The sequence below is a fragment of the Lissotriton vulgaris genome, chromosome 1_1 (assembly GCF_964263255.1).
Source record: "Lissotriton vulgaris chromosome 1_1, aLisVul1.2, whole genome shotgun sequence".
Taxonomy (NCBI): Eukaryota; Metazoa; Chordata; class Amphibia; order Caudata; family Salamandridae; genus Lissotriton; species Lissotriton vulgaris.
Window position 1 is genome coordinate 1530769721 of NC_141685.1, and position 72089 is coordinate 1530841809.

The following is a 72089-nucleotide window of genomic DNA, read 5'->3' on the forward strand; positions in this document are numbered from 1 at the left end:
ACTGTTATATTTTTCAATTGATATCGCTCCAATTTAACATGGAGGCTGCACGTCATGCGCAATGACATTGTTAATGTCACAAGCCATGACGAACTGCCTTGCCATCAAGTGTTTTGTCTTCTTACGCTTAAACTGCTCGATTGAGCTACTGGAAGGTCATATATTTTTGGGCTGGGTTGTGCCCTGTTTACGTGTTTTTATCGATGATGTCTCTATTGCACACCTTTTGGCGGGAAAGCTCTGTGAACTGCTGTCACCGTGTTTTTGTGCCCTTTGATTTCCTGCCCTTATTGTCCATCTTCCAGCAAGCACCGACCACTGACTCAGCAACAGCCGCACGCCAAAGAGATCACCCGCCATGCCAGATGCATATTAAGGGCCTGCATATAATGTTGATCTGAAAGCTTTCTGACCAACTCCTTGTTGGGAATGGTTTGGACCGACTGGCTTTCAGAGGTCTGGACCGACCCATTATGATGCTTCCGAACACCGTTCGGAAAGTCTCTAATTGACTTCAATTAGAGCCTGTGTTCCGACCGCCTAAACAGACACACATTAAAAAAAGGAGTGATTTGGAAAACTATGCACCGTGTGGCGGGCACCCCATGGTGCCTGTCAAACTGTGCCTGTTTCTACAGGGGGGTCCCTTGGGAACCCCCATGGCCCCGAAATGGAGACATCTGGATGAAGGGGGGCATGCTTGGGGTCCCCAATGTCAGTCTGACGGAAACGCTGTACGAATCGGCTCCGACCGACTCAGAGTTTCTGAATGCCAGTTGGAACCAAGTCAGAAAGAACAAACGTTTACCTTTCCATCATAATCGGTTGGTCGGAAACATAGATTTCGACATAGTTTAGGAAACTCTGAATGCCGCTCAGAGCCTTTCCGACTGACATCGTAATCAGGCCCATAAGTGCGAGAGATGTGATAGTTCAAGTCCCTGGCACCCCCCATGCTCCTCCCTGGATGCCACAGCTGTGAAGATGGGTAGATTAAGATTCCCTCGAGAAAAGCTGTGCACGAGTCTGAATTCCCAGGTTCACACAAGGGTGTCTGCAGATTTGCATTTTGCAAGCATTGAGCTTATATGTATGATATAACAACATTAGCAGCTCACAGGTTAATCAAAGAGGGCTTGATTTACATTGAAATCAACAACATCTACCGAGAGTAGATTTACACCTATGTCTTCCACATATTTACTTATCTTTGGAGCATACAAAATGCCAAGGAATGCATTTGTAAATTAATTACATTGGTAGATTTCTCTGCTTAATGTTGTTGTCTACACTTGTTATAAAGACTGCCCACAAAATGCATGTTTATGCTGAAGTGCAGGGGCACGTTTTATGGTGGTCAATGTTTGGTGTAAATTTTTGTTTCTTATCCTTTTTGTCTCCAGTTAGAATAGTTTTTTTAAGGAGAAATCACTTATGACCAATTTACTCCATTAAAATATTGGGGAGCTTTGGGAACTTTCTCACAATAATTGCATATCTACTGTAAACAACTTCCGTGTATTTTAAGGTGCATTTTTGGGATGAGAAATGCCACTGGGGCATTTTTTAATGCTCACAAAATCATGAACATATGTGTATCTCCAACACTGTTAAGACTTAACACCCTGTGCCCCTCTCCCAAAGGGAAGACCCATTTACTAAGGACTGGGGAGAAACCACGATGAGGCAGACATTCTTCTCACAAAGTGCTATCTATTTCTGCAAATATCCAGCAACTGATTATGTGAATCTGCCTATCAGTGCGAAAAACGCTTGCTGCTGATATCTGTGTAGAGCCAGCAGGCCACAAATTTGAATTGCAGCCAGCCCGACTCTGCTGTACACAGATGTGGTAAAATAATTTGATTACTGTTAGCACCAGTTGTTTAGTATAAAGACAGCAACACTGAATGTGCTATGTAGGAACATGCTATTTGTTATGTTCCATTGCTCGAGATGTATGTGGCTTACCCAAAAACTTCCTTTTAGCAGGCTTCTTTGTGTATGAAGGGGCAGCTGGTCACAAGTTGTGCACGGATAAAGAAATATCTATCAATCCCCTTGTCATACCAGGTGATGCCACACTTCCTCAGTCCTGCTAACACCTCTGTGCCATCATGGCACTCCATATCAGCTGTCTTTAGAGTTGCCTGGTGAAGAGTTGATCTGACACAATGAGCATGGGGTGAGCCGGAAACCAATGCAGTGTTGGTTTCCAGCTCATGCGTGGAGGATGTATGTGTACAATGAAAATCCATTACGGATATTGCAGCCTCCCCATAACTGGTCTTCAGAAGTCTTATATTTGCACTTTTGGGCATCGTAGGAGAGACGGCTCAAGCACAAAGCTCCTCATCTTTAAGTTCCACTCAGCTAATGATCCTTCAGGTTATGATGGCCTGAAAGTCCAGCCCCTTTATCAGGCCTCGTCCCCTCACACACAGAACATGTTTCCAAAGTTGGAATGTGTGCAGCCTGTTTTGAGTCCACACATAAACAGTCACTCATAGACTGCGGTAAACAGTCATGCATCTGACTTGATTTGGCACTGTTCCTCCTTCCTCCACTCCCCTACTCATGGCCCCCCAACCTCCTGTACTCAGTTCTCACACCATGAAGTACACTAACCTCTTGTGCCCACCCTTCATTCTAACTGGATTTGGGATATAATATATTGGAAGCGCCTCCCGGAACCAAGTAAATTATTTGTCATTGGTGATCTCACTTCTTGTCCAAGGTCTTAACTGCTGTTGGCCTTTCTACTCAGCTGATTGAGATACAGAAAACATTGAATTGAAATGTATAAACACAGATGGGCTGCTGCATACAGGTTGTACCAGCATAGGGCAGACCTGGTGAGGCTTAGTACCCTCACCCTGCATGAAACATACAACTCTTATGTGTGTAAACATTGGTCCGTTTTTATTACAAACTCCAATAAAATGAAATACAGACATTATCATGTCAAATTGAAACATTAAGATTGACATTTTCCAGAATAATACTTAATTTTCAGAATGCCAGACACAAGTGCCTGCAAACACTAAAGACAACACCTGCATCATAATATTAGTGGTCAAGACGACCGCCCTGAGCACCTGTTTTTGTGCTAACCCTAGGCAACTCCAAGATCCACTGTCCTAGACTCGACCTCTCACCCATCCTGCGGACCCCAAAGGGCGCTGTCAAGGAGCGCCTTTCCCCACAGCCCACACCTTGAAAAATATACCAATACACCAAACGGCTCACCAACCATGTAAAAGGAGCTGGGTGGCTGGGAAACTAAGTTCCCTTGAGCAGCATGAATGGAGAGAGGAAAAGAGGAAGACGAACTTACAGTCGGGCCTTTACAGCCTGCTCCTCACTCCCCCGAATGCGGAAAGTCCACACTAAGAACATCCAGCCCACGGAGTGATGACCTACAAGCATCTTCTGGGTCTGAAATTGAACCACACGTCAGCATGACCCTGTGTCCACAGTCCCTGGGCAGTTTAGGCAGAGCCACTGGAATTATGAGGCAGGACAGGACCAAATTATGCAAGAGGATTGACTGAATTATACATGGTATCACTATCAGGTGAAAGATTTTCTCTGATTATTACAATTTTCACACTCAAATATAGCAATAAGCAACAGAAAGATGAAAGTCAACTTTTGCAAAGGGCTTTACACTGCTCTGGAACAGGTGTCATCATATTTCTAGTAACTGTTAGAAATGGGATTTCAGGTTGGCTTGGGTATGCGCCAAAGCCAGGCACAAACCACCACTCTAGTCAGGGCAAGGGAGTTACACGCTGAAGATAACCCCTGCCCATACCCTTGGTAGCTTGGCACGAGCAGTCAGGCTTATTCCAGAGGCAATGTGTAAAGCGGTTGCGCAACACACACACACAGCAGCAACACACTAGATACACCACAAAAGAAAGGTTATATAAAAGAAATAGCCTTTGTATTATCCAAAACACATTATAATCATAATCACACATGTACACTGTGCCAACCTGCACTAGGCAATATTCTCAGGGGATTATATACAGGCTTCTGTCAGAACCTTTAGAAGCACAAATAGCAAATGTAAAACACCACCAGTAACTACTGGTAGAATACTGTACTTAGCATCATATCACATTAGCATTAGCAACATAAATGCAGCATGTCTGCATCACAGTAGGCATAAAACACATTAGGATTAAACCAAATTAGGAAGAAATATATTATGCCTAAAACATGAGTCCTGCACCCCAGTACCACAGATAAAGTGCACACAACAACTTATCAGATACACTGAAATGACACCAGGCCAACTGGCCTTCTGTGGGGCTGAAATGGCCTTTGTCCAAAATGTCAGGGCGTGATCCTAGGGATTTCCAAGTGCCCGTTTGCTGCCAATGCAGCCAAAGCAAAGTGTGCAATGCACTGGGTTAGAAGAGCGTATCTCACTCCTTTATCATTATGAAAAGGAAGAATATCCCACATTGCAGCTGCCCGCTCTCTCTCCCGGTGCAGCTGTGGCAAAATTAGCCCGGGCACAGAAGCCCCACTCCGGGACTCCTAAATACCAAAGAAGAAATCGGCCCAGGCACCTCGGTGCCTCTGGGAGCACCAACACTGCTTCCCTATTGAGCCCCACTCACTGGACTCTTCCAGGGCTGCTCCGTGGCACCGCCATGCTCAATGGTAGCCCTATTCACCTGGGCTTCTCCTGCGCATGTCCCAGGCACCAACAATGTGCCTCGGTGGGCCTGCCCTTCCGGGACCTCTCCAGATCGGCTCCAGTCTTCCTCCTGTCACCGGCAATCTCTGCTTGCCTTCCTTCCCTTCTGCCAATTGGGGGAAGGCTGGAATACAGCAAATTGCTCCTCTTTGGGGCTCCGGGCTTCCAGCTTCCACTGCACGCCTATTCTGGTCAAGTCACCTGTCTTTCAGGCCGGGCTGCGGCGGTTCCTTTCTTCTCGGTGGCAAAGTGCAGGGTGGGCTCCCACCATAAAATAACACCAATGCTGGGTGGGCTCCCACTCGGAGGGGCACACAACAGCAGGGTGGGCTCCTGCTCTTCACTCGAAATGCGGGGTAGGCTCCAGCTTAAAAGGTAACAATGCGGGGGGGCTCCCGCTTCTAATAACAGCGGCAGTGCGGGTGGGCCATCAATCTGCTCACAATGCACTTCAGCAGGGAGGCAGTCCCTTGTGGGGGTTCCTCCTGGGGCCCAGCAGCCACAAGTCACCAGGAAGCACAAAAAGCACAACATTTTCATTGGGGTCACAGCCCCAATATTTATAGGACATTTTCTTTGTCTGCCCTGGCACAGAGTTTGGGGGAATCCAGCCTCAACTGGTTCTGGGGGTGTGGAGCACTTTGTTTACAGAGCTCCCACATTCCTTTGTCAGGTTGGGGCTCTGTCATCGGACACACCACAGGGGGGGGCGGAGCCAGCATTCACTGAGGCAGGCACAGACCTATTCAGGGTCAGGTGACTACTCCTCCCACTACTCCAAATGTAGATCTCCCATTCAGCCTAGTGCTGACTTACCCTACCCTCCCTGGAGCCACACACACCTCACTAGCCCCTGTCACTCCAAAGCCAGACATTCAATCTACATCAAGCAGGCAGAGACATAGCACATAGAAATGCCAACTTAAGTGGCATTTCTAAAATAGGTATAATAAATTGGTGCACACCATTGCGCAGCATTTGTTATTACCATTCCAAATAAACCAAACTTGACCGCGCTGCTCCTCTCATATCAGGAATTACCACTGAAACACTTATCAGGGAATCCCCAATGCATTCCTATGGGAGGGCAGCCTCACAGTAGTGAGAAACCAAAATGGCTGGTTGTCACTACCAGGACATGTGACACACTTAAGGTACATGTCCCACCTTTCACCTATAATTCAACCTGCCCATAGGGCTAGCTAGGGCCTACCTTGGGGTGACTGGAATGCAGTAAAAGGGGGGAGGGGGTCACAGACGTGGCACACACTTTAGATGTCATGTCACAGCGGTAGTAACACTGCGCGTACAGGCCCTACAATGGCAGAGGCCTGTGACAGGTTTGAAAGGCTACTTTGGTGGGTGGTGCAATCAGCGCTGTAAGCCCACCAGTAGCATTTAAATTACCGGCCCCGGGTAGCTGAGATACCAGTTTACAAGGGACTGACAGGTAAATTAAAGAGGCCTAACAGGTGTAGACCAATCTTACCATGTTTATCACAGAGAGCACATGCACTTTACACTGAAAAGCAGTGCTAAAGTGCCCAGAGTCCTAAAACCACCAACACCATGTCAGAAAAAAGGCTACGAGGAAAGCAAAAAATTCAGGAATGACCCTGCAAAAAGGGCCAAGTCCAACAGTAACCTTTGATCTGTATAAGCTACAATCATTTATTTTTTGTTAAACTATTCCAATTATGCAACATGTAATGGATTGTTTGGCAAATCAATAATTATTCAAACAACGCTGTGGGCACAAAATCGCATAATTCCAGGGGCCTTGATTAGAGGGAGAGTCAGTATTAAAGTGCATTTCCGTGCTTTGTATAGAGACCTTCCACATGCTTTCTCATTTCCACATATGCTTACTTTATCAATGAGTAGGGTTAACGAAAACGTGTAATTCGCTTCATATTCATTACTGTAGTTTATCCTGTCATATGTCTATTTTGACTGCAAATGATAATGGCTTCCGAATCAAATTCTTTTGAATCTGTACAGATTTCTGAACATCCCAACAGTTTAAGCACCGCTTACCACTGAAATATTTGAGTGGAAATTTGGTGGGCAATTTAAGTGTGGAAAAATGCACCCCTGTGTGGCAGTAAATACCCCAAAAATGTCACTGATAACGCCACTGACTAACTGGCTTTTCTTATCCTAGTCTGTATTTACTTGTGTGTTGCTTATGCAAACATTGTCTACAGTCCATGCATTCTCCCTTCCAGCCTACATACTATAGGGCTATCCAGCCCTGTGAAACATACAAAATGCACGTATAACTAAATTACAGTTTTTTCAGTTACAAATAGCATTTTAAATCTGAGAAAATATTTGTAGATGCATTCTGGTGTTCTCTGAAGTGGTACATAGATGAGGCAGGGGGCAGTGAAGGGTCTGCTTGCAATGCACGTTGTTTGTGAGTGTTTCTTGCTTGTGTTCACTTGTTGTGTTTTGTTTACCCCCACAGAGCTCCACCCACCACATCCTATAACATAGGACAATGGGTCAGCCAACTACAGCCATTTATTGCATCATGCAAAGCAGACCGCCCTGCTCAAGAGTGCTTGGGCAACAAGAGTCAATGATTGCTCTTCCTGGTAACTTGCTATAACCCAATGTAGAAATATCAGTGTTTGTATGAAGTGGCATTGGGAAAAGAGGGAAGTCAGGGAGCACACTCCAAAAAATAACCCTGCCATTCCGGTGAGTGTTAGATAAATAACACACAAACCAGGCAAGTGACAAAACTGGTGGATAATCCATCAGTCATAATCACAGTGCCTCCTGAGGAGAAGAGCAAATGATACTACTCTATTCTTTTCTTAGTATGAAAATCAACAGGAAAGTAACAACCATTTCTGGACCTAAAAAGGGTGGATTTGCATATTTCCCACAGACCTTTTGAAATGGTGAAATTAAAGTCCATTCTTCAGTTGATCCATTGAGGGGACTACTTTGCATCTTTAGATCTGATGGATGTGTACCTGCACATTTCCATCCATCAGGCAGATCAGAAGTATCTACGTTTCACAGTGGGAATGAATCATTAACAGTTCCAGGTCCTGCCACCAGTCTTTCATCAACGCCAAACGTTTTTGGGAAGCTTTTGGACCCCCCGGTAGGCATTCTTTATTCTGCAGTTATTGAAGTTTATCTCTACCTTGATGATCAGATAATTGCATCTCCTTCTTTTTCTAAGCCAATGGAACATGTACATCTAGTCTGCAGTCTTCTGAGTGAGTTCAGTTTCCCGATGTGTTAGACCTGCCCTACTTGGTGTGATTTCCAACTACCTTTCTACCTTCAGCCATTCTGTCTTTTTTGCTGGCCTTAGGACTCTGCACACTTAACCACTGCTGACCAGTGCTAAAGTACTTGTCTCTCTCTTTAACACATGGTAGAATTGGCATATTTAGTTTATTTATAAGTCCCAAGTAAAGTGGCACGACGTGTGCCTAGGGCCTGTAAATTAAATCCTTCCAGTTGGCTTGCAGTACTGATTCTGCCACCACTTAACTACTTAAGGCTTTGAAACATGTCTCAGACCTGCCATTACAGATCCTGTGTGTGCAGGTTAAACTGCCATTTTGAACTGCCAAAGTAAACCTTCAGCCAGGCTCAAATTTTTCTTTTGAATATGTATAATTCACCCCAAGGGTAGGCCCTAGACAGCCCAGAGGGCAGGGTGCAATGCATTTTAAAAGAAGGACATGTGCTTTTATGTTTTACATGTCCTGATAGTGTAAAATGTTTACATTCATTTTTAACTACTGCAAGGCCTATCTCTCTCATAGGATCACACAGGATTTGCCTTATTATATTTTATAAGTGTAATTTCCAAATGGAAGAGATAACCAGTTAATGTTTGGTGTCACTGGAATAACAATTTAAAATCCTAACTTATGGTGAAGTTGGACCTTAACTTGCTATTCTGAAAATGCCACTTTCGTTATTGTAATGGCAGGGGTCCCAGAACTACCTGCAGGTAAATGGGAAGATCACGTTGCCTTACGGAACAAGGTTACATTCTGGCTCTGAGACAACAGACCGTTGCCTGCATCCATCAATGGAGAAATCCTAAGTGTAAGGCGTGCCCATTGGGTGGGAGTCAGACCTAAGGATAGAAGGGGTGATGTAATAGTCATTATTTTAAGGATTATAGGGCCGTGAGGCACATTGGAGATTGGTTCGATGCCAGTAGCAGCGATGCCATCTCCACACATCTTTTATCCTATTTCTATCCCTATGCACCATCAAAAGATCATAACAAACAGGGCTGGAATAGGCAGCTATTTAAGAAAACATCACACCGACAGCGGGGTTCTAGAAACGTGGGACCATGGGATATGCCTGGTTTAACGGGGCCACCACCTTTGATGGGTTATCCTGTTTATGTAAATGCTCAGGACCCCCATATCCACACGCAAAGGTCGGAGGTGTTCTATCCCAGATATCAGGTATCAGATTATCAATACCCCCCTATAAATAACCAATACCCACCACATCCCAAGCCCAACCTCCTGCAAGGGAGATCATGGAATAACAGAGAGCTCCACCCATTCATGTATAATCTACCTATCCAAAATCGTTTCCAGATTTTCACTGGTCTGGATGGGGTTGATTGACAACAAGCTCAGACATCCCAAGAAAATCTGGTTGGGAATAAGTTTTCTCCTCCAGTTTTTCACCCCTTTATTAAGGATATAGTTCCCCTTAAAAGTACCGAGATTTTGAGCGAGCTTCCCCAAGATCTGCCAACCTTACAAAAGGCCCCTAACACTGACAGTTTGTTATCATGTAACAGTAATACCCTGGAACAGATGCAATCTCCCATAGTTGATGTCAATAATAGGGATGGGGAACAGGTAGGAGATGGCCTGACCCAGAAAGAGAATGATCTATGTGCACTGTTGTTTTGGAATATAGCAGGGTTTAGGCAAAAAATCACAAATCCAGCCTGGGAGTCATTAATAAACGGTCAGGATATAGTGGCCCTGCAAGAAACTTGGATTCAGGAATCAATCCATGTAAGTGGCTATAGAACCTTCTTTACACCAGCTGTTGGAGGTCATTTTGGAAGAGCTAAGGGTGGATTGACAACGCTAGTTTCAAATCAACTTAAAATTAAACAAGCTCACTGCCATTTAAATTCCTGTTATTTCCAAATTATAACCTTACGGAATTACAAAGGAGCTGTGGTGTTAATTATTAATTTCTATAACAATGTCCCGAGAGATGATATTCTGGTTGTAATGAAGCAGCTTAAAGATGAAATTCAGTTAGAGGTAGACAGAAATGAAAGGGAGTTGATAATCATATGGGGGGGGGGGGGGTTTAATTGTTCATTATGTACTAAAGGGAATCAGGTCCTATGTGGCCTAATGACAGAGAGAGATATGCATTTGACACATTGTGATCATACCCTGATGGGGGACTTGCTTAATGAATTATTATTCATGTTTGATTTGGGGTTTGCCAATGAATCTGCCCCAGAACCCTCACCCTTCGTTCCGACTTTTGTCGGTAGAGGCTTAGCGACAACTATTGATTTTATTATTACCTCCAGTAATCTTAATCATAGACTTTTGGGGGTTACGAACATCCAATTACCCATAAGTGACCACCTTCCACAATCTCTTAAGGTAGCAGATTTGTTCCCAGACCCATCGACGGCCACGCCTCTAGTTGAGACAGCGGTTGATGTTGTCCTTGGGAGACAAAACGGGTACACACTTAAATGGAGTAAAGTAATCCCCACAACCTTTTTTGAGAAACTCTGGGAGGTGTGCTCAAATAGTTTTAGGATTTGCCTAAGCGACAACTCCACTAACGATCAAATTATTGAGCACTTTGGAACAATAGCTGCAAACATAAAAAGTAGCCTAAGGGTGGAGGCAAAACGTAGAGGCAAGGGACCCAAGAGCTGGTTTAATACTGCATGTACAAGGGCATTGAAAAATCTAAAACAGGCAGTACACAGATGCCCTAGGGATAAAAATGAAATAAGAGAGTGTAGGTATACATATACTCAGGCCCTGAAAGTAAGGAAAACCGCGTTAAATAAGGAGGCATTAGATTCCCTTTGTGAGGCCTCGCAATCTAAAGATTCCGCTGCATTTTGGAAAGCAATTAACACCCCTTTTCCTTATGAAACCCACACGGCGCGAATCGAGATTGCAATAGATGAGGACAAATGGGTAGACCATTTTTCAAATCTTTATAAGGCACAGGAAGGCATCCATGGTGGGGGTCTTAACTCTAGCCTGGATGCACATCAGAGTTACAACCTGGTTGCAACAATTGATGAAGTACTTCTAGCCTTGGGATCTACTAAATGTGGCAAGGCTGCCGGACCTGATGGGATTCCGGCAGACCTATTTAAAGCTAATACTGAAATCTGGGGGCCAATGTTGGTACAACTTTTTAATTCAGCTCTCTCACTGGGTCTGAAAGAATCCTGGTTCACCTCAGTCATTGTCCCGATCTACAAGAAGGGGGATAGGAACAGCTGCGCCTGTTACAGACCAATCTCCCTTCTTTACTCCTCAGTAAAAATTTTAGGACGTGTTGTGTTGGCAAGACTCCAAAGCTGGGCAGAGGAAAATGATATTATTAGTGATTTGCAATTTGGTTTCCAAAAAGGGATTGGCACAATTGAGCAAGGGTTAAACTTAATGCTTTTGCAGCATAAATATATAAGGATAAAATCTGAACGCTTGTACTTTACTTTTGTCGACCTTTCTTCAGCGTTCGACTGTGTATCACACTCTAAATTGTGGGGTATAATGAAAGGTTTGGGAGTGGACAACAACATTATCTGTTTTTTGAGGGAACTCTACAGTGGAGCCACAGCCTCTGTTCGTTACGGCAGGGGAGGAGAATGCTCCAGACAATTTAGTGTAGGTCGCGGAGTGCGGCAAGGTTGCGTACTGGCACCTTTCTTATTCCTTCTTTATATTAATGGGCTCGAGCGTCACCTGCTGCAGGAGTGTAGGGATATGCCCAGGGTGGGGAGGAGGGAAATCCCTGCGCTCATGTATGCGGATGACGCAGTACTCATGGCACGCACTCCTCGCGCTCTGCAAAAACTAGTAGTTAGTTTTGAGAAATTTATGTTGAACCTGGACCTACTAGTAAACTGTAGCAAGACCTTTACAATGAATTGTGGCCTAAAACCAGGTAAACTGATGAAGCGTATCTTCTTAAACAATGTGCCGCTGGATAACACCCCAACCTTTTCTTATTTGGGCATTTTATTCCATGAGTCAGGTTCCTGGACAAGCGCAATTAAGGCTAGAACTCTTTTATTCATGAAAACGATCATGGCCTTACAGAATTTTGTTAGAAAATTGGGCAGGAAGCCGATAAAAGAAATGTTAACCATCTATAAAGCTACATGCTTGTCTGTGGCTATGTATGGCTCAGGTCTGTGGGGATACGCAAATGTTGACCAAATCCAGCTGGTAGAGAACAAATTTCTGAGGGGAGTTCTAGCAGTTCCACAGTGTGCTGCCACATTCAATTGTCACGCTGAACTTGGCTAACCTTACATAACGGACATTATCAGAATTCAACCTATCCTACTGTGGCACAGGGTATGGACTACTAATGAATGCGTTATGAACCGGGCCCTGCTAAGCGACACCCTCAGTCTGGACCATGCGGACAGAATGGAATGGCTGGGTTATGTAAAGCACTTCCTAACCGAGATTGGATTACATTCATATTTTTCGGACCCAACCTCAATGGACACTATTCCCAGGAAGACACTAAAAACTATCTGCCTGGACCATCTGCTGGATAAGAGGAAGAGAGTGGAAATTTTGAAATCCTCAGTACACTCTCACCTTGCTACCCTCTGTGAAACTAACACTGTACAGCCATATTTATCCTTGTCCATGACTAACTATCATCGTTTTCTTTTAACTCGTTTTAGATTTTGTATATTTTTTAGATTAGTGTCTTTTCCATGCATGAACTCATGGAACCATATCTTGCCCACCTGTTTGTGTGATGGTACGTCACAACAATCTGATATTCATATCCTTTTCTTCTGCAAATTTTATACTGCCATACGTAGGAAAATCATAGTCCCTTTTTTAAAAAACATGAATTTAACCAGATGTCGCCCAGCTTTTTTAGAAGTACAGAAAATGGACACGATTTAACTGTTACTGTGATTTTAAATTATTTAAAAAGTGTTTTTAAATTTAGGAAACAAATTCAAATTGAAATAGCTTAGACTCCCTATCGATCTACCTCACCGTACTAGTAATCATGAGATGTAATTATTGTAACTATTGTAATCATTGCATTTTGTTTTATGTTTGTTACTTTTATGGTTATTTGCTTTTTAACCGAATAAAGTTTATTGAACTGAACTGAAATGCCACTTTTAGAAAGCTGGCATTTTCTTACCTTAGCCATTTGGTGCCTGTAGCCTGTCTCTGGTCACAAAGACTGGGTGTAGCTGACAGTTGGGCTTTGTGTATTCCACCTAGACAGCCACACACAATGGGTGCTTAGTTGTGACATGCCGGGCCATCACTGGCAGAAAGGGAGGCAGGAGCTGGGCACAACCCCACTTACACTTAAATAGGCTGTGTCCTACCTCCAACCAAAACGTTCTATACCCCCTGCAGTTAGTCTGGAGCCAGGGGTTGGGAGGCAGGGCATCTGTGTACTTCAAAGGTTTGCCTCTAGAAGCCTCTCCCCACTTCGTAGGCACAACTGTCTATTAATACTAGACACTGAGTGCTTCAACATTCGTTGATCACTCCTCCCCCTTCCTTCCTTTGAGTTGGATTCTTTATGTTTATCTAACCATCTATATAAATACTAGACCTCAGACACCAACTCTTCATTATACGTCTTGACCTGTGGGTACTCCACCAAGAAGAAGGACTGCTGTGCTGCTACAAAGACTGCCACTCTGCCGAACTGCTGCTCTAAAGGAACTTCTGCCCTACTGTGTTGCCCTGCTGCCTAACTGCCTGGGGAAGAAGAACTGGACCTGCAACTTCATCTTGAACCCAGGACCTCAGAATGACCCCAAGAGCTACTCTGCTGGACTCCCAATCTGAGCCTCAGTGAAATGAAAGGTTCCACAAATAGCTCCTCGACCTAACTGCAGCGAGCTCCTGACCCCCAAGTGGTGCCTCTCAGCTCCTGGACCCTTGGTGTGGCTAACGGGCTCTTGAAATCAAGCTTTTGGGATCGTCGGGATCGCGGATGGGTTGTACTACTCGCATGCTAAATAAGCATGAGCTGCTGTCAGCCTCTCTCCACACAACAAGCATCGATCACCTGCTCCAGCCCTCTCAGGTGAAACAGAAGAGTGGGCTGGAACGTGCAATCGATGATACTCTTTGTGCCATGCCAACCATGGCTGGCACATGCTCTCCATGCTCCTCACGATCTTCTCCAACATGAACATACCTCTTTGCATAAAACTTCAGCTGAACTAATCTGGGACTGCGCTATATCACAGTCTGCCTTTTGACTTTGACCCAGCCCAGCGAGACTTGATAGCCACTGTTGGCACTTTATGCTTTTAGGTGCTATTTTACACTTTATTCATTTAACTTTCCTAACTCCGGTTCTACTGATTGGATTTTTGTTTTTTGGTCTAGTTTTGTTTATTAAATGTTGCTCTATTTTTCAAACCTGGTGTGGGATTATTTTTGTGTGGTGATTTCACTGTTTGACTGCATGAAGTGCTGAACAAATACTTTACGCATTGCCACTAAGGTAAACCTAACTTCTCTGTGCCAAGCGACTAGGGGATTGAGCACAGGTTAGTTTGGGTTTTACTTGTGCCTTGCTGAGATTAGGATTGTGGTTGCTACTTAACAAGGGTTCATGCCACAATCAACCAGTAACCCAATTTCCAAAATGATCAATGTAAAAGAAATGTCTTTCCAACCTACTCAGATGCTGTAATTCATTGACGCCTTCTTGAGAAATAACCTGGAGGAGATGTTCCTTAACCAAGAGAGACAGTTAATCCTCATCCAACACCTGTCCTGGATTCTGGCACAGTCTCAGACATCTGCATGTCAAGGGCTGTGTAGTCAGGGGGAAATGGAATCCACTCTACAGCTTCTGCCCTGGGCTTGCCTGCATTTGTACCCCCTTGTTCATCATCTACTTAACCTCTGGAATCTAACTTTCCAGATTACAATGACCTTATTCCCATTACACCAGAGATAAAACAATCTCCCCAGTGGTGGCTCTTGTTGCTGCATCTGTCCAGAAGGCACAATCTGGTTGTTCTTCCAACAGCAATTCTGATGACAGATGCAAGCACCGTGGGCTAGTGTATGGTGCTGGGGGCTTCGAAGGTTAAAGGCAAATCATCTTGTTACAGGACTTTTCAAACTGGAGAGAGCCGAAGGGTGTGTGTCAAGCACTTTGGTGGTTTGCTCCTCTTCTGAAACCAAGTGGTTTGTTTGCAAATAGACAATCAGGGGCATACATTTACTGCCAGGGGGCATGCAGCAGTCTCTTTTACTTATTTCCCAGAAGATAGGCTTGTGATGAAGCTCCTTTTTTCCTCTTTCTCTCTGCAGTCTATCTTCCATGGAGGGAGGATGGGCCTGCGAACTCTGTGCCTCTCTGTGCTGGATCTGGTTGCCTCATAAGATAATGCCCTTCTCCCTCATTTTTGTAGGATGGTTCCCTTTAGGAAAGCCTAGATGATCGATGCTCTTGCCATTCCATGGCCCAGTGGTCTTCTGTAGGGATGTCTTCCTTTTGACTTGCTTCCCAGTGGTCTCAGGAAGATTCAGGAGGATCAACAGGAGGTGCTTCCGGTCATGCCAGAACGACCCAAGAGACCTGGTAAATCCTCTTCTTCTTGGATTGGAGTTGACCCTTCATTGGTAGTTCCCCATTAATATGTCTCCTCAGAGGGTTACTCATCTCAGCACGCCCTCTCTTCTGCACCTGAGGTTGGGAGCATGGCACTTGATAGGCTAACTTTGTTGGCTCTGGGTTGTTCTCTTGAAGTTGCTGAAAGTATCCAGCTTTCACAGAAGCCTTCTTCCCCAGCGACGGCTCGTGGAGGGAGTTACGGTGGGGCAGGAGGGTGGGGAGGGGGAGGGGCAGGGTGGAGGTTGCTAAAAACCGGCATATGGATAATTGCAGGTAAGTAAACAATTTAATTAATAAAACGAATTTCGTAGCTCGCACTGCATTGCATTTTGCGATGCAAGGCGCACTACGAAATTCGTTTTATTAATTAAATTGTTTACTTACCTGCAATTATCCATATGCCGGTTTTTAGCAACCTCCACCCTGCCCCTCCCCCTCCCCACCCTCCTGCCCACCGTAACTCCCTCCACGAGCCGTCGCTGTTCTTCCCTCAAGCCCCACAGCCATCACAGCATTTTGAATCTTGATGCCAGGATAAAACATTGTCCTCTGGTTGTTGTGACAATTAAGTATTTGGATTTCCTGTGGGATGTCTTTCTTCTGGATCTAGTGGTTTCCACTCTTCGGGTCCAGTGGGTGGCCATCCTGGCCTTTAGAGGTACAGACATGGATTTGGTAGCTCCTCCGATGGCCCATCTGTTAAGAAGTTTTGTTCATCAACAGCCTGTTTCCCTCTCCCCGTTTCCCTCCTGGGACCTTCCTTTGGTGCTCCATGTATTAACAGGTACTCCATTTGAGCCCCTGAATTTGGCAGATCTGATATTTATTTCAGCCAATGTCTTGCTTCTGGTGGGAAACTGTTCAGGTCTAAGGGTCAGTGAGATTGGGTATTACTTTCCTCACCTCCTTTTTTGTGTTTTTATGATGACATGGTAATCCTGCGTCCAAGTCAGGTTTTCCTTCCTACGGTTCTCTCTGAATTTCACTGCCAATAGGATATTGTTCTCCCAGGTTTTTACCCTAATCCCTCTACTCCAGAGGAGGAAAAGCTTGATTCTCTAGATGTTCTCTGGTCTCTCACCATTTACGGAAATTGGACCAGTTAGTTCCGTCAAGTGGACTCTTTGTTTGTCCCTGTGGCTTGTCTGGGAAAGGTCTTAAGCCCTCTTCGTCCACACTCTCTCCTTGGATTAGATTGGCTATTATTCATTCCTATGATGCTGCTCACCTTTCTCTTGCCTCATCAGTCCAGGGTTGCTCTTCAAGTAGCATGTCTTTGTCCCAGGCAATGTTCAAGGAAGCATCCTTAGGATACAATTGCAATACTGCAATGTGGGTTTGTCCAAACAGGTTTGTTACCCATTATTGCCTTAAATTGGTGATGGCGGCATAATCTGGTTACGGGTCATAACGGCAGTACGGGGTGTGTGATATGTACAATTGCCATTAAACTTAATGTGTGTTGCATCATGACATTGTGTGTGCTTCTTTCTTTCTCTACTAGACCCAACCATATGCTTGGGTATTGGCTCATTGTGTAAGGGCTGTGACAGAAAGACAGACGAGATGGTAATCAGGAGTCATCTTGGTGGAACTTTTTGACTTAGCTTGATAATTTGTTTCAATGGAGCAGGAGAACTGCTCATTGTGTAAGGACTGTGACACAAAGTCGTCAAAGGAAGGGATAGGGAAAATAAAATCAATAAAACCACTTACCTTGCGCTCGCTACATCGACGACACAGAGATGTGGCGTGCGCAAAGTAAGTGTTTCTATCTACTTATTTATCTATTTTATTTTCACTATCCCATCATATGTCGACTACCACCGCACGCACTGCACTTACCTGCATGGGCCGCGACTGGCTATAACACAAACAAATTGAATGCAAATTTTATTTACAGCGGTCATATTAACAAGAAAACGTACTTTATCGGTGTAATAGACTTTATGAAGTTGCACTGTGGATGAATAGTCACTGTCACCGGAATATTTAACACAGGTGTCAATGCACCACAAGCCATTAAGTAAGTGTTAAACTTTATTTACTAACTGCACTCAGCATGCTGGTACAGACTTGCAGTTTCATTTTATCTGTTAACCACATGTGAAAGAGCCTGCCAAGCTGCGCGCTTTTAGCGCTACTTGGAGCTAAACCAGCTTTGGCTAGTTACCCTTAAAGGCCAGGCCTAACAGAGACCCCCGAAGCCCATGCGAACCCTACATGGGACCTCCAGCTCTTCAAGGGGTCCCTATTCATTGATTATCTGCATGCTATTGGAGACTCAGGAGCTCCTCGTCACATGACGCCACTGCGCTCATAACATAGGGCATCTGTGGATTATGATTTATTATTTGATGGTCTTTTAACAAAATAGTGATCTGGTTTTGAAAAGCAACGCGAGTGATGTTATTCGATTAAATGATAACATAGTTGCCAAGTGGTCAGTAATATCAGACGCCAAAGCAAGCCCCGCGCTTTCACACCGCGGTAAGGCGTCTATTATTCATTTTGTTAAAATCGAAACTAAGACTGCCAGAATGCAACTTGCTTGCTGTTGGTGAACAACCCTGGAGTGGCGCAATATTAGACTTTCGTGGGGCTCCTCAAGTTCGAGGAATAAGGAAAAGCCGTTGTGAGAAGAAACAAATACGATCAGACGTCAGTCATTTGCTTAGCTGCTCTACACTTCACACTGCCGTGCAAACCAGGGAATTCTTTTAGACCATTTCTACGCTTTACGAGGCGTTAAAGTTATAATCCTGCTGAATGTTCCCAGAGCAGGGCCAGTGCCTTGAGGATGTAACACCCCCTGCCTTCCTCTAACAGCAGGGCCCCGTTTAACCAACACTGGTCCAACTCGCCTTGTTTTCCCAACAGATAATCTGTCAATTAGATGCATACTAACGATGCTGGATGGACACGGGGTGCATTAGAGCCGCCCTATTAGTTACTGCAGCGCTCAGCGACAGTCCTAAATGAAGGGGCTGTGTCAAAATATTTGTTGGGTTGGTACTTTACTCAGCGTGTGTGGGGGCTCTTCCAACAGTTAGGCCGCTACACTTGCAGAAACAGATTATGCGATTAATTTTCCACAAAAAACACTATCAGGTAGCTCCTAATCAGCTTTAGGTAAAGGTAGAAACTCACCAAAGGGGGTTACGGGGATTTTACCTTTAAGCTCACTGTGGGGTAGACTCTGAGCCCCTTCTAAAGAAGCCATCTTTAATAGGGTTTAATAGAAATCCGAAAGGCATGAACCAACACACCCAACATGGAGATAAAATAAGACATTAATTGGTCTTCTCGTGTATGTCGACAACTAAGAAAACATTCGCGTTAGTTTTATGATTGATATTTTAATTGAGGATTGCAGTATCAACAGCTTGCCCATGAATAAAATGTAGAAATACCGCAAAGAAAGCGGACTTTATTTCTTACTAACACTTTATTTTGTCGCGCGACTGACTCACGTAAATATCACTCTTATATTCTCTTCTAGAAACTCTTGTGTAAAGAACCTTCTGAAAACACACTTTCCCCATGCAATTTCAATAGGGAGTTTTGAACAGAGCTACTGCCAAAACGGTTGAACAGAATTACACCAAATTTTACAGAAAGTTAAATCTTTACACAGAAAGGTGTTCATCTGTTAAGTAGTTTTTGCAAGTAAAATCATAATTCGTAGATACCTGGGCAGTTGTGCTCGTGGGTAATGTGCAGACACTGCTGAATCTTTCCCGGGTTTGACAAACTACACCTGGACAAATTCAGCCTATTTCACTGGGGTCAGCTTGGATCCTGAATCTAGCTCAATAACAGCTGCCGGATATGGGATCCGACTTCACCCCCCTCTGTTCTTGCACTGTGTGCACCTATATTATATTTGTTGCCTTGATCTCCCCAGAGAAACTCCCTTAGGAAGCCCTCTTTGCACATCAATATGGAAATGGAATATGGAAATGACAAATGTGTGTGATTCATACTTTGCATACATACGTCACAACGAGATGACGCCCAGTGTGTGTGGGGGGAGGCATAACATATGAATTTTGGTGCTTAAGCACCAAAATCCACGTGTCACAGTAATTAACAGGCTACCCCCAGTTACATTTAGTTAGTTAGGTTTGACCTGTCGATATTTATGAGGGATAACATCAGAACGTGAAGCCTTTAGTGCAGCCCGTTACTGTTTGGTTTGGCAAACATGTGTAACTGCGATCCCTTCGCAAACAGGTCTTGCACAGGAATTGAAATTACAGAGTAACTCATAAACGAAGGCCAAGTGGATAAGGATTCATTTAACTGTGTGCTAGGCTGCCCTTTCGAGAAAGGTACCCCTGGATTGCTGCTCCAAATCACCACTGGCATCAATTACCAGACCTATGAGTAATAAAGGACACCACATAACAATTACCATCGGCAGTTTGGGTAGAGTTGTCCATTACTACAACTCCTTCCTAATCTGCTCTGGATATTGAATCAAAGCCTCAGTGTTTTGGCAGTTATGATTGTGAAGGAACAAAGAACTACAACCAGGAAAGACAATGGGGCATATTATCAACGTTTAGCGATATTTATCGCTAACTAGGCTTAGCAACGATTTTTTTATCGCTAAACATTGCCGGAAATTATTGCTGAGATAACGTGCTATTAGCAACGTTTATCTCCAAAGCGATACATTTTCCGGCGATAGCGTGAATATCGCTGAGAATACAGCAATATTCACGCATTAGCTACGAAATGCTCTTAGCCATGTTATCCACCTCCCATTGGATAACATGGCTAAAAACTGGTCAGAGCAGGCGTTAGTTTTTGGCGATAGCTGGAATATTTCCATTGCTGCACCTGCTTTGCTAATAGGCGATAGCGACGTTAGCGACTGCTTTCAGTCGCTAACAGGTTGGGTACGCCCACTTTGCATATCATTAGCGATAAATAGCGCTGACATGCAAAGCGGGACCCAAACCGCTCGCTATCGCCTAAAAGCTGTCACTAACTGCTGTTAGCGACAGCTTGCTAACAGAGCCATAGAATTATCGCCACTTAGCGGCCGAAAACGGCCACTAAAGCGGCGATAATTGCCTATCGCCCTGCTTGGTAATATGCCCCAATATGTAGCCTTAAAATTGAAATTGAGGAGAGAATGTTGCCTAACGGCTAGGGCGGATGACCTCAATTTTAGGGGACGCTCAACATCCTGTGATTCTGGGTAAATCACGTAATCACCCTGTGCCCAACAAAATTGAATGTGTCCTTATGTAATGCAACTGGTGCTCATGTAAAGTACTCTGATACCCCATACTTCTCATCTTGTATTACACCCCACCGCGCCTTCATGCTTTGTGTATTTGTAAGGTATGTACATTCCCTGTGTAACTACCTCCCGCTATGACCCATGCCCTATGTCACAGAGCTTTAGGGGGCCTGTGTGACCCCTTTGCTAAAGTGCCCTTGCGCTCAAGAGAGATGGCCTACTTTCAGATCCAGTGAGGCACTCTGACTAACACCACAGACTGAAAAAGATGTGTCTTGGAGATTTGCAGTCATCTGGTGGGATACATTTGGGGCAAATAATACAGTTCCCAAACCCTTTTAGGAAAGTACTGGCTTTTTTGTGTTTTGGGGGAAATTTGTTAAGCAAATATGTCCTGTTTTAACACATCTCTTCTAATCATTCTCACTCAGGCAAATACGACCGAACAACCAAAGACAGAAATCCAGAGCAAGACGAAAAGAGTGCCCAGATCAAGAAAGTGCTTTGATGTCTGCCTAATAGTAGTAGGTGCTATAGAAGTGCTGAGTACATAACTAAGTGGGCTTGTGCACACCCCAAGGTGTTGCTACTCTGTAGGTATGACACATAGCAACATTACAGCCTTGTAGGCGTCAACACAGCACCAGAGGTGGACTGGCCTCTGTCTCGAGGCAGGCTGGTCACGCCACAGTGAAACCATGACTTGTACACAGAACACACCACAAACGTATGCACCTTCAGAAAATATTGAAAGGTGTCTTAAACTCCAAACTAGGATATTACCCTTGGAGAGGCAAACTCAATCTTGCTACTCCTTCCTCTGGTATGGAAAATTAGATGTGGCTGACAGTAAATAATCTAATTTGTTTGGATGGCATATTGAGACACTGAGGAACCTTGAGAGGAGGTAGAGTCTGCTCTATCCGAATATCTTGCTGAGCACGACAAACCTCAGAGTGAGTAAACCCGCTCCTGATCCCACAAGGAGTTCCCTAAACACTCCGGAAAAGTTTCTTTTTAAAAATATGAACTTCCAAATATGAAATATTCAACCTCACAATGGTAAATTTAAACTAGACAAAAAAGAAATTCACATTTAATGCTCTCCATTCAGACATGGAAAATTGTGGGCAACTGTCACAGTCCATGGCTTGGTGAGTCCTCCTTATCTACACTACAGCACGGGGAGCGACCTTAAAGGCTGCTAAAACTTCATCATTTGCATCTATCATTTCAGAGGCTTGAAAATTTGTCTCTCTCCATTAAAAGAACTCAACACAATTCTCTCTTTAAACATCTAGGATAATGAAAAAACAAAGAACCATCCGTTTTTTGTCAATTTTAAATGTTGCTTTTAACTGACTCTCCACCATTCATGATAATGTCCTATCATACAACGTCTCAAAAAACACACCCACCCTTCTGCTCCTTCTGTCCTCCACTGTCAACATACCTCTACCTACCTCTTCAATTATATCACGTCATCTTGACCCTGGACTGAGCATCTCATCCATATTACATCCTGCTTGTAGACCCACATTTCTAAATCAGGGAATAACCCTTTCAAACTCAGCAGACCCACACATCATGTCTCAAAGAAACAACAATGCACCATCTCACCTCACCCCCTTACCAACTCCTGGACAGCCCCACCACTGAACTTCACCTTCCTCACAAATACACACTTGACTAATGAACCAGACTCCTCTATTGAACTGTATCCTGGTGACAGCCTGGGTTCCTTCCTCCTTCCTGGTTTAGCTGTTGCCTGTCTCACTGCAAACAAGCACTTAAATACCAGTGACATTTATGATACCATCTTATATCATGCTTACTATCTAAGGACCATCAGACAGACATGGTTCAATAACTCTTCCTTCCACTATTTGTTATCCACGGGTCTCACGATCCCCAAACACCTAATTAATCTCTTCAGTGATATATTGTTAATATAAAATTGCCTCCCCTCCTATCCTTTTGACCTTCTTTATCTCACTCTAAATATACTTTTCAGTTCTACTGATTCATATTTTTCTCTGGAGTATTTGAGTGAAAGATAAGACTAACTTAGGAGTCTACAACCTTTTCCATAATGAGAACAAATTTTGATCAATCTTCATGAACTGCTAACAAATACAATAACTGGTACAATAATACCAGACATTAAGTTTGTACACTTTCATTCTGACTCTTGCTTGCCCTCATCTCTCTCGCTCTCTCTCTCTCTCTCTCTCTCTCTCTCTATATATATATATATATATGACGAATACTCTCTCCAACGAAAAGAACAGAGGCCACACGGGGGGTTCAGAACAGGACACAAATTTATTTACAGAAGTCCCCGCGGCGGCGAATACATTTCGGCAAAGTTAGCCTTCCTCAGCGCCCAACGCTGTAAAGAGTCCTTCCCTCTTGCACTTAACCTGTGTAAAATACCCGCCCGCACCACAATCTCCTCCCTCTGCAGCTGTCGACTGACCAATAGAAGTCCGTACCAGGTAAGCCGGACTTCAAATCCCAGCAGGCACTGTGTCAGCTTTGCTGGGGTCGGTGCACATGAGGGAGTAAGAAGAATCGTCGGATCGGTGCTGGCTCCAGGTAAGTTGGGAAGCTCAAGGTTCCTGTAGGATAACAGCGTCCGTCTTGGTCCCCGTGTATGCTGCAGCTACCATACGCCATGTTGGAGACAGGGAGTGGGGGCAGTCAAATGCGAGACTGAGCGCCCATTAGAGCATAAATATCTCTGTCCGCTCAAAGTCCTTCTCATGGTTGCCGGTGGTCTTCGTGAATACTGATTCCTCAGTTAGGTGAATGCTGCAAGCAGCAGGGTGACTTTTTGTAATCCTGAGTCACTTCTTGCTGCAGGGCCTTCTGTGCTGTGCGGCAGGCAAGCACAGTATATATGACGAATACTCTCTCCAACGAAAAGAACAGAGGCCACACGGGGGGTTCAGAACAGGACACAAATTTATTTACAGAAGTCCCAGCGGCGGCGAATGCATTTCGGCAAAGTTAGCCTTCCTCAGCCCTCAACGCTGTAAAGAGTCCTTCCCTCTTGCACTTAACCTGTGTAAAATACCCGCCCGCACCACAGTCTCCTCACTCTGCAGCTGTCGACTGGCCAATAGAAGTCCGTACCAGGTAAGTCGGACTTCAAATCCCAGCAGGTACTGTGTCGGCTTTGCTGGGGTCGGTGCACATGAGGGAGTAAGAAGAATCGTCGGATCGGTGCTGGCTCCAGGTAAGTTGGGAAGCTCAAGGTTCCTGTAGGACAGAGGTCTTCAAACTTTTTGATGCCGAGACCCCCTTGTAGAACCTTTTTAGGGGTAAGGACCCCCTTCCGACAAAAGTTTCTAGAATCTGGTACTCCTCATCATCATCTTTTGACAACCATAAATGCGCCTGTTAGACATCATCACATCCATCCATCATTCATCCACCCACACTTTCACACATCCATCCATCCTTTCATCCTTCCATCCATCCATCCATCCATCATCCATCCACACTTTCATCTTTCCATCCATACATCCATCCTTTACCCCTCCTTCCTTCCATCCATTCACCCATCATTCATCCACCCACCTTTTCACACATCCGTCCATCATTCATCCATGCAACCTTTTATCCATCCATCATTCATCCATGCAACCTTTTATCCATCAATCCATCCATCCACCCTTTCATCCTCCCATCCTCCCATCCATACATCCATCCTTCATCCATCCACCCTTTCATCCATACATCCATCCACCCACCCTTTCATCTATCCATCCACCCATCATTCATCCCCCCACCTTTTCACACATCCACCCATGCATCATTCATCCATCCATGCAACCTTTTATCCATTGATACATCCATCCATCCATCCTTCATCCGTCCACCCTTTCATCCTTCCATCCATCCACCCTTTCATCCATCCATCCATCCTTCATCCGTCCACCCTTTCATCCTTACATCCATACATCTATCCTTCATCCATCTATCCTTCACCCATCCACCCATCACCCATCCACCCTTTCATCCTTACTTCCATAAATCCATCCTTCATCCACCCACCCCTTCATCCTTCCATCCATACATCCATCCTTTACCCATCCACCCTTCCATCCATCCATCCTTCATCAGTCCACCCTTTCATCCTTCCATCCATCCACCCTTTCATCCATCCATCCACCCTTTCATCCATCCATTCATCCTTCATCCGTCCACCTTTTCATCCTTACATCTATCCTTCATCCATCTATCCTTCACCCATCCACCCTTCACCCATCCCCCCTTTCATCCTTACTTCCATAAACCCATCCTTAATCCACCCACCCCTTCATCCTTCCATCCATACATCCATCCTTTACCCATCCACCCTTCCATCCATCCACCCATCATTCATCCACCCACCTTTTCACACATCCATCCATCCTAGATCCTTACATCCATCCATCCACCCATCATTCATCCACCCACCTTTTCTGTGCCTCTCTCATGGGGGGATCAGTATCTCTCTGCTCTTCTTCCTTCTTTCCCGATCATGCGAGGGCATCTCTGTGCCTATCTGCTGGGGGCGGGGGACGTGTCATGGGACTCACAGCTCCAGGCGTGCAATATGCATTGACCTCAAAGGGCTACACTACAGCCTGCTCCCCCAACCCCCCTCCGCCCCCCCCCACCTCTCCTCCTCCCCCAGGTCGAAACGGCTTCAGGGACACACACACACAGCCATACCCGAGTACTTGACAGGTCTTTAGAAGACCTTTTACTTGTTAATGAGGTTTTGATGTTTTTCACACCTCGGCTCCGCCATGAACACCCTCGATCAGCCCACCGCCAGGAACTGCGTGCTCTGGCAGAATCTGCGACCCCCTTCCAAGGACTCCACGACCCCCCTGGGGGTCGCACCCCACAGATTGAAGACCTCTGCTGTAGGATAACAGCGTCCGTCTTGTTCCCCGTGCATGCTGCAGCTACCATACGCCATGTTGGAGACAGGGAGTGGGGGCAGTCAAATGCGAGACTGGGCGCCCATTAGTGCATAAATATCTCTGTCCGCTCAAAGTCCTTCTCATGGTTGCCGGTGGTCTTCGGGAATACTGATTCCTCAGTTAGGTGAATGCTGCAAGCAGCAGGGTGCCTTTTTGTAATCCTGAGTCACTCCTTGCTGCAGGGCCTTCTGTGCTGTGCGGCAGGCAAGCACAGTATATATGACGAAAACTCTCTCCAACGAAAAGAACAGAGGCCACACGGGGGGTTCAGAACAGGACACAAATTTATTTACAGAAGTCCCAGCGGCGGCGAATGCATTTCTGCAAAGTTAGCCTTCCTCAGCACCCAATGCTGTAAAGAGTCCTTCCCTCTTGCACTTAACCTGTGTAAAATACCCGCCCGCACCACAGTCTCCTCCCTCTGCAGCTGTCGACTGACCAATAGAAGTCCGTACCAGGTAAGTCGGACTTCAAATCCCAGCAGGCACTGTGTCGGCTTTGCTGGGGTCGGTGCACATGAGGGAGTAAGAAGAATCATCGGATCGGTGCTGGCTGCAGGTAAGTTGGGAAGCTCAAGGTTCCTGTAGGATAACAGCGTCCGTCTTGGTCCCCGTGTATGCTGCAGCTACCATACGCCATGTTGGAGACAGGGAGTGGGGGCAGTCAAATGCAAGACTGGGCGCCCATTAGAGCATAAATATCTCTGTCCGCTCAAAGTCCTTCTCATGGTTGCCGGTGGTCTTCGGGAATACTGATTCCTCAGTTAGGCGAATGCTGCAAGCAGCAGGGTGCCTTTTTGTAATCCCGAGTCACTTCTTGCTGCAGGGCCTTCTGTGCTGTGCGGCAGGCAAGCACAGTATATATGACGAATACTCTCTCCAACGAAAAGAACAGAGGCCACACGGGGGGTTCAGAACAGGACACAAATTTATTTACGGAAGTCCCAGCGGCGGCAAATGCATTTTGGCAAAGTTAGCCTTCCTCAGCGCCCAATGCTGTAAAGAGTCCTTCCCTCTTGCACTTAACCTGTGTAAAATACCCGCCCGCACCACAGTCTCCTCCCTCTGCAGCTGTCGACTGACCAATAGAAGTCCGTACCAGGTAAGTCGGACTTCAAATCCCAGTAGGCACTGTGTCGGCTTTGCTGGGGTCGGTGCACATGAGGGAGTAAGAAGAATCGTCGGATATATATGAAGCAAAGCGTTTCTCTTTAGAAGAAGCGAGGACACACAGCTGGGCTTCCAGGAAAGTTCTTTATTGCAGCAAAATATGGCATGACGCGTTTCGACATCAAATGTCTTTTTCACATCCCTTCAACAAAGTCTGTGTTTGGCCAGTCCACTTATATACAAGTCGTATTGCCATTGGTAGTAGTCCAGGTGAGCCTCGTTTTGCTCAGGAGATAGGCTGTAGCTGCATCGGCGAACTGCACCTCCCAACATGCATCAGTATGGGCAGGTAAGTTACTCCACAGGCTTCACTGTGTCCCGTCTTGGGTACTGGATTTCAATCAGAACGCCAATAAGTGGAATGGAGTCTTTGTTGCTGCAGCAAGATATTTTCCTGGGTCCCCAAGACGCCTTCAACCACTTGTTCCTCCCACAGTCTGCCCTGTAGCCGTGTATGCAGTGAAACCTCCTCCTCCATGAAGTCATGGACTGCGCTGCAGCGGTGCCTTACTGTGGGGGGGTGAGGCGAGCCTGGATCATCCCAATCCCTTGGATCCTGTTTTCATGCCGAAGCTGCCCTGGTGTCCCAGGTAAGCATGGGCGGAAAATCCGTTCCGCTCGCGGATTTTGCGGATTTTCGGGAAATCCGCAATCCGCGAGATTTGCGGATTTCCCGCAAAATCCGCAAATTCGCACGCAGCGGATTTTTTTGGCGGCGCGCGGCGTTGGTGATACAATTTTTGCGGCGCGCGGCGTTTATCATCGTTTGCCGAGTTGTTTTTTTCGATAGTTTGCGAGCGCTGCGCCATTTTGGATCTTGCTGTGTGATCCCGCGGGAATTTGCGAGCGCGATTACGTCATCGCGGCTTGCCAGCGATAGTTTGTCAACGCGAGTACGGCGAGATCACGTCTCGCGGTACTTCGCAATTGCGAGATTTGAGATGCGGCGAGCGAAAATATAAATTTGCAATTCTGCACAAGAAATCCACCAGCAAGCAGCATAAACCTTCTAGAAATGATGATTTTTATGTGAATAACTCCTTAGTTTGACATTTGCCTGCACTTTTTTAGCGAGGAGTCCATTTTGGGGAGGGGGGCAGGGGGGTGGGAGGAAGGAAGTGCCCCATAGTCTTCAACTTCCTGTTCCTGTTCAGCAGGCTCCTCCCAGTGCTTTGTCCATCTCCTGGTCACTTTTCATTCGGATGTGGACCTGGAAGGATTACTTTTTGTGGATGCTGCTGGATCTTTGGATTTGAGGCCTTTTTGACTTTCTTTGGATCACTGTTGGATTAGAAATTTTACAAGTAAGTTTGTTTGGGGCATTACAGTTGCTGCAACTAAAATTTTGGGATTTTCGATTTTTGGGCTGTTTTGGGGCCTTTTCCCCAGGGGTACTCAGTGGTGGGTGGACTGATTCTTTCTGTGGGTTGTCTTGAACTTAAACATCATGGAGGCCATAGATGAATTGGGATTGTGCTGATTTTTCTGTGTTTTTCGATTTTTTTTTTGTGTAAAATTTTGTGTTTTTCGATTTTTGACCTGTTGTTGGGGCCTTGACCAGGGGTAGTGAGTGGTGCATGGGCCTAGTCTTTCTGTGGGCTGTCTTGAATTTAAACATCATGGAGGCCATGGATGGAATGGGATTGTGCTGATTTTGCAGTGTTTTTCGATTTTTGGGCCTGTACTTGTGGCCTTTTCACCAGGGGTATTTGAGTCTAGCATGGGCCTAGTCTTTCTGTGGGCTGTCTTGAATTTAAACATCATGGAGGCCATGGATGGAATGGGATTGTGCTGATTTTGCAGTGTTTTTCGATTTTTGGGCCTGTACTTGTGGCCTTTTCACCAGGGGTATTTGAGTCTAGCATGGGCCTAGTCTTTCTGTGGGCTGTCTTGAATTTAAACATCATGGAGGCCATGGATGGAATGGGATTGTGCTGATTTTGCAGTGTTTTTCGATTTTTGGGGGTGTTCATGGGGAGGGACATGCCATGTGGCTGGTGGCCATTTTGAGTGCAGCTACAGGCACTGGCCATGTGCTGGCAGGCAAGTGGCCATTTTGAATGCAGGCTTTGTTGTTAGGCCTCCAACCATTTTGCCTACTTTTCAACCTTTATTTATGCCCAGGGGTAGTGAGTCTTGCATGGGCCTAGTATTTCTGTGGGTTGTCTTGAATTTAAACATCATGGAGGCCATGGATTGAATGGGATTGTGCTGATTTTGCAGTGTTTTTCGATTTTTGGGCCTGTACTTGTGGCCTTTTCACCAGGGGTATTTGAGTCTAGCATGGGCCTAGTCTTTCTGTGGGCTGTCTTGAATTTAAACATCATGGAGGCCATGGATGGAATGGGATTGTGCTGATTTTGCAGTGTTTTTCGATTTTTGGGCCTGTACTTGTGGCCTTTTCACCAGGGGTATTTGAGTCTAGCATGGGCCTAGTCTTTCTGTGGGCTGTCTTGAATTTAAACATCATGGAGGCCATGGATGGAATGGGATTGTGCTGATTTTGCAGTGTTTTTCGATTTTTGGGGGTGTTCATGGGGAGGGACATGCCATGTGGCTGGTGGCCATTTTGAGTGCAGCTACAGGCACTGGCCATGTGCTGGCAGGCAAGTGGCCATTTTGAATGCAGGCTTTGTTGTTAGGCCTCCAACCATTTTGCCTACTTTTCAACCTTTATTTATGCCCAGGGGTAGTGAGTCTTGCATGGGCCTAGTATTTCTGTGGGTTGTCTTGAATTTAAACATCATGGAGGCCATGGATTGAATGGGATTGTGCTGATTTTGCAGTGTTTTTCGATTTTTGGGCCTGCACTTGTGGCCTTTTCACCAGGGGTATTTGAGTCTAGCATGGGCCTAGTCTTTCTGTGGGCTGTCTTGAATTTAAACATCATGGAGGCCATGGATGGAATGGGATTGTGCTGATTTTGCAGTGTTTTTCGATTTTTGGGGGTGTTCATGGGGAGGGACATGCCATGTGGCTGGTGGCCATTTTGAGTGCAGCTACAGGCACTGGCCATGTGCTGGCAGGCAAGTGGCCATTTTGAATGCAGGCTTTGTTGTTAGGCCTCCAACCATTTTGCCTACTTTTCAACCTTTATTTATGCCCAGGGGTAGTGAGTCTTGCATGGGCCTAGTATTTCTGTGGGTTGTCTTGAATTTAAACATCATGGAGGCCATGGATTGAATGGGATTGTGCTGATTTTGCAGTGTTTTTCGATTTTTGGGCCTGTACTTGTGGCCTTTTCACCAGGGGTATTTGAGTCTAGCATGGGCCTAGTCTTTCTGTGGGCTGTCTTGAATTTAAACATCATGGAGGCCATGGATGGAATGGGATTGTGCTGATTTTGCAGTGTTTTTCGATTTTTGGGGGTGTTCATGGGGAGGGACATGCCATGTGGCTGGTGGCCATTTTGAGTGCAGCTACAGGCACTGGCCATGTGCTGGCAGGCAAGTGGCCATTTTGAATGCAGGCTTTGTTGTTAGGCCTCCAACCATTTTGCCTACTTTTCAACCTTTATTTATGCCCAGGGGTAGTGAGTCTTGCATGGGCCTAGTATTTCTGTGGGTTGTCTTGAATTTAAACATCATGGAGGCCATGGATTGAATGGGATTGTGCTGATTTTGCAGTGTTTTTCGATTTTTGGGCCTGTACTTGTGGCCTTTTCACCAGGGGTATTTGAGTCTAGCATGGGCCTAGTCTTTCTGTGGGTTGTCTTGAATTTAAACATTATGGAGGGCATGGATGGATTGGGATTGTGCTGATTTTGCAGTGTTTTTCGATTTTTTTGTGCTCTATAACTGAACTGATGTTCCTCTGTCTTCCATTTTTTTTAGGTGCACAAGACTCAAGAGAACCACCAGTGCCAGGAAGAAGTCCTGCAGCGGTGTGTGTGTGCAGCATAACGTCACGCGACGTCACGTCACTCTGGCCTCAGACAACTCTACAATTCGTGCAACTGCGGCCTGCTGTCTGACCTGCTCTGAAGAAGATGGCCCCGCCCCCAAAGAAAGTTCTCCGTAGCTCCTCTAGCAAGAAAGTTGCTAGTAAGGAGCAGAAGAAGCAAGTTACCAAGGAGGCTGGTGTGCCACCCGCCACTTTTTTTGGGAGCAAAAAAAAAAGTACGCCTGCAGCAGCAGGATCTGCTGGGGACCAACCTGAGAGCAGCACCCCTGCTCCATTGGGTTCAGTGCCTCCACCACCACGCCAACTTAAGTCAAAGCCCTTGAGTGCTTCAGAGGCAGTCAGTGTACTTCTCCAATCACCATCGACCAGTGATGTTGGCTCATCGCAAGAAAGTAGCAGCAATGTCCCTGAATCAACACAGGTTGTTGTAACTCATCTGACAAGTGTTGAACAACCACAGCCGCAACAACAACACCATGTGCAAGTACACGCCCAAGTACATGTGGAAGGAGAGGCAGCAAAAGGAGATGCGCAAGCAAAGGTGCATGGACGTTCACAAGTGCCCACAATAGTTGTTCCTCCCGAAGTAGGGGCACATTTGGAAATCGACAATGAAGCTGAGGTACCATTGGAAGCCACTCCTCCTGATGATCATTCATTGTCTTCCACATCCCTAGCAAGGAAAAGATCAAGGGGGGTGTCTACATCTTCTTCAAGCCCACCTCGTTCTGGTGCAAGTGATCTGTCTTGGGAACCACAACTGCGGTCTGACAGTGAGGCAGAGGCACACCATGATCTGACACCGGTACCTAAGCGTAAAAGGAAGGTCGTCCAAAAACTCAAACCTATGGAGTGTGATGAGGCTCAACAAGAAGTGACAGATACTGCTGGTGATGAAGCCTCTCACGATGACGACGAGCCAGTCATCACAAAGGTCACTGCAGCCCCACCGGGCATGCAGCAAAGAGACATTTTGACCCTATCCCGAGAAGCTGCTGAGCGTGATGATGATGTCGGCGAGGAGGCAATGGAAATGGAATCATTAGATTTGGAGTTAAGTAGTACACCAAAACCTACCGCTTCCATATTTCTTCGCAAGAAGGTACCCACCTCGTCCTCGACCTCAATTCGTGGTGGTGAAAGTGCAAAACGTACTGAAGTTCGGCAATCCACATCCTCCACTTCATCTGTCATTAGCAGCAGGACCACCACCACCAGTATCGCCGCCTCCTCCGGCCCCCGAAGACATTTCAAGTCTCCAGTTTGGGACTTCTTTAGTGTTTGCCCAAAAAAGGAAAACGTAGCCATTTGTAGCCTTTGTAAGCTTCGATTTAGTCGTGGTAAGCTTGGTTCTAACTATGGTACCGGAGGCCAGAGAGGTCATCTTGAGAGAAGGCACGCTGTCGAATGGTTTCCGCACCTAGAGGCGGTCAAGAAAGCCGGAATTGCACGTAATGAAAACGTTGATTTGTCATCTGCTGATGACGAGGAGGTAGAAGAAGACGATTCAAACACTTCACTTACACCCAGTTCCCATGTCAGCAGCACACCCCATGGGAGCCACACTAAGAGTGTGGGAGAGAGTGAGACATCAATGCGGAAAAGTTCATCAGCGAGCGTAACTGGGTCGAAGAGATCATCATCATCCCGTAAATCATTGGTCCAGGGCAACATTAAAAAGATGTTGTTTACAGAAGCGCAATATGAACGCAACCACCCAATGACCCGTCTGTATAACACTAAGCTGGCTAAAATGCTAGCTCTGGACCTTCTCCCTTTTTCTTTTGTAGAAGGGGTTGGTTTTCTAGAATTAGTGACAGCGCTCTGCCCTAAATGGAAGGTTCCTAGCCGGTTCTATTTTGCCCGAGTTGCGGTTCCAGCACTACATGAAGATGTTCTGAAGGTGATTGGGGCAGCTTTGCAGAAGAGTGCTGTTCACACTATACATCTGACAACAGACATGTGGACCAGTGGCGCAGGCGCTGATTACATGTGCATCACTGCACACTGGGTCTCTTTTTCAGGGGCTAAAGCAAAGCTAAACTCAGGTGTTGACACTAACATTGTTTTTAAAGGTGCTCGGAAACATGCAACACTAGCCATGTTTGGTTTGGAGAAACGTCACACAGCAGAAAACATTTTGGATGTCTTTAACACAAAGGTCCTTAACTGTCTGTCCCCACTAAAACGCAAGGTTGGTTATGTTTCCACGGACAATGGCTCCAATATAGTTAAGGCCATGAGGGACGGTTACTATTTCAGAGTGCCGTGTTTGGCGCACTGTATAAACCTGGTTGTCCAAAAATTCTTGGGTAATAAACGCAGTGCAGCGTACAGTGTATTGGAGAACTGCCGAAAAATTTGCAAGCATTTCAGGCATTCTTTTAAGGCCCGCAAGCAGCTGAGGAGCATGCTATATCAATGTCAAATGCCAGTGAAAGCACTCATCCAGGTGGTGGTAACACGTTGGAACTCAACCTTATACATGCTTGAGCGTCTGTATGAGCAGTATACGCAACTCGATCAATATTTCTTGAAAGAGGGTATAGAGGAGCTGAGGATGGGTGGGCCGCAATGGAACATAGTTGAAAGCCTAACACGCATGCTTCGTCCTTTTGAGGTCTTCACACGTGCAGTCAGCAAGGAGGACTCTAATTTGGGAAAAGCTATCCCATTGTTGTACATGCTGGAGGACCAACTGAAGGAGGTGTGTTCTGTGTTTCGAAAAGATGACAAAAAGAAAGACTCTTTGCTTCTGGCTGAGCAATTATTAGAGCTCCTACAAGGTGATGAACGTCTTAAAAAGATCCACTCAGAACAGCATTACATTTGTGCTACTATTCTGGATCCACGCTACAAAAAGGCGCTGGCAGGCAGAGCATTCTTTCCTTTTGCTGATGAAGATGTTACAAAGTACAAACGTTGGCTAGCCTTGTCAGCCAAGAAGTTTGAAACAGAACGGCTGGAAATTGAAGGAAATGGCAGTACATCAGCAGGCCATCCCCAGTCAAAACAATCCACTTCTGCACCTGTGGCTGTGGCACAAGTGACCTCTCAGCCGTTAAAGACACCGGCAACCGGATCATCTGCACGAAAGACAACAGAAACATTGGAGGCTGAAGAGGATTGGCTAGCTCTGCGTGGGTTTGGTTCTCAAAAGGTCAGAGGCACAGCAAGAGCTACGCAAAGTGGAGGAACCTTGGAGGAGGACCTTGAGTCGATGGTGAAGGACTATCTGAATGACTCCACAGAGGTCTATGTTAATTCTGACCCATTGGCGTATTGGCATGGGAAAAAAGAATTGTGGCCACAGCTCACCAACCTGGCTTTAAACTACTTGTCTTGCCCACTCGCAAGTGTGTCTTCTGAACGGGTTTTCAGTGCGGCTGGTGGGATTGTAACTCCCAAACGGAGCCGCCTCTCGCCCAAAAATGTGGAGAGGTTAACAATGATCAAGATGAATCAGCACCTCATACCACCAGATATAAGAGTACGAGAGAGCGTGCCGGATGAAGAGGAGGTGGCCAGCACCATAGATGAGGGAATTTCTACTCTGTCAGGTGGCACTGACCTCACCCTGGCTGAATTCGCAGAGTATGATGACGAAGCCTTATTCTTATTCCTGGACCGTGATACCGACTTCGAGCCCTGAAAATGAGACAACGAATCAATAACTTTCTTTTTCATCCTTATTCACTTTTATTCCTGTGTGTCTGTCTTTCTTTGTTGTGCACAGTTAATATAATTCAAACTTTAATCAGATAATCACAAAAACAAGCCCATCAGCAGAACTGTCTTCACTTGTTTGCTAATTTATTTGAAGGTGCCGCAGTCTGCATTCCTCAGGTTCACAAGTTCAGAAGAACATGCTCCTCTATCCTCCTCCTCCAGACTCCTATTTCCATCAAAGCAGAGGGCTGGTTTACGCCCAATGAAGAAAGACTCAGCACTTGTGGGGGTGTTGTTCTACCTCTTTGCAGGTGAGTTGACGGGTCTGGGGCCATTGCTGGGAAGCACTAAAAGTGGTTTGTGCCAAATCCGAGGCGGAAATTTTTTTGTGTTTTTGATGACTTGCTTGCCTTTGAGGTGCTCTTAGGGGGGGTTCCGTCTGTTTGTGGGTGAGTTTCGTGGTCTGAGAGCATTGCTGGGACACTCTAATCTTGATTGCATTTGCTTTTCAGGAAATCCGTCGTGCCAACCCCGACTTATGGCCTAGCTACGCAGCGCGTTTGGACCGAAGGCCCAGAAATATTGCAAGTATGAGATTTTGCTTTTGGCCTGTTTGGGGGTGTTATGCTTCTTGGCGGGTGGGTTGCCGGGTCTTGGGGCATTCCTGGGAAGGTCTAATACCGGGTAGAAGTGGTTGGGACAAAATCCAGGCCGATTTTTTTTTTGGGCTATTTCTGACATTTTGCTCTATGTAGCGTTTTCGGGGGCCTGTTTGGGGGGCTTCCTGGTGTTTGTGGGTGAGTTTCGTGGTCTGGGAGCACTGCTGGGACACTCTAATCTTGATTGCATTTGCTTTTCAGGAAATCCGTCGTGCCAACCCCGACTTATGGCCTAGCTACGCAGCGCGTTTGGACCGAAGGCCCAGAAATATTGCAAGTATGAGATTTTGCTTTTGGCCTGTTTGGGGGTGTTATGCTTCTTGGCGGGTGGGTTGCCGGGTCTTGGGGCATTCCTGGGAAGGTCTAATACCGGGTAGAAGTGGTTGGGACAAAATCCAGGCCGATTTTTTTTTTGGGCTATTTCTGACATTTTGCTCTATGTAGCGTTTTCGGGGGCCTGTTTGGGGGGCTTCCTGGTGTTTGTGGGTGAGTTTCGTGGTCTGGGAGCACTGCTGGGACACTCTAATCTTGATTGCATTTGCTTTTCAGGAAATCCGTCGTGCCAACCCCGACTTATGGCCTAGCTACGCAGCGCGTTTGGACCGAAGGCCCAGAAATATTGCAAGTATGAGATTTTGCTTTTGGCCTGTTTGGGGGTGTTATGCTTCTTGGCGGGTGGGTTGCCGGGTCTTGGGGCATTCCTGGGAAGGTCTAATACCGGGTAGAAGTGGTTGGGACAAAATCCAGGCCGATTTTTTTTTGGGCTATTTCTGACATTTTGCTCTATGTAGCGTTTTCGGGGGCCTGTTTGGGGGGCTTCCTGGTGTTTGTGGGTGAGTTTCGTGGTCTGGGAGCACTGCTGGGACACTCTAATCTTGATTGCATTTGCTTTTCAGGAAATCCGTCGTGCCAACCCCGACTTATGGCCTAGCTACGCAGCGCGTTTGGACCGAAGGCCCAGAAATATTGCAAGTATGAGATTTTGCTTTTGGCCTGTTTGGGGGTGTTATGCTTCTTGGCGGGTGGGTTGCCGGGTCTTGGGGCATTCCTGGGAAGGTCTAATACCGGGTAGAAGTGGTTGGGACAAAATCCAGGCCGATTTTTTTTTGGGCTATTTCTGACATTTTGCTCTATGTAGCGTTTTCGGGGGCCTGTTTGGGGGGCTTCCTGGTGTTTGCGGGTGAGTTTCGTGGTCTGGGAGCACTGCTGGGACACTCTAATCTTGATTGCATTTGCTTTTCAGGAAATCCGTCGTGCCAACCCCGACTTATGGCCTAGCCCTGCAGCGCGTTTGGACCGAAGGCCCAGAAATATTGCAAGTATGAGATTTTGCTTTTGGCCTGTTTGGGGGTGTTATGCTTCTTGGCGGGTGGGTTGCCGGGTCTTGGGGCATTCCTGGGAAGGTCTAATACCGGGTAGAAGTGGTTGGGACAAAATCCAGGCCGATTTTTTTTTTGGGCTATTTCTGACATTTTGCTCTATGTAGCGTTTTCGGGGGCCTGTTTGGGGGGCTTCCTGGTGTTTGTGGGTGAGTTTCGTGGTGTGGGAGCACTGCTGGCTATATATACTTTACTTTGCAAGAGGTTTGAAGCAAATCCATGGTGGCTGAGGGGACTTAGGGCCTAGCTGCAGAGCGCGCGCGGAGTGATTTGGGAAATTTGTGAAAAAGTGACTAAGTCCCCATTTTTGTACTTTTGCTCTTTGGCTGTTTGGGGGTCTTCTACTCGTTTTCTCCTGGGTTGACGGCTCTGGGGCCATTGCTGGGAAGCTCTAATACCGGATAAAAGTGTTTTGGACCAAATCCCAGGCGGAATTTTTTTTGTGTTTTTGATGACTTGCTTGCCTTTGAGGTGCTCTTAGGGGGGGTTCCGTCTGTTTGCGGGTGAGTTTCGTGGTCTGGGAGCACTGCTGGGACACTCTAATCTTGATTGCATTTGCTTTTCAGGAAATCCGTCGTGCCAACCCCGACTTATGGCCTAGCTACGCAGCGCGTTTGGACCGAAGGCCCAGAAATATTGCAAGTATGAGATTTTGCTTTTGGCCTGTTTGGGGGTGTTACGCTTCTTGGCGGGTGGGTTGCCGGGTCTTGGGGCATTCCTGGGAAGGTCTAATACCGGGTAGAAGTGGTTGGGACAAAATCCGCGCGGAAAAGCCTTTAGTTTTGGCACTTTTTGTAACTTAGGGTTCGTTAGGGTTAGCCCTAGCAGCAGGATTGCATGTGTTTCGGGGTGTTCTAGATTTTTCAAACTGAGTTCTGGGGTCTTAGAGCACTCGTGAGAATGTGTAATTTTGGTTGCAAGTCATTTGAAGAAAATCCATGGTGGGAAAGGGGGGATTTGGCATAGTTAAAGAAAGCCTTTGCCACTATTCTTAACTTAGGGTTCGTTAGGGTTAGCAGTATTTCTATTGCATGTGTTTGAGTGGGGGGGATTTCGAGTCTTGGAGCGATGCTGGCTATGGCTACTTTTGCTTGGTTGCTTGCAAGTGGTTTGAATGCAATCCACGGTGGGTAATGGGTAATTAGGGTACTTCGGCCTACTTTTACTTTCAAAGTAAGTTTTGTCACCAGTTTTCTGCTAGGCCTCGTTTTTTGAGATTTGATTGAGGGTCTTCTACATTTTTGCGACTGGCTTTAGTAAGGGTCTGGGTGGGAGCACTGCTAGGAAGATCTAATTTTGTTCTAAAACACAGTTTACAGTACACCTAGCTTGAGGGGCAAGATCCGATACATTAATTTGCCCATACTTATTTATCCTTCAAAAGGTGACTCAGAGTACGCACTTTCAAAAACATTGTACTGTCTACTAGGAAAAACAAATTGTGACTTTTTGCACTCCACAGCCTACATACCTTATATTTATTTATCAGTGGTGTTGTAATATTATATCACTTCCTGTTTTTCGTTGAATAATTACAGGCCGGGTTTCAGTCTCTGCAATGGGGAAAAAAGGATGGAGTCAGGCTTCACAGTAGCGAGCCACAATTCAGCATCAGGCAGGCAGTGGACAGGGTGTCTTCTGGTGACCAACATCGATGGACGAAGCGTCGGCTGCAATGGAGGAGTGCCGCTAATAGGAGGATTTTTTTTCTGCGGGCAACTTACTTACCACTTCCAACAGGACCACTACAACCACATAGATACAGTATCCCTTGCCTTTTTCTCTGACTGTGACTGCATTTCTTGGCTCTCTCTCTGCTTCTACATTGATCCCTTAACACATCACTTAGTCCACTCCACTATCACATCTGCACCACACATAGTCATTTGTAAGTGCTCCTACGTAATTCGCAAGTCGCAGCACGCCCCAGGCCGTAGAGGACTGGGATGGCCCCAATGATGAAGCATGTCACCAAGGGGCAACCCTGGTGAGTGAGGGGACACCTAGAAAAAAAGCAATTTCTCCTTTTCTATCTACTATACCTTCTGTCAGGTTACGCAGCCCCTAAGCGCCTACCGTACTATGAAACTACATTTCCCATGAGTAGGCGGGAGACTTGCAGACTATTTAGTGAGACTATATGAGATTACCCTTGTATGTTAGGACAGCACTTCACTGATGCCTGTCTTGTCTTCTGTTACAGGTATCCTTTCCCTGCTGACCCTACCTTTACCCATCCCACATTTTTTATTTTAGTTTGTTATTTTTCTCCCCCGCCTAATGCCTCGAACACCCTGTGTTTACACTTCTGGGTGTTGGTGACATTTGGAGGTGGAACCATATTTGCATCGACTGGATCACGGGGAGTAAACCTGACACCTTCCAGACCAACCCCATTGAGTGTTGTTGTGAATGGATTTATAGTGACCAGCAAGGCTCTCAGGTATCTGGCTACAGAGACCTTATGTTGAATATAGTTATCAATATTTCCACCCACGCCCTGTACTGTCGCATTCTTTCTTCCACAGTTGTCGAAAGTACTAATTACTTTTAACTGACATGCATGCAGTTACAGTAGTGTATGCACTTTCAAAGATTGATGGATAGGTTTGTACCCAAAGATTTGTTTATGTTCACAATTGTTCGTCCATGCTGTGCTACTTTTTCTTGTCTCCCAAAACCTTTCCCAAAAACCCCCGTACCCATCCATTTTTCAAACCCTAACCCTCTTCCCCCGGGCTGTGTGGTTTTGATTGATGTGTGACTAAATTACAGCAATAAATCCACACACTTGCTGGGGAGGATAAGGTGATAGCAACAGGCTGGTGAAGAAATCCGAGGATATATTCTTACTCTGCTTGACAAAGACCCATGGCTAATGTCAAAGAACTTCAACCGAATTAGTTATACTTTAACATTTGTTAGGCTACAACGTGGCACTGTTCTAGTGTACTTCTGTCACCTGCTATATTCTGTATTGTACCTTTGTATTGCTCAGGAGGACAAACCAGATTTCATTTTCTTTTTTTCATAGGCAAGCAACTGCCACTGTGTCACACCACTAGTACCACCGCTATGAGGAAATTTTATCCGCCCAGGATTGCCAACCTTATTTGCTGTTTCCCGTGGAGCCAGCCCTGGGCCTAGCCCTACTTGCAAACAGAAATTACAGGTAAGATAGGCGTTTGGTTGGAGGTAGTATAATGGAGTATTAGGAGAGACGAGAGATTTGATTGACGGTAGTACTACTAAAGTCCTAGGACTATTCAGGAAAACAAACTTACTGTTATGTTAAACCCCCACCCACCAGACTCAAAAGCAGTAAAAAACAGGTATGGTCAGATAAAGTTTCAAAAAGTATATTTTTATAGCCCTAACAAAAGAATCTCCCGCAAGACCCTCCCTAACCCCAACGATTGTCCTTCAAAAGTCCCCAAAAATCACAACTCCCAATTCCCACCCCCCAAAAGTCTCTAAAAAAGGGGCAAGGGACACTATGGCAGGGTGCTGTTGGAATTAGCAGCCAGGGCATCATGCTCCTTGCGGAGGGTGGCAAGTTCGAAGCGGAGGCCCTCCACCACGTTCTTATAATTATGGACCTCCTGCTCCAGGTAGGACAGTCTGAGGGATAAGCGGCGCCGGTGTGCCTTGCAAATCCTGTGAGGGGCAGCTGCTTTCTTTGCTGCTGGGCGGTGGCGTTTGGCTTTGGTAGCCCGGCTCCGTACCGCTGGAGCACTGCGCTGGCTGGCAGCCCGCACGGAGGAGGAGGCAGCTGTCCCAGTGGACGTTGTTGTTGTTCCAGACTGCGTCTCCTCCTCCTCCAGGGCCACCAGCCGCCGATATTCAGCAACAGTGGCATCCAGCCTCCGTTGCCGGGCCATTCGAGCCAGCTCCTTCCTCCTTGATGGTGTCTTGGATTTGGAAGGAGCAACTACATGAAAAAAGAAAGACATAGTCTGTAACCAATGCTCCTTAAGATTAACACAAAATGATTGAGCAGAAAGTTGTCACAGTACAAGTAGCAAATTGAAAGCACAGTGCATAACTATTGAGGACAGTATCTATGTAACCTCCGACTTCTTCATCCTTGCTCTAACATTAGTGGGAGTTTAAGGAACAAATTCTACGAGCACTATGGACTTCTATTACAGTCGACTATGACAGTACACCACTCTTATTCTTCTTCTTCTCTCTTGTTTAGGAAAATTGGTACGTTATCTTATGCAAGCCGGCATAATGCCAGCGCAGTGAACTTGCACCCGAGAAAAACAGACGCACACCATGGTGAGTGAGACAGACTTGCGTTACTGTACCGGTCCAGTACATGCAGGTGGTGAAGCTCTTACTTTTCTATTACGGGTGGCACTGAGAATACTCTGTTAAAAGGGCTACTGCTTAATTAATTTAGCTTTCACCCTACAGTGCAAATGAGTATTAGAAAAGGAAAATGAAGAAGCTAAATTATCTGATTATCTATCACTTCACATGGGATGTATTTGATGACATATGGGATGACTTTAGGTGCTTTGCTTATTATTGAGTGAACAGTGATACCCCCACACATGAATGATGTACTACTACTAAACTAAAGTTATTAAGGGAGGTAGGGAGTGCCCACCGTAATACCTGGATATATGCTGTGCTTGCAGTTGCAATACAAACTACTGCTACTATTCATGGTAGTCTTTGGACAACGTTACAACTTCTTTTCCTTGCCTTTCCTACACTGGAACGGACGTGCGGGTGCGGTGTTACATGCTCTTCAAAGTAACACTTAGTTCATCCAGTGACCGTCTACTCTCTCTAGATTCACATATGCTATCTAAGAGTCAGATAGTACCATGAATGATCCAGGCATCCATCCATTCAAAGTATATTGCACACATACAGTTTCTGTCTCACCCACCCAGGCTGTTCTCCTTCCACCCATCCTTGCTTCATCATTCACCCAGCCATGCACCATACCATTTTCTTACCTTCCCAGCCACCTCGGGGACCAAGCAAACACATATCATTCTTCTTTGCCAGTCATCATTACATTTCTCGTGCTTCCACACTTACTTACACCCTTCTTTCGCTTTTCGTTCATCCCATCCATCAAGTTCACCTCAGATCTGATTGGGATTCTTCTCGCCAAAAACTTCACAGCTAAGTCGAAGTACATTTAGAGGAGGCTACTACCTGCTTTTTTTATAATACACCCGTGCAGAAAGCACACTCTGCAGTCTTCAATCTCAATGACTAAGGAATGTATAGCTTACCTCTGCCCGCCACCACCGTGTGAACCCTCACAGGCATGTCCTTTTCCGGCACTTGCACCGCCTCCTCCCCAGAGTTGTCCTCCTCGTCCAATGCCACCACCTCCGCGCTGGCCCCGTCTCCAGATGTTCCACCTACAAAGTACATTTAATAATGTTAGAATACACCACTCACTACTATATAATATTTGGTCTAGGAGGAAGAAAGAAATGTGAAAAAAAGTGTACAATTTAATAATTTTTGACTGTGTACTCTAGAGTAAAAATGTCCCTTTTTCCAGGGAAGGCTGTTGTCTTGCTGCACTTTTTGGCACAACTGATGAATGTTTGCTTTTTACTTTTTAACACGCACCACTTTTTCTCCTAACAGACAGAACCTTGACTTCTAAGAACACGAGCAGGATCAAGTTCAAACCAGGTGAGAGCTCGGCTCGACCACAAGAAATGTGTCCAATTAATCGTCAGCACTAAGCACTTTTCCATTTTCAGTTACACGTTCACTTTTATGACAAACTTGAATTTAATAAATGTGTTTACTTTTAATAAAGCTTTTAAACTTAAATAGACTCTGTGGTTTTTGGTCCTCCAGACTAGAGTGGATGAGCTAAAGGTTTTCGAATTTTTGCAAGCATGAGTCCGTGCCTCTGCCATCGGTGACTTTGGGAGCTAAATGACTCTGCCACACTATCTAGTCAGTAAGGAGATTGGGGGTTCAACTACAAAGTCTGTTATCACTGAGGTATGTGGAAAGTCTAACAGTTACAGCACCTATTATAATTGATAAGCTAAGCGATGCATTATTTAGTGTCCATAGTTCTGTTTGTGCAGATTTGTCCCTGCAACAGTAGTAGAATGGATTGTCCTATCCAAACCAAAAGTAAAGTAGTATCTTATTATTTCTTGGTGGTGGTCATTCACCTTTTTATTGTTGGCAATGGTCAAAGCATAAACATTTAGAATACTTGAAAAGACATTATGGACAATCCCAGAGGACTACACTCAGTGCATAGAGCTATTGCTGACTAGAATGGGAGTCCAATGGAAATGCCAAATGTGCAATCTTAGTTAGCTACACAGACAGACTAATAAGAATAATCTAGTAATACCACACGGAGTCATAGGGATAAGAATTTAGATCCTGTCTACAAGAAGATCAAAGACGATTTAGAAAAAATCGAACGAGGAACGCTAGGAAAAAATAAGTACTCTATATTAAAATTAAAACTTACTGGGGCCAGCAAAGGAGCCCTCGACTGCCCGGTCCTGGCCTGCATCGACAACAGCACCCTCCTCCTCCTCCTCCTGTGTCCTCCTCTTGCCCCTGGGGGAAGCTGATGTACAACATGAAAGAAAGAAAAACAGAAAACATGGATGATATTTATTTCTCAACCAAATCAAACATTTAAAAAAGAACTAACAAAGTAACAAAATATTTTTGCGAAATAGCAAATAGGGAACGACTCCACGGGATATATTATTGACCAATCTCATGTGGTCGACTACGTCATTACTTTAGTATTGCTTGATTTGCGGACCGTCGAATTGGAAACTACCCTATGTAACTCACTAAACAAAGTACTAAAAAGGTTTGCCTAGGATTGGCAGGCAGCAGTCCGCAGCACGCAAAGTGACAGCCAAAGTCCATCGTGATTGAAGATCAGCGACAACACTAAAGTTTCCTACTACATTCACCAGTCATTAAAATACTCAAACTATTAATCCACCACCACTATTTCTTCTTATCGCCATGTGTACAAAGGAAGGACTGGACTTGAGTCTGTAGGGGCTGATTTATAAGGCCCTTGCGGCTCTTTTGCTCCATTGTTGCGTGACTTTTGTGACCCAGCGACAGCACAAAAGAGGCGCAATGGTGCGGCGTATATTAACAACGTGACGCATCTGGGAGATGCATCACGTTGTAAAGCCCTGCGCCAATAGGGGTGTTCCGGCGCAAGGGAGGGCGTTCCTGCGCAGGAACGCATCCTAAAAGTGGCTGAGGGAAATCTACAAGATTTCAATCAGTCACTTTGAGGACAATGATGCGTGACTCAAACCCTGCGCCTGCTTGAAGCAGACGTACGGCTTGACGCAGCATTGGGGAGATAGGGCACCCCAGAGAATTGATGGAGCTGCACCATCGTTGCGACGCAACTCCAGCAATGCGCCACCTTTACGGCACAGATGCGTAACGCTTTGGTGACGTTTTGGGCCCATGGCGCGCCGCATTGTAATACGGCGCACCATGGGTGATGGTGGCGTGACGCACAATTACTGGCGCATCCCTGCAACTTTGCAGGGATGCGCCGGTAATTAAAAATCTGAACCTTAGTGTGTAGCATTGCGCAGTTCTTTCAACTACACTCATACATAATTTCACAGGCCAATGAAATGAACACAAAATCTAAAACAAATAAGCATAGTAGCAACACTACTGAGAAGGAGAGCAGTGTACCTGAAATGCACAGAAGATTTTGAAATAAAATGTACCTACAATGTAATGAGCAGCATTATTGCTCTTGGTAAAAAACAAAAATTTGCAATATAATAACACAGCAGGAGAAAACATAGTAGTAAAGACATAGCTACTACTACTCACCAAGCCCGGGGATCTCAAGGCCAAGGAGGTCGAGCAGATCTCGCTCACGGGTCAGGACATCCGTCCAGCGGTGGGTGGCCTGGTTGTAGGTGCGCCAGACCCGAGAGTGGTGGTAAATGGCCTGGCACACCTTCTCCCACCGCTTCCGGCGCTCCCGGGCCCCGTACCCGGCACTGATCTTGCCGCCTCCCATGATGGTCCTGGGGAGGCGTCGCTGAACATAAAAAATGAGTTGGCCCACCTCCTCCGGGGTAAAGATCTCCCTGGGTACGACCTCCTCCCCCCTCAAACGCCCGCACGGGAGCCGGACACGGGGTGCGGGACCCTTCCCCTTCTCGGGATGCTTCCCGGCTCCCTTCACCATGGTCTGGGTGGAAAGGAATAAAGAAAATAGAATAGGGAAGAGAAGAAAAGAAAAGAGTTTACAAAAGTAGTTTAAAATTAACCAAAAGTAGCAGTAAACACAAAAATATAGGGCTAGAAAAATAGAGGGATAGATAATAAGTAAAATAGATAAAAAAAAACTTCAAACAAGCAAAGGATGGCAGAGATTGACAGAGGATACAAAGACCATGCCCAGAACCATAGCAATGAATGAGAAACAAGATGGCCGCGCCCGTTCACGACCGCGCGGGTAAGTTCGCGCGAGATTTTCCTTGCGAACACGCGCGAGACTGTACTGGCAAACCGCGGACTTTGCGAGATTACACTTCGCGCCCGGAAACGGAAATACGTCAGGCAAACAAGATGGCTGCGCCCTTGAACGACCGCGAGGGTAACTTCGCGTCTTGCGCTACGAGCGGCTCGCAAAAACGCACAAAACCTTGCCAACTAACACGCCGCAAAAAAAACAAATTGCATATTCGCACGAATTTGCGGCTTCCGAATCCGATCTTGCGCGTGTTCGCACCCCGCGAACCCCGCGAAATTGCAGAAAAACGAGTTTTTCAAAAGTGAAAGCACTCGGCAGGGGCAAGAGTTCAAACTCATCATTAGTAACAATTCCCGGTAGTGCTTCCTGACTGGGGCCCCTCCAGAATTCAGTTGCTAGTTGCAACAATTGTATGACCCTGCTCTGACCCTCACAGCAGGCTCATACAATAGCTACAAGTAGGCCACAAAGAAGGTCCTGGGGAAAAAAAATGCACTGCAACAGAAAGCAAAATTACAGATAAGGAAGCAGGTGCCAGACTGGAATTTTAAAACAGTGACACATTAATAAACTAACCCCAAATTAATTCATCTGAGTTGAAGCAGGGATGGTGTGCTTGCTTTTCCCCCCCATAATCTACAGTAATGATGAACCAGAGGGTGGCATTGATGTAACAGAGGGTTGCAGTGGTGAAACAGAGGGTGCTGGGAACCTGTGATGATGAACCAGACGTAGAAACAACATAATTCGCGACCGTTGCGCGACGAAATGTAAGTTCGCAATTGCGAACTGGTACGAAACCCTCGCGAACTGGCAGAAATCCTTGCGAACACAAAAAAAAAAAAAAATCCGCAAATTCGCAAGAATTCGCGGATTTTGCGGATTGCGAGTTCGCAAATCCGCAAATTCGCGAACGCGAGATCCGCAAAATTCGCCCATGCTTAGTCCCAGGCCACTTAGGAAGACGGTTCTCCTGAACGCGCTCGGGGCGAGCGCGTAAAATATGAAGCAAAGCGTTTCTCTTTATGTAAATGTAAATGTACATGTATTTATATAGCGCAAATCGCCCACATCGCAGGCATCTATGCGCTTGCTTAGGGAACCCGTCCTGGTATTCACCTGTGAGATACCCCGGCAGGGTATCCACAAGGTGAGAGCCAGGCATCCCGCCGCAAGGGGCCGTTGTGGAGATTAAGCAAGCTATTGCCCAGAGTCGCAGAGTGTGAACCCATGAGTCGAGTAGGCACTGGAGCGAGAATTATCGAGTCCGTGGAATTATTGAGCCCAAACCCCGTCGGAGCGGGGAATTGAACCCTGGTCCGGGGCCGATCTCAGCTTCCGGGTCTGCCGCCTCTAACCCCTGAGCCACACTTCTCCACGCTTTAGAAGAAGCGAGGAGACACAGTGGGGCTTCCAGGAAAGTTCTTTATTGCAGAAAAATATGGCATGACGCGTTTCGACATCAAATGTCTTTTTCAAATGCCTTCAACAAAGTCTGTGTTTGGCCAGTCCACTTATATACAAGTCGTATTGCCATTGGTAGTAGTCCAGGTGAACCTCGTTTTGCTCAGGAGATAGGCTGTAGCTGCATCGGCGAACTACACCTCCCAACATGCATCAATATGGGCAGTCAGGTAAGTTACTCCACAGACTTCACTGTGTCCCGTCTTGGGTACTGGATTTCAATCAGAAAGGCAATAAGCGGAATGGAGTCTTTGTTGCTGCAGCATGATATTTTCCTGGGTCCCCAAGACGCCTTCAACCACTTGTTCCTCCCACAGTCTGCCCTGTAGCCGTGTATGCAGTGAAACCGGCTCCTCCATGAAGTCATGGACTGCGCTGCAGCAGTGCCTTACTGTGGGGGGGTGCGGTGAGCCTGGATCATCCCAATCCCTTGGGTCCTGTTTTCATGCCAAAGCTGCCCTGGTGTCCCAGGCCACTTAGGAAGACGGTTCTCCTGAACGTGCTCGGGGCCCGCGCGTAAAATATGAAGCAAAGCGTTTCTCTTTAGAAGAAGCGAGGAGACACAGCGTGGCTTCTAGGAAAGTTCTTTATTGCAGCAAAATATGGCATGACGCGTTTCAACATCAAATGTCTTTTTCAAATGCCTTCAACAAAGTCTGTGTTTGGCCAGTCCACTTATATACAACTCGTATTGCCATTTGTAGTAGTCCAGGTGAGCCTTGTTTTATATATATATATATATATATATATATATATATATATATATATATATATATATATATATATATATATATATATATATATATATATTTTATTATTATTATTTTTTCTTTTAAATCCAATGTGCCACAGGGGGAAGGCACACAACAGCGTTCCGTGTGTCATGCGCCTGCTTCTTTATTCCACTGATTAATTAAAGTTGCCCAACGCGTTTCAAGGTAAAGACCTCTTCATCTGGGGCAGCAAAGAGGAAACAGCAACTCGCTTTCATGATGGAAACTGCCATTTTTATTTGGTGAATAGAACCGCCCCCAAGTGGGCGTCTGTTAATTGCAAGGCGTTAATTGCATGCTGGGACCTTGAGTCCTGAAGGCGAGAGTCATTTGAGGACTCCAATCAAGTGCAGGTTATCTTTTGCAGTTCATTAGTATTGTTCCTTAGTAGGTCGCGGCTCAAGGTCCCAGCATGCAATTAAAATGCAATGCAATAATATATATATATATATATATATATATATATATATATATATATAGATAGATATATATATATATATATATATATATATATATATATATATATATATATATATATATATATATATATATATATATATATATATATATATATATCACACACATTTCTCTCTTTCTCTCTCTCTCTCTCTCTCTCTCTCTCTCTCTCTCTCTCTCTCTCTAGGGAAGGGTTTAGTTAGCAGGAATGTAGCCAATAACACATTTTAATTAAGACTCAGAAAATGTGTACAGTATGAAACAAGGGGTAGAATTGACACATGGATCTCTGGATTACAGAATTACCTTAAGCTCTATTAAAACATACTGCAAGATGGCTGACATGGATCCGGTTCTGATAGTCCTTCCTTGATGTTTATGTCACTATCCTTATAATGCACTTGATTGGTGTTTACTTGGCAATAAATAGACTTCTGACAGCATCTGTACCTTGTCAGGAGAGTGCGTTATACAATATTTTATGTGAAATGTCTGTTTGTAGGCGTGCTCAGCTGATGTACACATCACTTCCCAAGGGTCCACAATTCTGGAAGGAGCATTTTGAGTTTTAGGATATATATTGCTGAAAGAAACAACAAAGGTGTAGAAAGAAGCAAGAGAAGTGCAGAAAGAGGCAAGTGAGGTGCAGAAGGAAGCAAGAGCAGTGCAGAAGGTACCAACAGAGGTACAAAAAGATGCAAGAGTGGTACAGAAAAAGGTAGACGAGGTGCACAAAGTGGCAAGAGACGTTCAAAAAGAAGCAGAAGGGATGCAGAAAGAAGGAAGACAGTGAAGAAAGAAGCAACTGAGGTGCTCAAAGAGGCAAGAGGTGTGCAGAAACAGTCAGGAAAGTGCATAAAGAGGGAACAGGGTTTAAAATAAGGAAGAGAGGTGCAGAAAGAGAAAAGAGGTGTGCAGAAAGAGGCACGGGTGAAGAAGGAAGCAAGTGAGATGTAGAAAGAGGCAACAGAGGTGCATAGAGACCCAAGAGAGGTACAAAAACAAGCAAAAGAAGTTTCAGAAAGAGGATAGAATTGCTGAAAGAAGCAACAGAGGTGTGGGAAGAGGCAAGAGAAGTGCAGAAAGAGGCAAGTGAGGTGCAGAAAGAGGCAACAAAATCAAAAAAGGCAAGAGGGATGCAAAATAGGAAGAAGGGTACAAAAAGAAGCATGAGAGGTGCATAAAGAAGCAAGAGAAGTGAGAAAGAGGCAAGAGAGGTGCAGAAAGCTGCAAGAGAGGTATAGAAAGAGGAAAGGGAAGTGCAGGAACTGGCCAGAGAAATGTACAAAGAGGTAAAAGAGGGGCAGAAAGAGGCAAGAGAGTTATAGAAAGAAGGAAGAGAAGTACAGAAATAGGCAGGAGGGGTGCAGCAAGAAGCAAGTAAGGCACAGCAAGAGGCAACAAATGGTGCAGAAAGACGCAGAAGATGAGCAGAAACAAGCAAGAGAAGTGCAGAAAGAGGCAAGAGAGGTATGGAAAGAAGCAAGAGTACTGCAGAAAGAGGCAACAAAGGTGCAGAAAGAGGTAAGAGATCTGCAGAAAAAAGCAACAGAGGTGCTGAAAGAGGCAACTGAGGTGCAGAAAGGGGCAATAGAAGTGCATAAACAGTCAAGTGAGGTGCAGAAGGAAGCAAGAGCAGTGCAGAAAGTACCAACAGAGATGCAAGAGAAGTACAGAAAAAGGTAGACGAGGTGCACAAAGTGGCAAGAGAGGTTCCGAAAGTGGCAGAAGGGGTGCAGAAAGAAGGAAGGGAAGTGCAGAAAGAAGCAACAGAGGTGCAGAAAGAGGCGCAAAGGATGCAGAAAGAGCAAGAGAAGAGCAGAAAGAACCAACAGAGGTACAGAAAGAGGCAAGAGATGTGCAGAAACAGTCAGGAAAGTGCAGAAAGAGGGAACAGGGGTTTGAAAGAAGGAAGAGAGGTGCATAAAGAGAAAAGAGAAGTGCAGAAAGAGGCAAGGGGGTACAGAGGGAAGCAAGTGAGGTTTAGAAAGAGGCAACAGAGGTGCATGACGACGCAAGAGAGGTACAAAAACAAGCAAAAAAGTACAGAAAGAGGAGAGAATTGCTGAAAGAAGCAACATATGTGTTGAAAGAAGAAAGAGAAGTGCAGAAAGAGGGAAGTGAGGTGAGAAAGAGGCATGAGAAGTGCAGAAAATGGCAACAAAATCAGAAAAAGGCAAGAGCGATGCAAACAAGGAAGAAGGGTGCAGAAAGAAGCAAGAGAGGTGCATAAAGAAGCAAGAGAAGTGCAGAAGGAGGTAAGAGAGGTGCATAAAGCTGCAGGAGAGGTATAGAAAGAAGCAAGGGAAGTGCAGGAACAGGCAAGAAAATTGCTGAAAGAAGCTACTGAGGTGTAGAAAGAAGCAAGAGAAGTGTAGAAAGAGGCACGTGAGGTGCAGAAAGAAGCAAGCGCAGTGCAGAAAGAACCAACAGAGGTGCAAAAAGAGGCAAGAGGGGTGCAGAAAGAGGCAAGAGAAGTGTAGAAAGAGGAACTTGAGGTGCAGAAAGAGGCAAGAGAGGTACAGAAAGAGGCTCGAGAAGTGCCGAAAGAGGCAAGAGAAGCGCAGAAAGAGGCAAGAGAGGTGCAGAAGGAAGGACCTCATCGCTCCACCAGCAGTACGCCAAGAGACCCGTTTGCAGAGTGGTGTAAAAAGGGGCATGGCCTCGGACCATCTCTCAGCAATCCAGCTATGTGGTGCTTACTGGAGGTACCTGGTGGCCTAGTTGGCCCCCAGGGACCCTCAGTATTCATGGGGACTTAATTCCCCAAATTAGAAGGCGCCAGGGGGCGTGTTTGCAGAGTGGTGCATGGAGGGGACGGGGCCTCTGGCGAGATGCCAACTTTTTTTGTTTTTGTTGTGTTTGCTGTGTGGCCCCTCTTCTTTCAATGTCTTTTGGGCCCTGGGGAGCCCGTCTCCCAGGGCCTGCCACATTAAACAAAATGGGAAGGAGGCCATGCGGCCCCGGGGACCTCATCCCCCTGGACCGGCCTTCCTATGTTTTTCCTTTCTTTAAATAATTTTCCCAAGAGGGCCCCCCCATGGCCACTTCTGCTCCCAGGGACACCATCCCCTGAGGCTGGCCCTCAAGTTGGCCCCAATGCCCCCACGGTCCCTGCTGGCTTCCCGCCTCCTGTGCGAGCCAGCTTGACCTTTGGGCAAGGGGAGCTGAGGGGAGGAGGGGGGCCCATGAGTCCCCCCACCTTAAATTTACAATACCCAGGGAGGTGGTAGTCCCCGGGCCAGCATGGGGGGGAAAGGAGCCCACCACACAGTTTAAAATAAAGCCCCGGGGAGGTGGCTGTCTCCAGGGCTGAAGGGGGCTGGGTGTGCCCCTGCATATTGTCATCTAAGCCCCGGGGAGGTGACAGTCACCTCGGGCCCGGGTCCACCCAGGGGCTTATAGAAAACGAAGCGTGAGAGCCCGCACTTTGTTTCTTTTGTTTTTTCGGCTGGATTGGTGCACCCAGCAGTTTTCTTTGAAACCAAATGCTTTTTTTGTGGGATCCCCTGAGCAGGCCTAGGGAGTCAGGGTGTTTCTACCCTGTCCCCTTTTGTTGTTTTTTATCTTTGTTCTACTGTTTTCTTGTGACTTGGTTACCAAGTCACAAGATGTCTGCCAACACTTCTTGGTTTGGAGTGTTGGCAGCCAATCAGAATGAAGCTCATGCTCTGGAAGGTTTGCGAACCCTCTTCAGTGCTCAGATATCAATATTTTTATTTTTTTAATTTCTTAGGAACTTCTGAGTGGATATACACCATTTTAAAAAAAGGTTGCTTTCTGAACCAAGATCTACCCTTATGCAAAATTGTGTGTAATTCCGTTCAGCAGTTCAGGCTGCAGCCTGTTCCACAATTCAATTCCTATAGAAATTAACATGGGGCCAAACGCGTTTTGGGACCCCTGTTTTTTCTCGACCCCCGCTTGACGAATCACCCCGAACTCTCAGGACAGCTGACCTGCGTGAACCATTAGTTTAGAAAATTTTGCGAAGATTCGGTAAACGGCTCTAAATGTATTGACAAAAGAAAAAACGATTTTTGAATAGAAACAAGGTCCTAACTATAACTACCTACTGGCTACCGCCAGTAGGTAATATATATGCACAAACCCACCTGTAACTCACCTGCACTCAGGGCAGGTGCCTCCATTGTGTGAGGGTCGACTCACAATTTCAGTATTTGGAACATCCAAAAGCATAGGCACGGAGCACTCACGGGCTGGAAATTCTGTATTTTTAATGGAAGGAGATGCATTTCAGCTTTCGCCTTTCTCAATACTCGCCAAATAACATGACATGAAACAGAGTGGTGCTTTTAAATTCAAAGATTACATGCCTATTGGATGGTTAATAGTAATGCACAAAGAATTATTCCCCATCCTATCCTGCAGGTATGTACAAGAACAAATGCCAAATTGTAAAATGTCACACTGTAAGTAAAATCAACCAAGTCCTCTTTGCTCCATATTTACACTCTTACATGCATGTTGTGAATAAATAATGTTCCATAATTCATGCATCATGTCAGAAATTATAAAATTGCCTTTGCCACAGACAAAGTGTCAAATTACTGCAGCATCAATTTGTATCCTCATCTGCTATGCTGTCGCGCTGCGGCCTGCATCAAGTCGGTCCTGAGGTGGCTGGAGCTTTGGTCGGCGGAGAGAACAATGAGTGGGAAAACCTGGTCCAGAAAATTCCAGCGAGAAAACCCAGGCAGCTGCAGAGTCACTGGATCAGTCTAGAACAAACGGGTACTGGAGGCCACAGGCAAGTGACTTTAAAACAGAAGACCTATAATAAGAATAAAAAGTGCAGAAAAACATTACATGTAAAGTGCTCTGTGCGGATTTCTGATCGCATGGGCAAGGTGGAAGGTCTTGTGACCAATTATTGCACTGGAAGAAGGTAACTAATCTATGACATAGACTGTTAGAAATGGCTAAGTTATGCACCTAAGCCAGGCAGAACCCTTCAATCTAGTACGGGTAAGGAAGTTACACACACAAGAAACCCCTTGGTAGCTTGTCAGAGCAGTCAGGCTTATCCCAGAGGCAATGTGTAAACTGTTTATACAACACACACATAAACACATCAGTGACACACTAGGCAAACCACAAAAAGAAACTCCACACAAGGTTATATGTAAATATCCTTTGTATTATACATAAACACATTAGACCTCAATCACATAAATCACTGTGCCACTAGGCACTTTTCATAGAAATGCATATAAAAGACATAGATCATCAATCACTTTGCCAACCAAACAATTGCACTACATTACATAGGTCATCAATCACGTTGCAATTGTCATAATATCACATTTATTGCACTAAGGCACATGTTTGTAACTGACACATTAGTCCACAGACTGTTGGTGTCAGATGTAAAGCACAACATCAGGAAATAAAGAAAGTGCAGCAGGTTGTTTTGAATCCTACTGCATAAATCCCCCCAGGAGTCACATCTGCACTCCTAATATCAGCAACATGGTAATTTTTGTATACTTAACAAAAGCTATCCTCGATGGGGATCGGTTCCATACTCCGTAAAGGTGCTCCTGTTCCTCATGCAGCTGGCACTGAGCTACCTACACCCAAGGTAGGTGTGGAAGCAGCCGCTTCCAAAACAGTAAACAAGTGCCCAAGGGATCTGAGGGGATCAGGGCCTCTGTCAAGGTTTCACCCATCCCGACGACCAAGCCGCCATGCCCCTGGTCTGGGCCCAGTCAAACAAAAGGAGGGGTAGGCACCCCAATGCCCACATTGGCAGGGAGACCCCCTCCCTTGAGCTATACCCCTGCAACTCCAACACCGGCGTCCTGGGCTTTGTTGGAGGGTCACATAACCCTCAGACCATAGGCTCAGTGGGAAGTTGGTGCACACTTCACAGACCTCATCAGGAGACCTTCCTGAGTTCTCCCCTCTCCCGCCGGAGGGGCAACACCTTCTCCTCTTCTTCCATGGAGGGCGGGCACAACCTTCCTTGCCGGCCCCACCCACAGCAGGACGACAGCGGAGCTCCTTTGCTCCCGTAGTCTGCACACAGCGTCGCTTCCATTCCCAAGGGAGGGGGCCACGCTGAGTGGGGATTTTGTGGTACAGCAATGCAGCGAGCAGCCCGCACTCCATTACTTGATGAGCCCATGCTTGGCACTGACTTTTAGCAACCTGGCAAAGTGCTCCACATGTGCTGCTGTGAAATAACGAGGGAGAGATGGCTAAATACGGAGCTCCAAGCGTTGGAAGGCAGGCAACCCCTTAAGCGCACTGTATTCATGGAATTTAGTGCTCCCTTCAGTCAAAAAGCACTTTTGCAGATGAAGAATACAGCGGTGATGCTGACAGACAGTCCAGTCCTTTCCCCTGCTCCAGACAGTTGCAGCAACTGCAGAAGTTACCCCCTCACACTTCAGGGGCAGCGCTCCTCACACAGTTTTTAGCCCTCCTTCCAGGCAGGACACTTTAAGATCCAGCAAGGATCTTTCTTGAAATCTTTTATATCCCTGAGATTTCCAGCAGGAAGCCAGCACACACAAGCTCTTGAAGAGTCCTCCACAAGCAGGATACCACAGCAGGGCAAATAGAGTCAGTTATTTTCCTTCACCACAGACAGAAGCAGCAATTGCAGGCCAACACACTCCTCACACAGAAAAGGCAGCGCTCTTCTTCTTGGTAGTGTCCTCTTGTTCCTTGAAGTAACATAAAGGCCTGGAGCTTAGATCCAATACATATACCCCATTTTGTCATTGTTCTCTTTGTGGCAAGGGTCTCTGAACCCAGTCCAAACCAGTCCTGTCCTGCCTGGTGCAGCATGACCACAGGGGATGGAGTCAGCATTGTGAAAAGGAGGCACGGCCTAATCAGGTGCAAGCGAAACTCCTCCCACCACTCTAACTGCAGACCAGGTCTATTGAGCCCAGCAATGAGTCACCCAGGCAAGGCAGGACACAGCACAACCTCACTAGTAACTGTCTAGAGTGAATGCTCGTCCCAGCTCCTCTCACTCCATCACTAAACGCTGAATATACAAACAGTCAGAGAGGCATACAGAATGGTAAAGCACGAAAATGCCCACTTTCTAAAAGTGCCATTTTCAAACACAGAATTTAAAAAACACCTCCACCAAAAGGTGCGTTAATAAATTTGTGTGTTCAAAATCCTAAACTCCATTTCTCTATCTTGTTCCTATGGAAAGTTATGCTTGTAAGATGTTACAAAGCAACTCCCATGTTAGGCTATGGGACAGATAATCTTTTGACAGTGAAATACGAAACACACAGTATTTCACTAGCAGGACAAGTCACAACCACCGTTACATGTCCTACCTTACACATAAACTGCACCCTGCCCATAGGAGTACCTTGGGCCTACCTTAGTGGTGCATTACATGTAAGTAAAGGGCAGGTTAGTACCTGGCAAGTGGGTGCCCTTGCCATGGCAACATGGTAGTTTACAACTGTGCATGCTGACACTGCAGTGGCAGGTCTGAGACACAGAGCTACTCGTGTGGGTGGCACAACCAGTACGGCAAGCCCACTTGTAGCATTTAATTCACAGGCCCTGGCACACACCCTGCACTTTACTAAGGACTTACCAGTAAATCAAATATGCTAATCATGGATAACCAATCATATCACAATTTATACAGAGAGCATATGTACTTTCGCACTGATCAACAATCAGAGGCAAAAGGCAAAAAGTTTGGGGATAAAACTGTCAAAATGGGCAGGTCTAAAATAGACTAGTGAGAACCTATGGGGCATAATCTCAAGGACTTATCGCCGAGATAGCGGCACTTTATCGCAGCCAAAGTTGCAATAAATGTATCACCCCATTCATATGCTGGTGCTAACATCCGATATCTCCAATTTCCTTGTAATAGCAGCTGCAAAAAACATCACCATAGATGACCCCGGCAACTATCGCTAATGAAATGCAGAGTAGGCGTTCCCATGCAAAAAGCCGCAACAACACCACTCCGCAACATTCTCAACTACCGGCCAGATCGGCTATAAGATCCCAAAACAGGCGATAAGAATGTTAGTAGCATGAATTTAACACCTGCTCTGACCTAGTGTAAAGTCGGATGACAACCTGCACCAGAAAAGGGAGCCCAGGCCAGAGCCACACCTGAAGAGCAACAGATGCCATGGAGCTACTGATCATGCAGCCCCAAGAGGGCAACAACACCCACCGACACCACCCCCAGGCCCGCCACCCTCCCGGATCCTCCCTGCCCCCCCTGGACTACCACAGAGGCAGCAGAGACCAAGACAGCGGATCTTCAGAAAACGCACCAGCCTCACAGACCCAACACAAGAGGATGTCATTGCCCACTACGGGCTCAAAAGGACAACCATCTTTCACATCCTGAATATCATTGCCCACAGGCTGACGGTACCCACACAGTGGACAACCAACATCCCTCCGCAGACAAAGCTGCTGGCTGTGCTGCATCCGTTAACCTCTGGTACCTTCCAACCAACAATTGCCAGAGTTGGAGTAGTCATCAAAGTTCATCGCAACTGTCTTGGATGCCATCATCAGCTTGGTACCCCAGTACCTTCACTTCCCCCACACTGCACAGGAACAGCTGGAGACCAAGCAAGGCTTCTATGCCATATCTGGCATCCTGCACGTGTGGGGGCAATTGACTGCACACATGTCCTACTTGTGCACCCAGCTGACATTGCACACAATTACCCATACAGAAAGCTCACACATTCCATCAATGTGCAGGCAACAGTGGTCCACCGGGGACTCTTCACCAATGTCTTCACCATCTACCCAGGCAGTGTGCATGATTCCTACATCTCTCAACAGTTCATCATCAACTGGCGCTTTCAGGATGGCACCTACGGAAATGCTCTGCTTGTTGGTAAGTACAAAATGAACACACAACACACCCCAACTCCACAATCATTCAACTCACAACTCTGGTAATGCACACCTTACAAACTGACATACAACATGCCAAACAGCATGCCCACCCACCAGACATGACAGCAGAACTTACTGTGGTAACCTGGGCTAGCCATGTACATGAGCCATCAATGGCATTGCACCTCACCCACACAATAGCAGAATGGTGGGGGAGGTGGGAACGAGGCATGTGCGAAGGAGGCAAGTGACCCACGAATGAGAATGTACACAATGCCAAGTGTGGCGTGGATGTGCTGGCGAGACTGCAGTATGCAGACCACAGACATATCCATGTGTATATACACTGCTGGTGTTTGGAGTGTAGTGGACAGTGGATGCAACCATGTCACCCCAGCCAGTAGGGAAGATTGCGGAAATGTAGCTTGTTACGCCCCCCCTGCAAGCGTGAGCGGAGTGTGCTGGCCCAACATACACCAGGCTAGTATGGGGTATGAATAAAAAGCACGAAGCTCTGGGCGTAGTTCTCTTCCAGAATGGCCAACGTGTCTGCCAGGGTGGCGCCTCTCACCCCACTCCGAGGCTGACGTTGTTGCCGTGAGCGGTGTTGCCAGTGATCCTGTGCGCCTGCTGCAAACCAGGCCGCTGGTCCCCGAACCCGTCTTGACCGCCCCTGCAGACTCACTGCTCACCTGCCAACACCGGCGTGTGTCAAAGAGGGCCCACCACGTGCCAGTGCAAACTCCAAGCCCAAGGCCCGCGGCCTTGGCAGCCTATTCAGCTCACCAGGGCCTCTGCAACACAGGCCCGCAGTACTCCTTTCTCATTGACGAACACCACCGCTGCCTCCGGCCTACACTACGGTCATGTAGGTCACACATTGGGAACTGAGTCTTGGTTCATATGTTCATGGGACGTTTGATATCACTGTACTCCCTTCGATGTGGTCATACCAACTCTGTGTATAGCATTCCAACCACATGTGTCTGTGGTTCCTTGCTGACTACTGCTGTCGGACCACACTGTGGTCCAGTAGGTCACACATTTGGAACTGAGTCTTGATTTCTCAATGGCAGAGGTCATATCATTGTACCGAAAGAGAAGAGTAAGAGGAAGACGCGGTTCAGTCCAGAGCAAAAAAGGATCATCGTTACGGAGGTGAGCGAACACTTCCAACAACTGCTCAGCTGTCCCTAACTCTGTGCATCGCGAGCCAGTGACACGTGGCTGTGGGCCCCTGCTGACTGCTGCCTCCAGCCTACACTGTGGTTGAGTAGGTCACACATTTGGAACTGAGCCTTGATTTATTTATGGCAGAGTTTATATCATTGTACAGGCCTCATCGCAGACTGCATCTCCTTTCAGCTCCGGTGCCACTAAGTCTGTGCCCCGACATTCATGGACACTCTCTGATTGAACTTTGGTGGCATCTGAGTCTATGGACTGGGGGTTGTCTTCATCATCATGTAGGTGATACTGACTCGGTGGTAAAAATGAGACTGTAGCATTCCACTCCTCAATGTGCCTGTTTCTGCAGACTTCTGCCCTCTGCATCATGCCCTGGAGGCCAGCTTCCGCTGTCCACCGAAAAACTCCATGACATTCTCCTTGTACATCAATGAAGACCTGCTCAGCGCACGTGGACTACCTCAGTTCACCGCAAGTCACCGTCCTGTGGCGGTGCACCTGTGCCTCTGCAGTGCAACCGGGCCACTAACTTTGTGCAGCTCAAGTCATAGGCTCTGTCAGATTGAATATTGCATGGCCTCTGGGTCGATTGGCTGGGGGTCATCAACGCTATGTGTCTGTGGCCCTGCGCAGTTCGCTGCCTCTGGCCTCAACTGTGGTCCACCGGGCCTCACACATCAAATCGAGTCCTGACCTGTCCGGACGTCGCATCACCGCAGGATGCTCACACCACCAACGCCAAGGACCACCTCCAAACAACAACTGCCAGAGTCTGAAGAGTCTTCCTGTCAGACTATCAGAGTTGCTCACACCTTTCATGGATGCCATTATCTGCTTGATACCTTGCTCAGCTCTTCAGGTGCCACTAACTCAGTGCACCACAACTCATGGACCATTTCTGATTGAGTTTTGTGCTGTGGACAGCTCATGCAGCAACGTCACCACAGGCAGTGTGGAAGATCAGGGACAATGATGAGGAAGGTGATGCATGTGTAACATACCCCACTGCAGCTGCAGCAGGAATATCCAGAAGGGACACAATCCTAAACAATTTATTCACATGACCACGCTCAACTCTGTTGCCCCAACCTCAGTGCACTGCAACTCGCAGACCCTTCTGAGTGCTTATTGGGTGACCTCTGTACTTCCTCCGGCTAAAACCATGATGCTTCACAGCTGTTTCTGTTTTGCTGGTGTTTTCTGTTTCCGCTTTAATTGTGATCACTGTTCAAGTTGTTGCCAGTACCAACCACTCCATGAGGGCTGGCTTACACTCACCCCACACACATCCAGCACAGGCGTCCCTGTACATGTGTCCCAGGCAATAAAGGTGCCGTGCACACGTGCCCGAAGCCAGTTCCACAAACTATCTAGGTGTATCCTTGTGGTCATAATGTATGCATGAGGACCCCAGGCCCTGCAACCTTACATTGTGCTGTGTACAGCGGACGCAACCATGTCACCGGAGGCAGCGGCTAATACCTTGGACATGTAGCTTTGTCGTCCCCCACTCATTACGTAAGGGGAGTGGACTGGGCCAGCGTACACAATTCCAGCGCGGGTGTGTGAATGATTACCCTGGGGCTTTGAGCGTGGTTCAGTACTGGAAATATGCAAATGCATGTGTCTCTGTCGCAGTATGGATCTCTGTTGGGGAGTGGCCCCTGATGCGACTTAGACACCCACTTATGTGATCTAGTTCGGCTTCCATGAGGTCGAACCCCACCCACACCTGTTCGCCCACCTCCTTCTGGCAGTCGGACACCTGACCTTGGAATTCGATGTGTGCTTCGGTGGGATGCGGGGAGCCAGCCATGGCGGTGGGTGCTTCCAGCGGTGCGGTCTGTGCAGGGGGTGATGTCTCCTCGATGCAGCTGGGTAGCCCTGCTCCTGGAGGTGGATTACCTAAGATGTCCATGAACTGTTGTAGGACGTCGGTGTCGAAGGTGTGGGGGTCCCCTTCAGCATCACTGATGAGTTATCTGGTCTGCTCTGCTGGAGGTGTTGTTTGTCCCTCTGCAATGTGAAGGGGAGATGCATTTTGACATTGTATTGACATGTATGTTGACACATTGTTCAAGTTTACATACAGACTGCATGACAATGTACATTGTGACAGTTTCTTTGCCCAAGGGGACCCAGTTGTGTCCTCTGTTCTGCAGTGTAAGTGTTTCACTTTGTACCACATTGACGTCAATGTGGATGTTCAGTTATTGCTATATGTGTGTGCTGCATTGTGGGAGAGTCGCCCCTGCAGCTGTGATTTTGCTGCCCCTTATGCCTTTGAGCTGGTGTGCCATTGACTTTTGTGCTTTTACAGTGCTGAGATGTTTGCGACTTGGGTCATTTGTGCTTTTGGACAGTTTTTGTAATCCTGTGCATTGTTTGTCTGCAGATGCATTGTTGATGTCAGGGGTTGTTTGTGCACGTAAATGTGTCAGAGTGTGACCTGCTCCTGTACGGATGTAGTCCACATGCAGCCACCTCAGTGTGGTTCTGATTGTCATGTAGTGTCACTTGCATTGTCAGTGTGGATCATAAATACGCATCTTTGCTGTGTTTCGCCCATTTGCATGTGTTGGTTGTTTGATTGGTGATGTGTGGGGTGGAACCCCTTTGGGCACATGGTGGACAGGGGCCTACTTGGTGTTGGTATGTGTGCTGGAGTGTGCCACAGGGATCAGGGACATGATCCAGGGTCATTGTGAGTGTGCAGTGTGCTACATATGATTGTGCTTGTGTGCCATTGTTCCCATCTCACCCATTCCCCCCAGTCCCTGGTCGTTACTCAACCTGTTGATGTTGTGTCAGGTCATATAGCGATGTGTCCGGGCTCCAAACTCCTTGCACCTTCTCCACACTGATGACTGTGGCCACTGTTTTCTCTAGCTCCTCCTGTGGCACAGGACTCCCACCTCCAGTCGCTGTGGCTGCCTTCCTGTTGGCAGCGGATTTCTGCTTGGTCAGTTGTTGTTAGTGTTCCATGACGAATATCCGGTTTTCCTGAGGACTGAACGCCATCTTCCTCTTCCTCATTTTCTTGGCCTTCCCCGACCCCGAGGTTCTTTGCTGGTGGTCTGTGGTGATCTGTGGGGCTTGTGGGGTTTGCGTTGGCCTCTGCACTCGGTCTGGATGCATCCTTGGTGCTACACAGTTTTATTTTTCCCCTTTTTTTTGGTCTGCTTTTATGGTCCAATTTCCCGCATAACGCATGGGAATTGCAGGCCTGTCGCTCATTATCGCTGGTTTTTGTATCGCGATTGGCCTCATCGCTACTATTTTCGCATTCATGTTTCGCGTTTTGTCGGCATCGAGTTAATTTTAACGCGATCATTTGATGCGTTATCGTGAGACTATGTCATGGTACCACCGTTTTTAGAATACAATGTTAACACAGCGCTATTTTCCCACGATAGACTGCGATGTGAAGAGTTGCGTTAAGCTAATTTTGCGATAATTATCACACATTCTGAGAATATCCCCCTAAATGTAATAAAGTGCTGCTAGTGCGGTGCATCATATAACAAAAATATTTGGATGGTGCTAACCAAATTAAGCTGCATATATGAGGAAATATAAGAGAGTTCAGATACTCTTGCCCATCTGTCATCCTCCCAATTGGTGTGGAACATAGCCATGTTTTCTTGTCTATCATAGGCAAATATCGTAAAGGGTCTTCAAACAAATTCTGCCTGCCGAGGAGCTTGGCCATGTTTTTAATTCCCCTCAGGCAGGGACTCTCCAGGCCATCGAGACAGGGACAAACAACCTTCGATTATCATTCTATTTAAGGAGAGGGGCTCTTTGACCCAGACCCTTCACCATACCATCATTGGTCGGATCCTGTCGAGTCCTTGGTGAGATATAGACATATATCAGCCAGTAAAAATGGAAAAATTGACCCGGTGTATGAAGATGACTAGTAAGCAAGCACACCTTGGCACAGTCTCCATAATCTCATCCAACATCCAACACATAAACAGTCTTACCCCCACATCAGCTTCATGTCCATGCTTGATGATCTCTGCAAATACAGTTGAATGTCATTCTAAGCATTCTGATTACCTATATTAATTTCACAATATCGCAGTGTATTAATATCAAGTTACTATCTAAGACAAGATACTGATTTTTGAAGTGCCGAGACAGATTAAAATGTACAGCTGGACTTTTTATTTTTTGATTTTACCAAGATGTAAAGTACAACATAAAATACAAAAATCCACGTCTTAAAAGATGTTGTTTTCCTTGATTTTTTTTTCTTGTGTTGTTTTAAGAATCTTCAGAGGAGACGTGCAGGAAACTTGGCATTCAACCTCGCCTATAAACAGTAATAGTAACCAATGTGATAGGTGCCAGTGTGAAAAGAGAGTGGAAACTCTTACCACTCCAGAAGAGTCAGGGGGAAATTAGATCTGCTGGCAAGTGTGGTGCTGTGACAAAAACTGATTCCAGTGGGAAAAGCTGCGCCAGGATAAACTAACACGCATTGGATGGTACTTTGTAGATAGCGTACAAGTTTCCATCTCATTTACAAATACATTTTAGTTATTTTTCATTCGAGCAAGTCATCCTAGCCTGTAGGACTTCGTAGTTATCCGGTTAACTGAAACTAGAGGTTGGGTTTTTATCTGAAAATATATTCACAAACATTTCTAGAAGTTCACTTCACTTGGGTGTGAAGAAGTGAAAAGTACATAAACGTCGAAAGTTAACAAAGCTCAAACAATTGTATTCCACAAAAGTTACCCAGCGGAATCATAGTTTCACTTATCCCTAACTAAAATCTCTCCCAACCTCAACCGGGTAACTGTTTGTAGTAATGTACTAGTCTATTTTCATTTTTTATTTGTTGTTTTTATTTATTTTATTTTTATATACCGTATACAATCACAAATACTGTTGCGGGGCTAGCCACAACTGGCATAGAACGCTCGTAGAATGCTGAATATGTGGTTACCCTCTTGCTAGTAAGATTTTGACAGTGAAGGTGATGTAAGGAGGAAAGGACAGAAAAGTTAGAGATGAAAGAAAAAGGGGTATAGGACAGCCTATAGAGAGGTACATTTTCTTGGCTTTACATTAGCGTCAGTTATCGATCATTGGAAAATATTCTAGGCAGAAGGCAGGAAATAATCCACAACAAATACAAGAACACTATTTTAGTAATATTTACATGAATGCTTAAGAATGGAAGGATGCTCTTGAACTAAGTCTCTCATTACGAGGGGCCTGTAAATAAAAAAAAAACCTCAGTAACAGTTACAGGGCCCATCGGATTTACAAGTTTTTATTTTTGTTAATCTTCACGTTAAATTCCATGAGAAAACATGAGGTAATTGGCATGGAATCATCGATTCCTGCATGCTAATCCCCAAAAACTTGTAATTCGTGTTATTTCCCCATCTTCTGTATTTTTGGAGCCCCAGTAATAGTATTTCTAGCGCAAGGAAATAACAAGAATGTTTCTGGGTCAATTATAATCCCGGTCTAAAAGGAATTGTTCAAATAGTAGAGGTCAGCGACGTTTCTGCTGCTAAGTGTCTTACCTTCTCTCAAACTGCATTAGAGATGATTAGTTCACTATGAAAATGTATTCTGCAGCCAGTGAGTCACTGGATGGCAAAGGTCCTAGCGGGCTTCAGACAACAATATGAGTTATAAGAGAAAGTTCAAGAGCATGAGACTTATGCTATAATTTTGAGAAAAGAGGTTATTTTAGGAGAAATAGCCTGAGCTACTAATTCTTCTACCGCATTTAGAAGCTTTAAGAATACCCCTGCATTATCATATTACTTCAAGTGCAATGCTAAAAGTGTGGTAAAACATGAAGTAATACCAGGCAGACTACCCCAATGAATGAACACCTATTTAGCATCATCGATTGGCAATCTGCACTCACAGCTCACAACAACGACACAAGCATGTTATTGATGGCCATTGTTTACTACTCACCAGTCTTGAGAGAAACAATTCCAGGGTTTTCCATAACACTAGTCATAAGTAGTTCAGGGTACCTCCGAGTGTAAGCATACAAATCTACATTTGTTTGCACAACGCCAGGTACAGCAGCAGATGCAGTGCTATTTGCTGACTACATAAAATGCAGATATGTGATTTGAGTAGGTTCTCTGGCTTTAATTGGGCGTTGCAAGTGTTTACTTTCAGCTTGTGGCTGATGATTGTTTTGTGATGTTACGGCCACAGTTAACTGGATGTAAGTATGTTCATTAAATCTGTCTGAAACACTGCATGAAATATAACTATAGACAAATAGTGGTGGCAGTGGTCAAACAATTCAACTTGCATATCACAAATTCAGAAGAAGTATAAAAATGCAATCAAAATGTAACTTGTGTGCTCAAATGGACAAACAACACTATGTCACCAATCTAGTGTTTAGCAAATATCATAAAGAACCAACTTTCGAATATTCATAACATTATGAACATTTCGAGAGCGCCACAAAATTCGAGTGTCATGGTCTCTCAATCCGACAGGTCCAATAATTGTCTTCAAAGGAACAAGGAATTGGTAATCAATGAATTAAAGTCTAAAATATGAAGGCACAATGTGGATCGGTAATTCCAAGAGTTTTTTTATTACTTTAAACACTCAATTTGATTGGAATCCAAAACTGAAACAGTCAACACATATTTCGTTGATTGACAACTTTTTCAAGGCTCAAAACTCATAAGGAGACAGTACGCTCCAAATTGCATCTAGCACCGGATATGTTTTTACTCAAGTGTGCCTCGGTGCCCTAAGGACTAGAATCAATTGGTTTCAGATAGTTTTTCAGAAGTAAACCCAACAATTCGAAGAATTCTGAGTAACATCAAGAAAATTGAGTGCTGACTCTGAGGTCAGAGGAATAACATTGTAATGAAGAAGTTGTAACTTCAACAACCATGATAAGCTGATAATTGTCATGTATTACAGTTGTGGCACCATCGTCTCTGTGGACGTGAGCAACAAACGGTGTCTTCGTATTTTGTACTCTAATTCATTGATTACCGATTTCTTGTTCCTTTGAAGGCAATTATTGGGCCTGTCGGATTGATGGACCATGATACTCTAATTTTGTGGTGCTCTGGAAATGTTTATCATGAAATATAACTACATACATTATATTACCACATTTAGCAATATCTCCATTCACAGAGGTGGAAATTTCCAGTGTCAATTCCAATTCTGCTTAATTTTAGAATTCCTGTCTTATTCCAAATGAGTGTATTAGTGGTGATGAGATCTCCTTCATTATTCCCTGCCACATAGCTGAATCTCGCTTAATAGCAAGTATCTCCGCACGCTGAAAGTTATGGGTGGCTCTGTCAATCTACCCTTAGAATCTTTGGAGTTACTAGTGGCTAACAATTGTGCAATGGTGAAATTGTTGCTAGATATCCTGTATCCTGATCTTGTAGAATGAAAAGCCCTGCACTTGGCGACGGAAGAGTATAATTTGACCCGCGTAATCTCACCCACATTTATACTGAGTCAATCGAGTACACCATGTGGCTAATATGAGATGACTACATAAAATGCAGATAGGTGATTTGAGTAGGTTCTATGGCTTTAATTGGGCGTTGCAAGTGTTAACTTTCTGCTTGTGGCTAATGATTGTTTTGTGATGGTACGGCCACCTTTAACTGGATGTAAGTATGTTCATTAAATCTGTCTGAAACACTGCATGAAATATAACTATAGACAAACAGTGGTGGCAGTGGTCAAACAATTCAATTTGCACATCACAAATTCAGAAGAAGTATAAAAATGCAATCAAAAGGTAACTTGTGTGCTCAAATGGACAAACAACACTATGTCACCAATCTAGTGTTTAGCAAATATCAGAAAGAACCAACTTTCGAATATTCATAACATGATTAACATTTTCCAGAGCACCATAAAATTAGAGTATCATGGTCTCTCAATCCAACAAGTCCAATAATTGTCTTCAAAGGAACAAGGAATTGGTAATCAATGAATTAGAGTCCAAAATATTAAGGCACTGTGTGGATCTGTAATTCCAAGAGTTTTTGTATTACTTTAACTCCTTAACCGCGGCCGTTATTCCCCTCCTGTTCGGGAGGGAGGGGGGCTGCGCGCTGCGCCACAGTGCTCATGGAGGCACAATGGAGCTGTGCTCATGCCGAGCTGGGCTCGTCATGACTCCGCCCACTCCCATAGAACGTCCGCACAGGTATGGAATTCACCTCGCGGGGGAGTGGCGCGGCCTTTATGACGGGCCCAGCTCGTCATGAGCACAGCTCCAATGTGCCTCATGACAAGCTGGGCTTGTCATCAGCAGGCAAGGGGTTAAACACTCAATTTGATTGGAATCCAACACTGAAACAGTCAACACATGTTTCATTGATTGGCAACTTTTTCAAGGCTCAAAACTCATAAGGAGACAGAACGCTCCAAATTGCATCTAGCACCGGATACGTTTTTACTCAAGCATGCCTTGGTGCCCTAAGGACTAGAATCAATTGGTTTCAGATAGTTTTTCAGAAGGAAGCCCAACAATTCGCAGGATTCTGAGTAACATCAAAAAAAGTGAGTGCTGACTCTGAGGTCAGAGGAACAACATAGTAGTGAAGAAGTTGTAACTTCAACAGCCATGATAAGCTGATAATTGTCATGTATTACAGTTGTGGCACCATCGTCACTGTGGATGTGAGCAACAAACGGGTTCTTCATATTTTGTACTCTAATCCATTGATTACCAATTTCTTGTTCCTCTGAAGACAATTATTGGATCTGTCGGATTGATGGACCATGATACTCTAATTTTGTGGTGCTCTGGAAATGTTTATCATGAAATATAACTATATACATTATATTACCTCATTTAGCAATTTCTCCATTCAGAGAGGTGGAAATTTCCAGAGTCAATTCCAATTCAGCTTAATTTTAGAATTATTGTCTTATTCTAAATGAGTGTATTAGTGGTGATGAGATATCCTTCATTATTCCCTGTCACAGAGCTGAATCTTTCTCAATAGCAAGTCTATCCGCCCGCTGAAAGTTACGGGTGGCTCTGTCAACCTACCCTTAGAATCTTTGAAGGTACTAGTGGCTAACAATTGTGCAATGGTGAAATTGTTGCTAGATATCCTGTCTCCTGATCTTGTAGAATCAAAAGCCCTGCACTTGACAATGAAAAAGTATAATTTGACCCGCGTAATCTTACCCACATTTATACCGAATAAATTGAGTACACTATGAGCTAATATGAGCTCCGGTATTGCACCCAGGTGAATCAATCTGCAGTGATGTAAGCAATATCACTTAGAAAAAAGAATCCATGTCAAATATTATTTATATACATTTCCAGCTCATGCTTTATGCTTACAGTTGAAAATGATTGCAAAAACATTCTTATCCATTTTTAATAAGAAAAAAATATACAACCAATTGTTTATATTTGTGTAAAGAATACTTAGGGCACAATGTTTTTAATAAAACAGCATTTTTTAATGTGATATTCTGAAATACAACCGATGAGAGCCTAGAAGTTAGCCACTTCAGGGAGTGTCAACTCAGGAAACTCAGGGAACAGGGAATGCTGCCTCACTCTGGCATCTGTGTGGGTTGTGTGGGGAGACACCTGCATGCTGCCATGTAGCAGAAATTAGTCTTTGTATCCCTACTTTCATATTCTAGACTCAGAAGTGAATCCGTTTTTTGGACAAATGTGCAGGTATATGTGATTGTCCACCAGTTCAGTTTCAGTTCTTTAGCGTAACGCAGTGCGTTTTCTGTGGTTGTGGATGTAGTTCACTTTCTACCATTGCATTTACTTAGACCTTCAGGGCTTCTGCTGCTGACTCCATCAAAGTAGCCAAGTCACAACTGCAGTGCATATCATGCAATCCCAAACAGTTAGGAGATGACACAAAGTAACAGAGGAATAGTAGTGCTCCATGTTAAACATATCCAGAAACCCAGAGAGGAAGCTGATTACTTTCCATTTCCCTGATACAAAAAAATACAGAGACCATCTCTACAGCTGAAGTCACTGTAGGACACAGGCACCTCTAATGTGGTTGACTCTTTCCTATACTGTAACTATATTTACCTCCACTACTCACCACCTCCAAGTTTGAAATCACCTCCGTCTTTAGACAGAAAAGATTCTTTTGACGAGAACAAGGCATTTTTTAGTGTTACCTCATATCTGGGGTGAAGCCCTGATGTTCTCAACACTTAAGTCTGAATTTATCCAAAGTCTGATCATCAGATTCAATCATTCGAAGGATAGATCACACTGATACTTATTAGCGGATGTCATACCATTCTCACCCTGGAACTGATGATATTAAGCCACTAAGGGCCATATGTATGTAAATGTCACTTTGTGATTCGCAAATAGCGATTTTTTGCGAATCGCTATTTGAGAATTGCAAAACGCGATGTATGTAGGATTTGCAATAAATTCTGCGAATCCTACATATTCCTTAATTGCGAATCGCAAATTTTGATTCGCAATTAAGGAATACCTCTCCATTCATTTCTATGGGCCTAGAGGCCCATAGGAATGAATGGGAAAACATTCTCAATTTGCGATTCCCAATTAGAGAATTGCACATTGAGAATGCAATTTCAAGGGTGCCAGGGTGTCAAAAGGACACCATGTTGCACCCCTGAAATGAGCATGGGTGTAGATGTGGTGCGCATACATGCTCTAAGGGCATGTATGTGAGTCACATGGCATATAATGCAAAAAAGTGCATTTTGGTGGTAATTTGCGCTTCCTCAAGTCCAAATTGCACTTTTTCTGTGCTTCTTACATTACGTTTAAGGAATCGCAATTTGCGATTCCTTAAATGCAATCGCAAAATAGGGAATCGCATAATTTGCGATTCCTTATTTTGCGAGAGGTGTTTTGTGTCATACATTGGACATTGCTGATTTGCGATCGCAAATGCCGAAATTCGGCGAATTTCGGCGTTTGTGATCGCAAAATTGTCTTCATACATATGGCCCCAAATGTGTAATTCATAATGGTCAGAGCTATAGTTGCCAAAACTGCTGCCCGTGGCAATGTTGAACTCAAGGTTTAGGGCCTGATTACAAGTGGAACCAAAAACACCTTGTGTGAATGGAAATCACATAAGAGCCTCTCTTACCGTACGCAGTGGGTTTTGGTGTCCTTCACAAGAAGTCCTGATAGCAGGTATTCAAAAAAAGGTATAAAACCTGAAGCTTGCGCAAATTATGGAACACATTGCACCTGTTCATGCCAAAATGCAAACCACTATGGTCAACAACTCACTCCTTGCAGACATTTCTAAACATAAATAACTAGCGACACAATCACTTCTGCTCGAAAATCCATGACTCCCCATTATCAATCCACAATAAGATATAACCTATGTCCATGGCCCAGCAAGTTGTAAAGCAACAAGGACCCCCTGATATGGATGAATTTCCTGAGTCAGGGCAAATAATATATGTGAATAAAGTACCCAGGCAAATTTCTAATACCTACTAGCACATGGGAAATGGCATTGCCACACAAAAATAATGATAATCAACTACTGTTTTTACACATTGGGATACAATTTAATTCTTCATACAAAACATATTATTTGATAAAATCGATACATAGTTATACATAAATGATAAAAAATCTCAGCATTATAGCATATGCATAATTTCATACATACAACAATTAAATATAAAAACTATTGGATGGTTTCCTGTCTACGCGTTTCGACACTCAGGTGTGTCTTCCTCAGGACTGTACCATCGTAGTGCTGTAAAAAATGTTTTTAAAAGATATTTTTACAATTTTGTATTTCAGTGCAAAAACAGTCTATTTTTTAACTATAGTAACATGTGCTAGATGTTGGTTATTAACATATAATGATGATACCGCTTACAGGCATATACTGGTTTCTAACTTCTTCATAACTACCACAGAACCATTTCTTTTTATACACGCATGTTGGACATATATATCACATATACATAGATGTATATACATTCTAGTTACATTCTTTAGAACCTACTTTGTTAAGTTTGATAGTTTCTTTCGGTGTACTATCCACCTCATTGTTAAAAGTTTTGCATACATTTAAATAACCTAACCATAAAGGATAGAAAAGAAATCTATGGAGAGGGTGAAGAAAAAAAAAGAGGGATTTTCAGTATGGTCATTTGGAGATATTACACTTGCAGAAACGTTTTTTAACTATTTGTGGTGACTTTCATTAGCCAGTTTACTGTGATCCTAATTGGTTACGTCTGTCTTATTACCCTGGCATCATTTTCGCCAAATGAAATAAGATATTCTAGTAATATAGTGATATTCATTGTCCTATTATGGTACATTTTTAACATTTTATCAAGATATGGGGAGTACCGGCTTGCCTATCATGGACCTGATGAGAACTAGTTGTCACAATCACTATGAATGATGTACACCAATTTAGCTTACCTATTCAGGGGTCAACAAGGTAAACACCAGGATGCCATGAAGATTGTATTAGTATCAATAGAAATTAATCTGAAACATGAGAACATTTTAAGGTTAAGATATAGTTTGACTCAGTTTTGTTTCTAATGACTAGTTTATATAACTTGCTTACCCAATTTTTAGCAAACGCCCAGGATAAGTGTGTATTCAAAATTTATATGTTGACATGATGGTCAATTAGGGTTGTTGACATCAGTTAGCCGCATGAATTAAGGCACGTTGATATAATAATAGAAGCAGGAAGTTTATTCCTCTGCAAATAAATAATGGTCCATTAGTAGTGAACCCAACTTGTATTACAGTGGAGCAGTTTTTATTACCAACGTTATAATGCTTACCCTATTTAGCGATATGCTCTATTTGTATTAATCAGCGGTATCAGGTCGCATTTGTCTGATAGTATTTGTTGAATTACGTTTTTCTTCGTCTGATTAAAGGAGAAGGAGCATACCTAATATTACATGAATGACAAATATTGTGCATCGTCTACTTACTACATAGCGCATTATACTCTGCTTACCCTGTTTAGGCATTTGTTTTCCAATGCTTAATTCAAAAGCGGCGTATAGTATTGGTCCAAATATATTTCATAGAGCAAACAGTTTATTCTTTAGTCTAAAAAGGGGAGTACAACTGGTGTTATATGATTGACTAATTTTTATTTACACTCTTAGTAACATGCTTAGAACCAATGACCTTCTTACCACGTTTAAAATTATCCTTTGTTGTAGTTTCTCCCGGCGTGAGAAAGCGATCGCCGGTCTCGAAGGGGAGCCGAGTAGGTTTACCGCCGAGATGACACCTTGTAACAAGTGATTACGGGGATATATGTCCTTCCCGCGATTGACCATGAGGTTCAGTGCAACCTTTTAAAAAATTTATCAAAGAATTGCAAAGATAAGAGTATGTATATTCTAATATTAATATAGGCATACCTTTCACTTTTTGTTTTTGTTTTGGAGTGGCACTCACAGGGCTGGACTCTGTTGTAGTCCTGAAGAAGAGCTGTGGGGTACAGCTCGAAACTAGTTGACACGCTTACTAGACACTGTGTTCCATAATAGAGCCAGTTTCCCTAGTAAATCACCCCATTTTTAATATATCCACTAGGGGCCGGAATAAAGGTAGTTTAACCCACTAGTAGGATATTTTTAATTCTTTCACTCCACTTCATTTTCCCCCTTCTCTCACACTACACGACACATAGTCTTCAGATAAAAGTGCTCCTTCGCAATCGCGATAGTCGCAGCACGCCTCAACCCGCAGCTGGGTTGAGAAGCCCCAATGATGAAGCATGTCACCGTGAGGAAACTCCGGTGAGTGAGGGGACTATAAAGAAAAAGTTTTCTTTCCCTTTCCTGTTTCTGAAACAGACCTTAAGGTGTCGTGTTCCAGAAGTTAGCCAGGTTCTCTGGATCTGAATTTTTCAGATCTTTTTTTGACTAAGTATTGCCGTGGAGGGCGAACCTGGTTGATCTCTCCCTCTACCTCCCCCTGTTTAGTATTTAACAACCCTAATTGACCATCATGTCAACATATAAATTTTGAATACACACTTATCCTGGGCGTTTGCTAAAAATTGGGTAAGCAAGTTATATAAACTAGTCATTAGAAACAAAACTGAATCAAACTATTTCTTAACCTTAAAATGTGCTCATGTTTCAGATTAATTTCTATTGATACTAATACAATCTTCATGGCATCCTGGTGTTTACCTTG